The 65,101-nt window shown below is 43.0% G+C and overlaps 2 protein-coding genes across 2 annotated transcripts; both read left to right on the top strand.

The window, feature by feature from the left end:
- Positions 1–4,569: 4,569 nt before the first annotated feature.
- LOC139396705 (collagen alpha-2(VIII) chain-like) lies at positions 4,570–9,438 on the top strand. Its single transcript, XM_071143658.1, has one exon. It carries the CDS (start codon positions 4,570–4,572, stop codon positions 6,472–6,474), a length of 1,905 nt encoding a protein of 634 aa, XP_070999759.1. The 3' UTR covers positions 6,475–9,438.
- Positions 9,439–12,798: 3,360 nt separating this feature from the next.
- On the top strand, positions 12,799–52,573 carry LOC139396706 (protein tyrosine phosphatase type IVA 2). The gene is made up of 7 exons (XM_071143660.1): positions 12,799–12,984; positions 41,728–42,042; positions 42,340–42,448; positions 43,170–43,262; positions 44,782–44,912; positions 50,777–50,851; positions 51,074–52,573. The coding sequence occupies exons 2-7, from the start codon at positions 42,038–42,040 to the stop codon at positions 51,183–51,185; spliced, it is 525 nt and encodes a 174-aa protein (XP_070999761.1). The 5' UTR covers positions 12,799–12,984; positions 41,728–42,037; the 3' UTR covers positions 51,186–52,573.
- Positions 52,574–65,101: the final 12,528 nt, after the last annotated feature.

Genomic DNA, 65,101 nt, shown 5'->3' with positions numbered 1-65,101 from the left:
TGAGACTACACACTACTCTGACCCACTACACTGAGGCTACACACTACTCTGACCCACTCCACACTGAGGTTACACACTACTCTGACCCACTCTACACTGAGGCTACACACTACTCTGACCCACTTTACACACTGAGGCTACACACTACTCTGACCCACTCCACAGACTGAGGATACACACTACTCTGACCCACTCTACACTGAGGCTACACACTACTCTGACCCACTACACTGAGGCTACACACTACTCTGACCCACTCCACACTGAGGATACACACTTCTCTGACCCACTCTACACACTGAGGCTACACACTACTGTGACCCACTCCACAAGCTGAGGCTACACACTACTCTGACCCACTACACTGAGACTACACACTACTGTAACCCACTCCACACGCTGAGGCTGCACACTACTCTTACCCACTCGACACTGAGGATACACACTACTCTGACCCACTACTACACACACTACTCTGACCCACTCTACACTGATGCTACACACTACTCTGACCCACTTGACACTGAGGCAACACGCTATTCTGACCCACTCTACACACTGAGGCTACACACTACTCTGACCCACTACACTGAGGCTACACACTACTCTGACCCCCTCTACACACTGAGGCTACACACTACTCTGACCCACTCTACACTGAGGCTACACACTACTCTGACCCACTTTACAAACTGAGGCTACACACTACTCTGACCCACTACACTGAGGCTACACACTACTCTGACCCACTCCACACTGAGGTTACACACTACTCTGACCCACTCTACACTGAGGCTACACACTACACTGACCCACTTTACACACTGAGGCTACACACTACTCTGACCCACTCGACACTGAGTCTACACACTACTCTGACCCACTCGACACTGAGGCTACACACTACTCTGACCCATTCTACACTGAGGCTACACACTACTCTGACCCACTTTACACACTACTCTGACCCACTATACACACTACTCTGACCCACTCTACACACTGAGGTTACACACTACTCTGACTTACTCTACACTCAGGCAACACACTACTCTGACCCACTCTACACTGAGGCTACACACTATTCTGACAAACTCTACACTGAGACTACACACTACTCTGACCCACTACAATGAGGCTACACACTACTCTGACCCACTCCACACACTGAGGATACACACTACACTGACCCACTCTACACTGAGGCTACACACTACTCTGACCCACTACACTGAGGCTACACACTACTCTGACCCACTCCACACTGAGGATACACACTTCTCTGACCCACTCTACATACTGAGGCTACACACTACTGTGACCCACTCCACAAGCTGAGGCTACACACTACTCTGACCCACTACACTGCGACTACACACTACTGTAACCCACTCCACACGCTGAGGCTGCACACTACTCACACTGACCCACTCACTGAGGCTACACACTGAGAGGTTATACACACTACTCTGACCCACTCTACACACTGAGGCTACACACTACTCTGACCCACTCTACAAACTACTCTGACCCACTCTACACTGAGGCTACACACTACTCTGACCCACTTGACACTGAGGCTACACACTACTCTGATCCACTCTACACTGAGGCTACACACTTCTCTGACCCACTTTACACACTGAGGCTACACACTACTCTGATCCACTCTACACTGAGGCTACACACTACTCTGACCCACTTTACACACGGAGGCTACACACTACTCTGACCCACTCTACACTGAGACTACAAACTACGCTGAGCCACTACACTGAGGCTACACACTACTCTGACCCCCTCTACACACTGAGGCTACACACTGAGGCTACACACTACTCTGACCCACTACACTGACACAATAAGCCTAACCCACTACACTACTACACACTAATCTGACCCACTCTGACACTCTGAGGCTACACACTACTCTGACTCACTGAGGATACACACACTCTACACTGAGGCTACACACTACTCTGGCCCACTACACTGAGGCTACACACTACTCTGACCCACTCCACACTGAGGATACACACTTCTCTTACCCACTCTACACACTGAGGCTACACACTACTGTGACCCACTCCACAAGCTGAGGCTACACACTACTCTGACCCACTACACTGAGACTACACACTACTGTAACCCACTCCACACACAGAGCTAAACACACTATTCTGACCCACTCTACACTGAGAATACACACTACTCTGACCCACTACACTGAGGCTACACACTACTCTGACCCACTCCACACACTGAGGTTACACACTACTCTGACCCACTCTACACGGAGGCTACACACTACTCTGACCCACTTTACAAACTGAGGCTACACACTACTCTGACCCACTACACTGAGGCTACACACTACTCTGACCCACTCCACACTGAGGTTACACACTACTCTGACCCACTCTACACTGAGGCTACACACTACACTGACCCACTTTACACACTGAGGCTACACACTACTCTGACCCACTCGACACTGAGTCTACACACTACTCTGACCCACTCGACACTGAGGCTACACACTACTCTGACCCATTCTACACTGAGGCTACACACTACTCTGACCCACTTTACACACTACTCTGACCCACTATACACACTACTCTGACCCACTCTACACACTGAGGTTACACACTACTCTGACTTACTCTACACTCAGGCAACACACTACTCTGACCCACTTTACAAACTGAGGCTACACACTACTCTGACCCACTACACTGAGGCTACACACTACTCTGACCCACTCTACACTGAGGCTGACCCACTCCACACTGAGGTTACACACTACTCTGACCCACTCTACACTGAGGCTACACACTACACTGACCCACTTTACACACTGAGGCTACACACTACTCTGACCCACTCGACACTGAGTCTACACACTACTCTGACCCACTCGACACTGAGGCTACACACTACTCTGACCCACTCCACACACTGAGGTTACACACTACTCTGACCCACTCTACACTCAGGCAACACACTACTCTGACCCACTCTACACTGAGGCTACACACTATTCTGACCCACTCTACACTGAGACTACACACTACTCTGACCCACTACACTGAGGCTACACACTACTCTGACCCACTCCACACACTGAGGTTACACACTACTCTGACCAACTCTACACTGAGGCTACACACTACTCTGACCCACTTTACACACTGAGGCTACACACTACTCTGACCCACTCCACAGACTGAGGATACACACTACTCTGACCCACTCTACACTGAGGCTACACACTACTCTGACCCACTACACTGAGGCTACACACTACTCTGACCCACTCCACACTGAGGATACACACTTCTCTGACCCACTCTACACACTGAGGCTACACACTACTGTGACCCACTCCACAAGCTGAGGCTACACACTACTCTGACCCACTACACTGAGACTACACACTACTGTAACCCACTCCACACGCTGAGGCTGCACACTACTCTTACCCACTCGACACTGAGGATACACACTACTCTGACCCACTCTACAAACTACTCTGACCCACTCTACACTGATGCTACACACTACTCTGACCCACTTGACACTGAGGCAACACGCTATTCTGACCCACTCTACACACTGAGGATACACACTACTCTGATCCACTACACTGAGGCTACACACTACTCTGACCCCCTCTACACACTGAGGCTACACACTACTCTGACCCACTACACTGAGGCTACACACTACTCTGACCCACTAGACTGAGGCTACACACTACTCTGACCCACTCTACAGTGAGGCTGCACACTACTTTTACCCACTCTACACTGAGGCTACACACTAACAACCCAGTCATGGTTAACCCAGTCATAGTTAACACAGTCATAGTTGACCCAGTTGTAGTTAACTCAGTCATAGCAGTCATAGTTAACCAAGTCATAGTTGACCCAGTTATTGTTAACCCAGTCATAGCAGTCATAGTTAACCCAGTCATAGTTGACCGGATCATTGTTAACCCAGTCATAGCAGTCATAGTTAAAAATTGTCAAAGACCCCAGCCACAGACTGTTCTCTTTACTACCGCATGGCAGGCGGTACCGGAGTCCCAAGTAGGACAAAAAGGCTTCTCATCAGTTTTACAAGTTCAAACAGGTGCCATTAATACAGGTAACAAGTGGAGGACAGAGGAGCCTCTTAAAGAAGAAGTTACAGGTCTGTGAGAGCCAGAAATCTTGCTTGTTTGTAGGTGACCAAATACTTATTTTCCACCATAATTTGCAAATAAATCCATTAAAAATCCTACAATGTGATTTTCTGGATTTTTTTTCTCATTTTGTCTGTCATATTTGAAGTGTACCTATGATGAAATTACAGGCCTCTCTCATCTTTTTAAGTGGGAGAACTTGCACAATTGGTGGCTGACTAAATACTTTTTTGCCCCACTGTATGTGATCAGTTAAAAAAAATAGTGGGAATATAGGGAATAGGATATCATTTGGGATGCAACAACATATTTTTTGTTTGTGAATGATTTGAAAGGGGATGAGCAGGTAATCACAATGTCTTCCATTTTCTCATACAGACATGCCACCCATGGTGGACGTAAAGGGCGAGCCAGGGCCACAAGGAAAACCTGGACCCAGAGGCCCATCTGGTCCATCAGGACTTCCGGGAAAACCAGGACTGGGAAAACCAGGTTTCAATGGCCAGCCTGGCCCTCAAGGGCCTCCAGGCTTTCCCGGCATTGGGAAGCCCGGACTTCCAGGTCTCCCAGGAAAGGGGGGCATGAAGGGGATGCCCGGGAATAATGGTGAGGTTGGGCTCAGGGGTGAACCAGGTCCCAGAGGACTTCCAGGTCAACCAGGTCTCCCCGGGCCAGCTGGCCTGTCTCTGAATGGCAAACCGGGGCTTCCCGGCGGCAGGGGCCAACCTGGGTCTCGTGGAGAACCAGGACAGAAAGGTGGACCTGGAAATCCCGGGGAGCGTGGAATCAATGGGGAGAATGGCAATGGGAAGCCAGGGATACCAGGACCCAGGGGCCCCATCGGGCTTAGGGGCCTACCAGGGCCCGCTGGTAACCCGGGTGTGGGCAAACCAGGACTGAATGGGCTTCTTGGTGCATCTGGGCCTAAAGGGGATCAGGGGCTCCCAGGAGGAATAGGAGAGCCAGGTGAGGCCGGCAATCCAGGGCTGCAAGGCCAGCCAGGACCCATTGGATTGGGCAAGCCTGGTAATGATGGATTGCCTGGAGGACCAGGTCCACTTGGGCCTAAAGGTGAGCCAGGGCTGAGGGGTTCTCCAGGGTTTCCTGGAACTCCTGGCTATGGCAAGCCTGGTCTTTCTGGGCTGAAAGGAGACACAGGCCTTTCCGGGGGACCAGGGGTACCTGGGGATAAGGGTGAGCATGGGATTGAGGGGCAGCCAGGAGACATGGGTCCAGACGGACACCCAGGACCGCCAGGATTACAGGGCCCCATGGGGCTCCCAGGAAAACACGGCATGCCCGGCCTGAAGGGAGAGTTGGGTCCCCAGGGTCATCCAGGTCTGCCAGGGTTCAGAGGGGATCAGGGTCCCGGTGGTCTGTCTGGAAAACCTGGCATTCCTGGAGACAAAGGCCCGCCGGGTCCTAATGGGGCTATCGGAAAACCAGGGCCCAAAGGTGAGGCAGGGCATATAGGCCTGCCAGGAAACCCAGGTCTTTTAGGCAATCCTGGACCAAAAGGGGAGTTTGGGTTTGTTGGGTCTCCAGGACCAAGAGGCCAGTCTGGTATCCCTGGTCTTCAGGGGCCTTCAGGGCCAATGGGGCCACAGGGTATCCCAGGTCTGAAGGGCGAATCTGGGCTGCCTGGTCTTCCAGGGCTGGGCATGCTTGGAGAAAAGGGAGTTCCTGGTCCTCAAGGTCCCCAAGGAAAACCAGGCAACTCTGGGCTTAACGGCAACCCAGGCCCACCTGGGCCACCCGGGCCCCCTGGCCCTGCAGGAAATGGCCAAACCATTGTGTCTGGGCCAACGGATTCAGAGTTGGGCGGAGGCGAGGTACCAAACGGGAGGAACCCAAAACCACAGTTTGGCCGTGCAGAGCTCTCTGCCTCCCTGGCACCAGCATTTACTGCCATCCTCACCACACCCTTCCCTCCCTCCGGGATGCCCATCAAGTTCGACAGGACCCTGTACAACGGGCAGAATGCCTACAACCCTGCCACCGGTATCTTCACCAGCCCCATGTCTGGCGTCTACTACTTTGCCTACCACATGCACGTAAAGGGACTCAATCTGTGGGTGGCGCTGTACAAAAACAATGTTCCCGCCACATACACCTACGACGAGTACAAGAAGGGCTACATGGACCAGGCGTCTGGTAGCGCCGTCCTTGAGCTGAAGGAGAACGACCAGGTGTGGATGCAGATGCCCTCGGACCAGGCTAATGGGCTCTACTCCACCGAATACATCCACTCGTCCTTCTCAGGGTTCCTGCTCTGTCCCACATAACGCCTTGCTAGTCAACTATCTCCTAGGGTAACCCCTAGTGTCCCTATATAATAACACCTGCAGCCATAACAGAATAACACCACCTGTAGAATGTTATCATCAACAACGACAGAAAAGACTCTGTGAGAAAGAGTTAAATAACAGGAGAAGGATACTTCATGCTGTGCTCTGTGTTTTTATCTCTTTCTTTCAAATGTCAGTTTTTTTGTTATTTTTTTGGTTGTTGCTTATATTATTATAATTATTGTTATTGTCATAATTGTATTATTTTTATTTTGCCGTTGGCGTCAATATTGCTGTTGTTTATTGGATTCAGACTTTAAGTGCCTTACATTGTAATGCGTAAGTAACAGTTATTAGACCTACCCATGTGACTGCATATCCTACTCAAATGCTCTGATCAGTAGGATGACATCGTCGGACCCTGGGGCTCCGATTGGTTCCCCTGGCTGCAGTCACTTCCTGCACAAAAACCTCCCATTTCCTCCCGTGTGCGTGCGTGTCCTCCATTTTATGTCAAGAGCTTGCTTATTTAAATAAATATTTCACATAAAGATGTACCATTACACATACAGTATGAACAGTGTATTCAATGAACAAAATGTTCACATTTTAAAAAATATAAAGACCTGCTATAGGGATCGATGGATCGTTGTTTATCAGTAAGCTCTGATGTTTTGACGGTCAACTTCCAGTTGTCTGTTGGGTGATAATTTCCTGGCTCTATAAGAGGCTTGTGCTGAACGGATTGGTGCTGATAATAGAAGCTGATGGTTTTGGATTGTGGCTATTACTTGATCAAAAATAAGTAATTGGAGTATCCAACTGATTCACACAAATCTCTCTTTGACAAAGCATCAATATACAAACCAGTAACCTAAAGAAGTATACATATATAGGACACATTAAATAGACAACTGAATAAATCTATAAATAAATGTGTATGTTAATCATTATATTAATAAATAAATATGTGTCAGCTAATGGACAGAAAGAATAGGCCAAATGCATTAGGATCAATGCCATGTTTCCCTGCATCGATCCATCCTGTGGCTATTCCCATTAATCACGTGCACTGCATTTCCCTTTATTACATTCTCTATGCCACACATACAGTATACCATTGACATCACTGCTTTTTGTGTCCAATAACGCCAAGGCTGTGACCGAGCAATCAATGCCCTGGGGCCTTTCACATTAACATTTAGAGTGAATATTCTGAGCGAAAGCTCATGTGAAACGCCTCATTCCGTCTACAAACTACAAATCTTTCAGCATTTCACAGATCGACAACTGGCTAGAGGCCATCCAACCTGTTTCTACAGAATAACCCTTTGAAGGTTCAGATCCAACCAAATGGGTGCATAGGGTGCAGTTCAAATTATCTCCTACATCATACACAGCCCTCCCAGTATATGGTGCTATGGTGTTGAACTCATTGTGTTTATACGCGTACAGTAACAATTTCCAATCCACCGTAAACCTCACCATAACAAAGGTTAACCATTCATATCCATCTTTAGTTACTGTACATCGCCAACCAAAATGGTTTACCCATTGCTCAGTTTGATGGAACATCTGATATTGCCACAGGATATTCTTAGCCGATGTCTTCTGACAGAATATGAAAGACGGTGCACTTTCGGAAATCAGAATGCATGGATCTCCAAATGAATAAGCAAAGGGAGAGAGAGAGAGAGCGAGAGAGAGAGAGAGAGGCCTGGTGGTTGTGAAATCCTGATTGCATAACAGTTAACATGGCTCTGCTATTCTGGGAGAAACGGTGGGACAAAGGTGAGAATTGTGTTTGCCATGTGAGTTTTACTGGTGCTGTGTGGAATGAGGCTGTATCTCCGGCTGTATCTCTTCTCACTGTGTGTATGTGTCTGTCTGTTTTACACACACACTCAACTCCCATCCGTTAAAACTTCACCTGGGTGAATTATGAACTTCAGAGACCATGGACCATGGACAGTGTCATTTGGGAGCATACACTTCTAGTCAATATTCCACCAGTTTGAATTTAAGATTTGATCCGGTTCAAATAGGATGTGTGTGTTTTCATGGCGATTAAGTAAATGGCCCTCATAGCTTGGGAAATGTTACAACAGAAGAGAGGAATTCTGTTTGGTACAATTAGTGGGCTACATACCCACTGGCCACAGATGTCAGTTCAACATCTAGTTTTGATTTACATTTGGTTGAGTTGTCAACTAATGTTAATTCAAAGTGAAACAATGTTGATTCAACCAGTTTTTGCACAGTCATGCAAAGATGAGAAACGTACAATAGAGATGGGGAAATGTATGCAAAGTAAAAAAAATATATTGTTGGAAAAAACATGCTAGACTTTTAAAACAAGGGGTTATTGACTAACACTGGGCAGGTTACAAATCATGAAGGTATTTTTGTGCATTAATTCTGTGAATTTGGTCGGCAAACTGATAGTAGACATGGGAGAATCTGGGACGGAATGAACGGGACAATATCTATCTTAAAGTCCTTCATCTTCCAGAAACCTTGGGCTCAAGGTTAAATCATACAGTATATCACACTTCCTTATTGTAAATTCAATGTAGGGATATCATATTGTATGTTTCAAGATTTAGAGATATTAAACATTTTTATAAATGGTGGGAATACAAAGTTTAGACTACCCTGATGATATTCATTGTGAAATTAGCTGAATGTTTAGTAGCACCCATCTCTTTTCCTTTGTCTAGATTTTGAGATCTGCAACAGTACAACTTTTTATCTAGTATTAATTTGAACTTATCAACACGAATTGGAGTATTTAGAGTACTAAATAGGTAGAAAACACTTAACAGAAAAAGGCTATGTCAATAACTAAATTTGGACAAAAATGCAGATAGAAGCTCTCAAATACCCAAGAGGTCACCCTTTATTCAGACTAGAACCTGAGGCCAATATTAAATCAAAATGGGTATGCAGCCCCCCCCCCCCCCTCAAAAAAATAAAACAAATAACATCATGCATGTTGGATTATCGCTACAATTTTCTGCATATTAGACTAATCAAAACATACTGTATTGCTGTGACTGAATAATTGTCCTAGACATCCTGGAGAAATGGTCATCGGTTTTGACTGAGTAGAACCTTGAGTCTCACAATCAGTATTTTAAATGTATGTAGGTCTAATGGAGGCACTTTCACTGGTCTGTTTGTGGCCCCTTTTCTCTCATCATTATCTGAACATACCTAAAGCAAAGTCTATGTGTCATTATTGTTGTGTGAGTCTACCAGACAATTGAAGGCTTGTTTTGGTTATGTACTGTATGTTGCCTTTTTATTGCCTCATTCTTTCAGACATTTGGAATGCTGTTTTGGAGTGGAGTGGCTAGACTATAACTCTCCTTTTTTCTATTCTTTGTCATAGACAATGTCACTTGGTTGCAGAGTTTGCAGTGCGTGTGCAAAAACATTTTTCTCCCAATGTACTGCCTTGATTACAAACTGACTTGTTTTCTATTCAATGAAAAAAAAAAAAATGTAAAAAAATTGTTTCTACTTTAATAAGCCTTGCTTCGGTTTTAAGGGATATTTGTTTGTTATAGTTTGGAGATAGATACAAACGGTCATTCCCATTTGCACATGACATTAATGAATATGTATTTATACATTTGTTATAATTTAACAGGAATGCCAAAACCGACCACCGAAGCATGGTAGAAATGGTATGTAACAGCATTGAATGAGTTAAGAGCATTTAGAACATGAAGTCAGCATTCTAGCATTGTTCATGAAGGATTTTTTGTGTGATTTTTTGTTCATTTGTTGTGTAATGTACAATGTATCAACCTATAGGATTATTTGTCTTGTACATGGATGGCTATTGTGTGCACTCTATGCAATAGAACTTGGGTATAAAATGCACTCTTTTAGCTAGATTTCTTTTGGTCTGCTTATACAAAATGTACAGTACTTGATTGTATTGATACCACATCAATAAATACTTTCTTGTATATTCGTGTTGCTTTTTTTCTAGATTCCATATCCATTTGAAACGCATCACATTTGGTGACAGAGAGTATTAGAAGTGTAGGCTTACTGTCTGGGCCTTAGTATAAAACCAAGGTATGAATCAACACAGACTGCTCACAGAACATTATGCACTATACAAATAACTATAGAAGTCACTCTGGATAATAAAGACTGTCTGCTAAATGAATATGCTGGGGCTCCACCTACCCATAGCCGTTTATTAGATAGGCCTTGTTTTCTACAAAAACACATCCATCACGCATGGGAAGCAAGAGCTACTACTGTTCACAGACACATCAGTTTGGCCAAAGTTGGGTGGGCTATCAGTTGATTATAGCGAATGTAGATTATGTAAATCAGCTCGATCGCTGGTTAGCTAGTTAATTATGCTGTCCAAACAATCTATCTAGTCTTTACTTTTTGGGTGTGTTATGTTGCTGACATAGAGAGCTTGAGACTATAAGATTTTTTCTGCATTTTTGTCAAAATGTAGTTATTGACATAGCCTTGTCCTGTTAATGTTCTCTACCTATACTACCATTCAAAGGTTTAGGGTCATTTAGAAATGTCCTTGTTTTTGAGAGAAAAGCACATTTTTTGTCCATTAAAATAACATCAAATTGATCAGAAATACAGTGTAGACATTGTTAATGTTGTAAATGACTATTGCAGCTGGAAACAGTAGTTTTTTATGGAATATCTACATAGGCCCATTATCAGCAACCATCACTCCTGTGTTCTAATGGCACATTGTGTTAGCTAATCCAAGTTTATCATTTGAAAAGGCTAATTGATCATCAGAAAACCATTTTGCAATTACGTTAGCACAGCTGAAAACTGTTGGACTGACTGAAGAAGCAATAAAACGGGCCTTCTTTAGACTAGTTGAGTGTCTGGAGCATCAGCATTTGTGGGTTCGATTACAAGCTCCAGAAACAAATAACTTTCTTCTGAAACTCATCAGGCTATTCTTGTTCTGAGACATGAAGGCTATGTGAGAAATTGCCAAGAAACTGAAGATATTGTATAAAGCTGTGTACTACTCCTTTCACAGAACAGTGCAAACTGGCTCTAACCGGAATAGAAAGAGGAGTGGGAGACCCAGTGCACAACTGAGCAAGAGGACAAGTACATTAGTGTGTCTAGTTTGAGAAACAGACGCCTCACAAGTCCTCAACTGGCAGCTTCATTAAATAGTACCTGCAAAACACCAGTCTCAACATCAACAGTGAAGAGGGGACTCCAGGATGCTGGCCTTCTAGGCAGAGTTGCAAATAAAAGGCCGTATCTCAGACTGGCCAATAAAAATAAAAGATTAAGGTGGGCAAAAGAACAGAGGCACTGGACAGAGGAACTCTGCCTAGAAGGCCAGCACCCCGCAGTCGCCTCTTCATTGTTGCAATTGAGACTGGTGCGAATGTGCATGTGCTAATTGAATCTCCGTTTACGGTGGCATCCAAATACTAATACTAATACTAAGGTCTCCAAATACTAATTAAAAAGTATGGATTTCCCCCAAAAAAGAAAGTCATGCAACAACAGTCTATGGTAAATTTAGGTAGGCCTACACGGTAGTTGTTTAAGAATGTACATTTTTTAAGTATAGACAGCATAGCCACTAGAAAGAGTTGGAGGTTCATTTCAAAAACTCTAGATGGCGCTCAACTCCGTGGAGTTACAAGCAGGCCGACATCTTTTAATGACATGAACAATGTCCTCCTGTTCAATGTGATGTTAGTTTCTCATAAGAATCCACATAATAAAGGGACAGTTCAATCAACCACTAGGGGGTGTGTATGTCACACTATGAGAAAGTAAAATGGACCAAAAGAGAGGATATTTAAATTATTACACATAGAGTTACTATTACATGTTCTCTATTCATAACATGACGGTATATTTTTAATGGATGAGGTCAGTAAGCTATATGGGCACACATGTCTGTGTCAGATCCTTTTATATAGCCAATCACACAAAACAAGCGATTTATCTCATCCCTTTAATGTTTGTTAGATTATAACATGGGTGGACGTAGAATACAGACTTGTATCACTGGTGACCTGGCTGGGGTTCGGTCATCCAACTAGGGAGACCAAAATGACTCACCACCTCGTGAGTCGTATTGCTCATCACTTCGTGGTTGGTGATGATGAAAGGATAAACAATCCATCCACTTACAAATTTAAGCCGACTGTCTACTGCCCAACCTGAAATAAACATTATAACCTCTCGAGTACTCCAATGTAATACATGCAAAAATAGCAAATTTTATACGTTATTGTTGTTCTAAGTTATTTCAAAATCACCCCTCGGTAGCGCTCAGCTGTCATCACTGGTCTTCTTGCGTGGCAGTGACGCTAACGAGACTACCACCTTGAAAGTCCTCCCAACAGTTCTGAGAGAACGCCACTTTTGAAGAGGAACAAGAAAGAGATCTGACAGCAGTTACTGCCCTACATCCACATTCTCCGGTGTAGTCACGGGATTTCAATGTTCAACCTGCTCTTTGTAAGTAAAAACATATTTTATAACGACTTGTTCGTATCGTTATACATTATGTCAAAATCATTTCTGGACAGTTCGCGGGTCAATCTTCTTGGGAAGACAGTAGCTAGCATTAGCCTGCTAACACGGGGATATGGCAGCCATTGGCTCAGCTCCTAACTAGCTAAATAACATTCGGCGAAACTGCCGAGTTGGAGAACGACATCTACGAATAATGTTGGCAAAATACCAAGGTCTGTCAAGTTAAACAAATAATGTATAGAGAACTAGTAATTTCATAGTGAACATGTTACTAACCTCGTTAGCCAGCCAGCTGTCCGTTTCCTGTGTACAACTAGGTAAAGTAAGGGAGCAAGCAAGCTAACCACGCCAACGAACGAGCAATACAGTATATTTTATGTTACTAAAACGCAGTACTGTAATGTTATTTCATCTAGCTAAGCTAAGTTAGTCATTGATAAAAAGGTGTTGTTTATACTCTTGATAGCTTTATGTTCGCGTTTGTTTACGTTAAACGTTAGTTACACTAACAATAGCTAACACATTTTTCTCCAATCTAGCCAGCTAATATTTACTCGTTTGACCCACAATACAGCCCAGTGTGAACCATTTTATTTTCTGAACTGCCTTGCTTGCAGCCGGCTAGTTAAAGTTAGCATAACGTTAGCAGGGTCGATGCATATAACGTTAGCATGATGGAGAACGGGGCTAGTTAACGTTGGCTAAGGTTACACACAGCGGCCTATTTTACAAGACATGCGGATCCGTTTCTTGTGTCAATGTGTCTTTTGTCTTCGATATGAATTAGCCGACCAAGAAAGCTTGTTAGCCAACACAATTTACATGCTTGCTAATTGCTAGCCCGCTGTATTGTAATTTGAACCTGGCTTCTTCCTGCACTTGTTCCTTTTCTCATGAATCTAACTAAGGTTAGCCTGGCTACGCAGTGTTGTACTGTAAACGTTGGTGTCTGGATTGGATGTCCAGCGTTTGGTCCGGTCCAACCGTTAGCTACAGACGTTGATGTAACAAGATAACGTTACCCAAATGGACATGTCTCCTGTTGCCAAGGCCTCACACACCCAGCCGAGCGAACGGCATCAATGTCATGTGGAATCGAGATTGGATGCGAACGTAAACTGTAAAAGCTGTCGAATTTGATAACCAGGGTGGCTAAATCGAGTAACTGATGCCTTTTGAGGCATGGTTGTATTGGTCCAGGGGGCACGCATCACATTGGTCTTGAGTGCACGGTTCTTCTCGGAAGAGGGGGTAATGTCTTGCTAGTTAGTTTCCACTCACCCAAAGCAATTTATGTGATACTCTTTGGTTTCTGAAACACTCAATCAACAAGTCAGAGACTAGTGAATTTGAGGAAATGCATTTAGGGAGGAAGTTGACTTGAACATATATGACTATCTAGCATCACATCAGCCATTCATGCCCCAGTCTCTTCTTTGTCAAGGTGTTTTGGTCGGTCTATTTGACGAGTGACTGACTACTACTAGCTACCATTTATTGTGGGGTGGAAATGGGTTTTGTCTAGAAGGGATACATACATACTTTATAAAAGTTTACTTTTGGTAGCAGGTTTATGAAAACTTAAGCAGGAGATAATGATAATTAGGGTAATCTTAGGAAAAGGGTTAGGGTTAGCAAAAAAAACATGACATTAATTTGACAAAAGCTGTATCCAAGCTATACATGACCTTGGAAAGGTGAATGGCCCATGGCAGCTAACTCACACTCACTCAATGTGGGCGGATCAGTCAAAGAGTAACTAGCATAACAGGTAAGCTTACTCATTCCTGCTTATGAGTCATAACAAGGTGACCTATTTAGCCATGAACTTGTCAAGTGTAAAGTAACCATATGTATAGATCTCTCTGAGATATCACTGGGTACAAGACCTGCTTCGTTTTTTTACTGAACATTGCTTTGACTAATTTTCAAAATAGGCCTTAGAATCAAATATATCAGAAACAATATAAATTCACTGACTGTTTCCTGTAGGTCATTGTTAGCTTCTTTATTCCTTCAAGCATGTTTCGTGTTGAAAGTAGATCACTGTTAACACTGATCTGCTTTATAATAAAGTTAATTGAGGTTTGAGCTTGGAGCCAGGTGCCTGCTCTGGAAATAACCCTGCTCAGCCAGCCCACATGTTTACAGCCTGAAGCCAAGGATGACTCCTAGCCTTTGACAGCCAGGCAGGGAGGCCCTCATTCACCAGATTCCATGCTGGTATCACAGCCAACTCCCTGTGTCTGTAATATGTCCCCTTCTGTATATGCTTTGGATAGAGGTAGGAGCTGTCTGTGTAGCTGGCATCAGGCCCGGTTTGACCACTGGGTGCCTGTGTCTGTTGAAAGGTGTGGTTGATGAGCTTGTAATGTGTTCTAGTCTAACTGGTGTAAAATATTATTTAAATGTCTTCATACCCCTGGGGCTCTGACTGGAGTGATGGAGAGAGATCACTAACCTCTGGTTTGGTGTGTGTTGGGGGGTGGAGAGGATGCTGTGCACTCACTGCCCCTTGAAAGCCATTGCTCTCTCCCCTATGACATCCTAATAATAACTATTAATTAGATATATTAGCAATATCTACATATCTGACCCTGTATCAGTAGTTACTGTTTCCCTACACCCCTTTGACACTGGGTATTATTCCTCTGTTATTGGCACTGTTTGTTGTTTATGGCCCCGGTTATAAAGGGCATGGAGGGCTAGCCAGCACTGACACCTCTTCTGGATGCTGCCCCTACCTGCTTGTATAGGAATACAGGATCTTCTATTGTGATAGTGTTTACAGCAACCATCTCCCCATTTAGACAGAATCTGGTTAAAAAAAACATCATACCACTCAATAGGTAGTGTATTGTGTGCTGTCTGGCAATGGTGTTGACACATTTTGTGGACACGTCTAGAACCTGTGGTGATAAAATGCAGTGACTGTTTTAGAACAAGCCGGGTTGCTTAGACGTGGCTTTCGCTTCTATTCTCTTGTATTCAACCAGCTTATTAAAAAGCATGAGTTGTGTGGTTCCTCACAGCCTCTGGCCACAGACCATGTGCACTGACTCACTGAGGAGCAGACCTGGAGCCCGTCGGAGTAGTAGGATGATGAAAGTAATCTCCAGAAAACTGATCTAAGGTCCGTTTCTTCCTTTTTACCACCTTAAAAAAACATGTTGGTCTGTGGAAGCTATGCTGATCCTAGATCTTTTAAGTAAACCTTGTCTACCCACAATGAGCTTCTTTCTCTTCTCTATCCTTGCACCTTCTGGCGCTACGCCTCCTGCTTGTCACGTGTAAATATTTCAAAGGATCACTGCTGCTCCTCTGTGATCTCTTCTTGAGGGACAGGAGCTGGCCCTGTTGGAACTCCTTTCTGTCACCTCCCTGGAGATACCCGCCCGTCGTTATGGCAACAGGTATTCCTTATTCTGTCTGTCTGGAGTCTTCGGTCCTCAGGTTGGGATTGCATGGGCTAGGCCAACCGCTAATGCTTTTGCCTGGCCATGGATGAATGACTTGATTAGCTCAAGGCTGCTTTCTCAAGGTGATTGGTCTTATAGGATTTTCATGCGTAATATACAGTACCAGTCAAAAGTTTGGGGACACCTACTCTTTCAAGTTTTTTTTTTTTTTTTTTTTTTGTAGAATAATAGTGAAGACATCAAAACTATGAAATAACACATGCAATCATGTATTATACAAAAGTGTTAACTTCTCTGGGATATGTGGGGCGGTAGCGTCCCACCTTGCCAACAGCCAGTGTAATTGCAGGGCGCCATATTCAAAGCAACAGAAATCTTATAATTAAAATCCCTCTAACATACAAGTATTATACACTATTTTAAAGAAACTTCACAGTGTCTGATTTAAAAAAGCTTTACAGCAAAAGCACAGCTTGCGATTGTTTTTTTTTAACCTTTATTTTACTAGGCAAGTTAAGAACAAATTCTTATTTTCGATGACGGCCTAAGAACAGTGGGTTAACTGCCTGGTCACAGGCAGGACGAGAGATTTTTACCTCGTCCAGCTTGGGGATTTGAACTTGCAACCTTTCGGTTACTAGTCCAACGCTCTAACCACTAGGCTACCCTGCCGCCTCTATGTTAGGTCAGCGCCAGCCACAGAAAAACATACAGCCATTTTCCGAAGGAGCGGTATCACAAAAGACAGAAATAGTGTCTCAAACAAACATCCGGTGAAAGTGCAGAGAGCCACATCAAATTACAGAAATACTCATCATAAACATTGATGAAAGATACAAGTGTTAAACACACAATTAACAATAAACTTCTCCTTAATGCAGCCGCTGTGTCAGATTTCAAAAAAAGATTTACGGTAAAAGCACACCATGCAATTATGTTAGGTCAGCGCCTAGCCACAGAAAAACATACAGCCATTTTCCAACCAAAAGAGGTGTCACAAAACTCAGAAATAGCGTTATAAATATTAACTTACCTTTGATCTTCATTGCAATGCACTCCCAAGAATCCCAGTTCCACAATAAATGTTGTTTTGTTCAATAAAGTCCATAATTTATGTCCAAATACCTCCTTTTTTGTTCGCTTTTAGTTCACAAATCCAAATTCACAAGGCGCAGGCACTTAGTTCAGACAAGTCAAAACAGTTCCATTACAGTTTGTAGAAACATGTCAAACGATGTATATAATCAATCTTTAGGATGTTTTTATTATAAATCTTCAATAAAATTCCAACCGGACAATTCCTTTGTCTTTAAAAATGAAAAGGAACGGAGCTCGCTCTCACGGCCGCGACTTAGCTCATGGCATTCTGCCAGACCCCTGGTTCAAACAACTCTTATTTGCTCCCCCTTCATAGTAGAAGCCTGAAACAAGGTTCTAAAGACTGTTGACATCTAGTGGAAGCCGTAGGAAGTACAATATGACCCCATAGACACTGTATATTGTATATTGCAATCAATTAAACTACAAACCTCAGATTTCCCACTTCCTGGTTGGATTTTTTTCTCAGGTTTTTGCCTGCCATATGAGTTCTGTTATACTCACAGACATCATTCAAACAGTTTTAGAAACGTCAGTGTTTTCTATCCAAATATACTAATTATATGCATATTCTAGCTTTTGGGCTTGATTAGTAGGCAGTTTACTCTGGGCACCTTATTCATCCAAACTACTCTACTGCCCCCCAGTCCCAAAGAAGTTAAACTAAGCTAAATATATTTTAAAGTAGGCACCCTTTGCCTTGATGACAGCTTTGCACTCTCTTGGCATTCTCTCAACCAGCTTCACCTGGAATGCTTTTTCAAAAGTATTGAAGGAGTTCCGACATATGCTGAGCACATGTTGGCTGATTTTCCTTGACTCTGCAGTCCAACACAAACAATCACAATTGGGTTGAGGTGGGGTGATTGTGGAGGCCAGGTCATCTGATGCAGCTCTCCATCACTCTCCTTGGTCAAATAACCCTTACACAGCCTAGAAGTGTGTTGTGTCATTGTCCTGTTGATAAACAAATGATAGTCCCACTAAGCACAACCCAGATGGGATGGCGTATCACTGTAGAATGCTGTGGTAGCCATGCTGGTTAAGTGTGCCTTGAATTCTGAATAAATCGCAGTGTCACCAGCAAAGCACCCCCACACCACCACCTCTATGCTTCACCTTTGGAACCACACATGCGAAGATCATCCGTGCACCTACTCTGTGTCTCACAAAGACATAGAGGTTGGAACCAAAAATCTCAAATTTGGGCTCATCAGACCGAAGGGCAGATTTCCACCAGTCTAATCATGTCCATTGCTCGTGTTTCTTGGCCCAAGCAAGTCTCTTCTTATTGGCGTTCTTTAGTGGTGGTTTCTTTGCAGCAATTCAACCATGAAGGCCTGATTTCACGCAGTCTCCTCTGAACCGTTGATGTTGAGATGTGTCTGTTACTTGAACTCTGTGAAGCATTTATTTGGGCTGCAATTTCTGAGGCTGGTCACTCTTTTGAATTTTACCTATGCAGCAGAGTTAACTCTGGGTCTTCCATTCCTGTGGCGGTCCTCATGAGAGCTAGTTTAATCATATCACTTGATTGGTTTTTGCACCTGCACTTGAAGCAACTGTCAAAGTTCTTGAAATGTTCTGGATTGACTGACCTTCATGTCTTAAAATAATGGACTCTCATTTCTTTATTTGAGCTGTTCTTGCCATAAATCAAATGATAATGACTGTCTTTTACCTAATAGGGCTATCTTCTGTATACCAACCCTACCTTGTCACAACACAACTGATTGGCTCAAACGCATTAAATTCCACAAATTAACTTTAAACAAGGCACACCTGTTAATTGAAATGCATTCCAGGTGACTACCTCATGAAGCTGGTTGAGAGAATGCCAAGAGTGTGCAAAGCTGTCATCAAGCAAATTGTTGCTTCTTTGAAGAATCTCAAATATAAACTATTTTGATTTAACACTTTGGGTTACTCTATGATTCTATGTGTTATTTCATACTTTTGATGTCTTCACTATTAAACTACAATGTAGAACTTAGTACAAATAAAGAAACCCTGAAATGAGTAGGTGTGTCAACCTTTGACTGGTACTGTAGTTATGGTGAATCTTGGTGGTGGGAACCTAATTTAGGGTTGTCACAATACCAGTATTGTGATACTCTGTGGTGTCGTGGCAAGGAAACAAAACATGTAGCACATTCATTTCTTGAGAAAAACAGTCCTAATGTTAGAAACAAACAGCATTATGTTGTCACGTTTTGTTTAATTTTCAAGCTGGGCTCCTGACCCTAGTTCGATTCCAGGCTGCATCATAACCGGCCATGATCGGGAGTCCCATAGGGCGGAGCACAATTGGCCCAGCGTCATCCGAGTTTGACCGGGGTAGGCCGTCATTGTAAATAAGAATTTGTTCTTAACTGACTTGCCTAGTTAAATAAAGGTTAAAAAAACAAAACTCCACAGGTTTGTCTTGGCAACGATTTTGCACATGTGCCCATGAATGTGTTCCTAGAGGAATAGCTTTGTTTATTTTATGTCTCCCTCCATGTTAATATTAAATCCTTTGGTCTAATGTGGTTATGACAATTTGTTCCAATGTTGATTTTCCACTGAGACTTACCCCCACCAGTAGGCTTCTAATGTTATTGTGCTTCCATCAGGAGTGTGACACTGAAGACTTGTGGTGAGCAGAATCAACAGTATGTTCATCAATCAGATTTTTCAATGCCGATACCGATTTTATTGGAGGACCGAAAAAGCCGATACTGATTAATCGGCCGATTTTAAGACAAAAAAAAATAGAATAAAAATAATAATAATAATAATAATAATAATAATAATAATAATAATAATAATAATTTTAAAAAAAAATAATAATAATGCCAATTACAACTACTGAATGAACACTTTTAACTTATTATAATACATCAATAAAATCAATTTACCCTCAAATAATGAAACATGTTCAATTCGGTTTAAATAATGCAAAAACAAAGTGTTGGAGAAGAAAGTAAAAGTGCATTATGTGCCATGTAAGAAAGCTAATGTTTCAGTTCCTTGCTCAGAACATGAGAACATATGAAATCTGGTGGTTCCTTTTAACATGAGTCTTCAATATTCCCAGGTAAGAAGTTTTAGGTTGAAGTTATTATAGGACTATTTCCCTCTATACCATTTGTATTTCATATACCTTTGACTATTGGATGTTCTAATAGGTACTTTAGTATTGCCAGCCTAATCTCGGGAGTTGATAGGCTTGAAGTCATAAACAGCGCAATGCTTGAAGCTGCTGGCAAACGCAATAAAGTGCTGTTTGAATGAATCATTACGAGCCTGCTGCTGCCTACCACCGCTCAGTCAGACTGCTCTATCAAATCATAGACTTAATTATAGTATAATAACACACAGAAATATGAGCCTTAGGTCATTAATATGGTCGAATCCGGAAACTATCATCTCGAAAACAAAACGTTTATTCTTTCAGTGAAATATGGAACCGTTCCGAATTTTATCTAACGGGTGGCATCCATAAGTCTAAATATTCATGTTACATTGCACAACCTTCAATGTTATGTCATAGTTACATAAAATTCTGGCAAATTAGTTCGCAACAAGCCAGGCGGCCCAAACTGTTGGATATACCCTGACTCTGCGTGCAACGAATGAATGCAAGAGAAGTGACACAATTTTCCTAGTTTAATATTGCCTGCTAACCTGGATTTATTTTAACTAAATATATAGGTTTAGAAATATATACTTCTGTGTATTGATTTCAAGAAAAGGCATCTAACCCGGAGCCAAGGCAAGGCCCTAGGAACTTTTCAGCTGGGAACTTTGGAGACTCATGTTAAAAGGAACCACCAGCTTTCATATTTTCTCATGTTCTGAGCAAGAAACTGAAACGTTAGCTTTTTTTTACATGGCACATATTTATATTTGTGGTACAGGATGATTTATATATATATATATATATATATAAAAATCGGCCGATTAATCGGCAACGGCTTTTTTTGGTCCTCCAATATTCGGTATCGGCTTTGAAAAATCATAGTCGGTCGACCTTTAATCTTGCTTTTGTAAACGCAGATCCAAAATGCTTCTGCTCTGCATCAGACAAATTGTGTTCTTCAGTTGAGCTTTTCCACTCGGATGTGAAGTCATACCAATCCTATTAAAGGCCCAACACCCTCTTTCAGCCTGTGTAGGACAGGACAGTGGACCTGGGCTGTAATTTCTGAGGCTGGTCACTCTAATGAACTTTTCCTTTGCAGCAGAGGTAACTCTGGGTCCCTCCATTCCCGTGGCAGTCCAAATGTTATTTGAAATTGTTACAAATACTTTTTTAGCTGGGCTTGATTGAGTTTGCCTTACACAATGGAACCAATGGAGAAGTCCCAAAAGAGCAAACACAATCCACCTAAGCACTCCCAGACAGTAAAGCAAACACTCAAAGCATTGGAAAGATTTGAAACAGTATTTGAATCCAGTTCTGTAGGACAGGTGTTGGGTGATCTACCTTCCCCTCCACCTTTGTCTGGCCAAGGCTTGTTAGGTGGCTTGGCCTAGGATGCTGGCCACTTTGACAACTGTGTTACCTTTTCACTCCCCCTTTCAGTCACTGGGGGCGTGGGGTGGTTTTTACTCCCCCCTTCAGTCACTGGGGGGCTGGGGTGGTTTTCATCGTGGGTTACTGAAGAACCCGGACTGAAACTCTGGTGTTTCTGCTCAGGATGGAACACGTCAACAGTAACTTGGTGTTCCATTTAAAAATGTTAGAGAATGTTCAAATTACTCCGACCTGGGCTAGGTGAATGTTCAAATTGTGACTGCTTCCCAAATGACACTATTCCCAATGAAGCACACGAGTGTTGTACCATAGAGCCCTGGTCAAAAGTAGTGCCCTATAGGAAAAGTGTGCCATTTGGGACACTTGCTGTGTTTCACCAGAATGGTTTACAACACCTTATTAAAATGGTACAGGACATTCTGACTTATTTAGTCTAATCCTCCTCCACCCTTCTCTGTGGCTAGTAACTTTGTTTTGTTCTTTGTTAGCGTTTTGAATTGCCTTTGACTTGCAAATGAGAGGCTTGATTTGAATCTAGGTAAATTCAATTCCCCCAGATTAATTGGATGTGGTGTAAGGCCCCAGATCAGATAACTGTTACATGAGAAAGGCAAGCCGCTGTCTACTGAAGGGGAATGTTTGTGTCCTTGTTCTAGCTGCTACCTGAGGCTACCTTGGCAGCTGTGAAATTATGGCCTTGTACAGTACCTTGTGTTCAATTTATTACTCCGATAAACAATTCAATTACTGTAATTGGACTACATGTGATGTCAGACTAGCATTGTTGTAGTTTGATTTGTTTATGTACAATATTGCTACAGTTGAGAGGCTTCATGTTCGGTGTAATGTTTAGAAAAATGAGTGTATCAGAATTTGTTTATCAGTCTGGGAAATTAAAGTGCTGGAAACATGTTGGCTCACTATTTGAAAAGATGGAGAACAACTTATAGAATGAAAAATGTTGAGTCTTTTGAGTTCCTGTCCATGCTCTGTCCATGCTGTATGTTACGTCTCTCTCTAGGGCCTGTGCTGTGGGCCAGGTGTTTACTTGTTCTAAGAGGTGTTAATAGGCCTGGCGATGGGAGGCAGGACTTGTGGTGAACCAACCACAAACCTGTGAGCTCTTCAAAGAATGCTATAGCTGGAAGCACTCACGGAATGCATACGTGTTTATGTGGAATATTTAGCGGCATAGGCTGTCCCCCCCCCCCCCCCCCCCCCCCCACAAATCTTATTTTGTCTGTGTTCAAATACAGTACTACGCCCACGTGCAGGCTTAAGTGGTACGGGTGTTTTTAAATGCCATTGTCAAGTGTATCATGTTCTTAAGTGTGATCAGTGGTCCTGCTAATAGCTTGTTTTCTTTGCATCATTAATTGTTACCATGCCTTAATGTAACAATGCAATCTTCTTAAATTCTTGTTGCCCGTAGCAGTGTATTTCTGATTAACATTTGGTGGCCAAGGCTCTTTTAAGGACTTGGGCAAATATTAGCTCGTTCTGACAGTAGTATCTGGCATGCTAATTAAGCTAACAGGAAGTGGTGCTAACTGGACCTTGCCCAGGGGGATGTTAAATATTTGTTAGACTATTACCTGTCCTGGTTGAGACTCAGGGAGGGCAAAGTAACCCACCCTCTCATCCTGCCCGAAAAGGCCTCTGGCTCATGGCTATCTTTGGTTTTAATTGTGGGTATTTATACCTCTAGACTGACTGGGATAGTGCCTGTCCCTTGTGGTAGTCTGAACCAAAATAGTCCCTAGTCTACACAAAACAGTGCTACTGATTCAGACCGACTGAATCCGATCACCACCACAACATGCAGCACTGGCCCTGTGTTCCTGTGGGAGGGAGATCTCAGTAGCCTGTTTGTAGCACCTTGCATGCAGGTACACACTGGATTAGACTCTCGCTCTACCTTAGACATGCTGTTTTTTGCGGTTTCTTACTCGCTCTCACATACACACGCACCCTGTTTCTAACTCATACTCAAGTCATAACGACTTCTGTTTCATTGTGTGTGATTAACCATTTGAAAGAAATTCCCAAGAAACTCAAACAAAGTGAGTTAATCACTGAACCCGATAGTGGGTTTTGACTAAGCTATAGATTTACCTTGCATGCACACTGACGTACCCACCTCAAGTACCATCTTACACCTGTTCTATAGTCCCTACCAGCCTGACTGGGACTACTTTTGGCGCAATTCCACTAGAGCAACCAAGCTGTGCCGGAACCAGAACGAACTAGCCTTGTTGGTTCTTGCCTGTTTTCCCATTTGCCATGGAACTGGAAACAGGACCAGGTTTAATTTGCTTAGTGACTATTTTAAGACGGCGGCCGATGGCGCAGTTCATCAGCGGACGTTGTGATCCGTCTGTGACTATAATTGTTTTTAAGTATGGAGGAGGGAGATGCGCTAGAGGCATTAACCAGGAGTTTTGTGCCACCCTTTTAATCTTTGCTCGTGGGCAGCAATGGAACCTGAATGAAAGGAGACAGCTGAAAAGAGACAGAACTACACAGCGTAACTTATCATGCGAGGAGAGGTTCACTTCAGCCGGTTGAAAGACAATTTTACGTGTCGCAAGAAACACTTGAGGTATATGTAGCTGTTGTGTATCTGTCTTTTGAGTTGTTCAAAACTTATTTGGAATGACAGCTATTACAGTTGCCTGCAATACAGTATTACTCTTGCAGTATGCTATGCTGTGTGTGCTAGGCCTCTAGGAGGTATGTGCTGTGTATCTATTTAGCTAGCTAGCTACATAATGTGTATCAGTCTTTGTGATGGATATACATTGTTCATACCTGTACCTAAGCCTACATCATGCACGGCATACTGCAAGAGTAATATTGCAGGACTGCACCTTATTGCGAGTGTAATAGCTAGCTGTCCTCATTTCAATACTGCAAGATTAATTTAGGAGAACCTTCTTATGAGAAACACTTCCTGACCTAATCAGACGATAATTAATCAACTATATTACCTCCACCTATGCTATGGTGAGTTGTGTCCCATTGACAAATAAACACAATGCTTATTTTTAATTTTTAATTTTCTCCGTACTCTCACAGACACCCAACTCCACCAACACCCTTTGGACAACAAAGCACCTAGACAAACAACTACTACTAGCATAACAAACCAAGCCTGGTTCCATTAGCTCAGTGGTTTTTCACTTTGGTTACAAAACCCCCTATCACATGATTTTACCCTTAGGGATTACTAAAGCACCAATATATTCCCTTTATTTATTTTACAAGTTTAGTTTTTTACCCCTTGTGAATACCCTACTACATAATTGTATCTTTTTTGTCTGACCAATGTTTTATTGTTGTTTAATAAGTGTCAATCATAGTATGCCTAATCTTTATTTCCTAAATGTAAAATGTTATTGCTCCAAAATCTGTACATTATTTTCTTTGTTTAACAATAGGATAAATTCAGTGAATAGTAATTAGAAGCCACATTCACAATGCTTTTGGTGTAGTAAAATGTACATTAGAACTTCAGCCAGTTTAGTGACATGTCTGCCGCTGGTGTCTGACATCCTTTTATGGCCAAATACAGCTATGAAGCTGTTTAAATGAGGCAATCTGGGCCATCTCAGCCGCCCTGGCTGACCTGTGCTGCACTGGCTGGCTGCTGCCTCATCTTAACGCAGCTGATTTGAAGTGCTGATCCTGCTGTGTCTCCAGGTATGAGGCCTCTGCCTCCTCATGAAATTCAGGTATTCACTGGTTGTGCTCTTCCCTGAGAAAATATGTAGGAAGACGTAATGACATGTACAGTTCAGGAATGAATCCATAGCAGTCCTGCTGATCATGTCCTGACATGCCTCAGTCTTTATGAGCGGCCCAAGGAGGGAGTGCGATGAAGAAACTGGAGGTTGTGTAGAGTTCTTGGTTGTGAACTACTGTGTTAGCCTAAATGACTCCAGTAAGGCAGGGGGAGGGGCAGTCGGTAGTACAACTTCCTGTAACTGTTTGCGTATCCACGTCGTGACATGATTCTCTCTGGACTCTCACCCTAGCCCAGCCAGAACAGAAACTCCAGCCAGTGAGCACTGCTAACTTCGAGTACGCTTCGGTTTTGTTATGTTGTTGAGAACAGATGGCAAATGGGCGTAAACATCTACCACTGGTGCCGAAGGTTTCATGTTGGAATCCAGCGATAGAAAGTAGTTATTTTGATTTTTGTTTTGTATCCCAAACCTTACATTAACCATTTAAGTTAATGCCTTAACTTAATAACCCTAACCTTAAATTGACTTAATACATAAACTTAACCTTAAACGCATATCTTGAAATTTGACGTAATTTGCAAATATAGGCCACTACCAAATTATGTTTGCTATGTTCTTTTGCTCCCTCATGGGTTTTGATCTCTTCCCCCTCTTTCACGTCCACACTCTACTCTCATGTTCCCCCTCTTCTTTATTCCCTCTCTTGCTCTTTCTCGCATGTGCTCTCTGCACCACCTCTCCCTTTCTTGGTCTTGTGCACGTGCTCTTTTGCACAATCTTGCTCCTTCACGTTGTCTCGCCTGCTCTCTCCCGCCCTCTTTGGCAGTTTTATTTTTTTATCTTACTCACACCCTCCTATCTCTCAGATCCCTTTTTGTTTTCTCATCTTATTTTTCACTGCTCTCTGTCTACTGTCCTCCATCTTGCGTAAAATGGAAATCTAAAGATCCTGTTGAGTGCATACTCCACAAAGAGAGATGAGTGGAATGTCAGTGGTGTTTGTTCTTATATGCCACTGGATTGAAGTGTACCCTCGTTGTCAGTTTCCTCCAGCCTTGGGTTGTATTCATTATGCAAAACATTTTGCAAATGAAAAATGACCATTTCTTATTGGACTAGTCGATGCAAACCCTCCCTGTTTCAGTCCCTGTTTTCGTGCGTTTTTTGCCTAATGAATACGACCCTGTATTGCTCTGGAGGAATAACCTGGTGAGTGAAAAGAAAGAAAAAAAACATTGGTACTAGTCTGAAAAGCCCTACTCTAGTCAATTCCTTGGCCTACCATTGTCTGTCCACAGATGAAACTGAGATCGTATTCTTGCTACAGGGTGTCTCCATATCGTTTGTGTGTGCCAATGCTAGTCTTATCAGAGCGCTCAAGGGAATGCTCCATGTCACCTTGGCTCCATATAGTGGTTAAATGCACTGCCTGAGGGGGAAGTGTATATGGGGTCATGTGCTTGTCGTGAGTTAAGGTGGTGTATATGTTAGCAGGGGGGTTGAGGAGATCAGGGAATCTGCATTTACAAACTGGTCTAAGGATGTAGCACTGTCAAGCTGTTAGCAAAGGTGTCAGCTTTTGAGAGCTGCTTATCTGTGTTAGATATTACTGTGGTTTTTCTTTCGATCGTTGTAAGTGCCACTAGGACATGCACCTGTGTGACCTTTGAAACATTTAGGCCTAGTTCCTCATTTCGCCACTGTGAATCTAAATAAAGTAGGGTAATCAGTCTGTCTGTGTCGGTGTGGGCAGAGTGTGAGTTGGCAGGACACTTATCTCCCTCTTGGCGTGTTGATCTTCTCCTTGTCCCCCAGCCCAAGGACTAACCATGCCAGGGCTCCTTTCTCCAGACAGCCAGGCACTCCCCTAGTCCCCTGGCCCAGCTCCCACACTGCCCTCCAGCTGGTCTGAGCCAGCCCAAGAGAATGATACAGAGCCACAGACACACTGCTACAGACACTCCCTCAGTCCCCAGGACTGAGCCTTATGCAGTTCTGATACCTGGCCCAATGTGGGAGGAAGAGTCACCGAGGTGGTGTAGTAGTGTTGTTTGGTATTCAGTAGAATGTCAACAAATGGCTTGTGCTATTTCACTATCTAAACGCTTGGCCTTTTCTGTTGTTTCTGGAAGATGTCCTCTATTTGCAGACCCACCTAGTTAACCGTGCAAGATCTTCAATGTTTACTTGTCATCGTGACCTAAGCCCATGTTCCCGCAGATTCCTCTAGGCTAAATCCTTAGCACAGCCAGCCTGCAAAACATACATACTTATATAGGCCTATCTGTGACAAAAAAAACCTGATGCCAAAACGCATGTGAACTGGTGGTCCCTGCATGGTTGTGTCCCAAAGTGCACCTTATTCCCTTCATGGTACGCTACTTTGACCATGGCCCATATGGCTTGGTAAAAATTAGTGCACTATGTAGGGAATAGGGTGCCATATGGGACACAGTCTGATTCCATGCCAGTGGCTCAGCTGGATTTGTAGCAGAGATCTGGGGGATCTGAGGAAGGGGATTAGGGCAGTGTGGTGGATATATATATCCACCACACTGCCATAATCCCCTAATATATATATATATGTATTTATTTATTTATTTATTTATTTATTTAAGTTATTCAAAACCCCTGCTAATCCCACATGTTTCACCCTGTTCAGCGATGTCGGAGAGATGAGGGAGGGGTTGACTATATTTCAGGTGGTTTAGCTTTTACTTCTCATGGATGTTAAGGCTATAGCCTAGTGTCTATTAGCTTGAAATCCTAGAGAATTTATCAATTGTACATAGAGTATACATAAGAGACCTTGTCAGTTGATTAGTGTCCCATTGTAGCAGGTCTTTCCTATCTATCTTTAAGCTGTGCAGGCAGTCTCTCTCATTGGCACACATCCAGTCCCACAGCTGATCGTTTCTTGTTAATGGGACCGGTCTGTCAAGCACGTAATTCACCCACTGCTTTGTCCCTGACTAACATGCAAATAAAGATCAGTCCCAATATTTCACCAGTCAGTCACTTTTTGTAATTAGGCTCTTTTTCTTCTACACTGTCTGACACACACACACACACACACACACACACACACACACACACACACACTGCTTCTTTGCTGTCAAATCCAACCTAGTTGTTTTCCTGAGCCAAGCTTTACAACAGAGTACAGGCAAATCTGTTAATGGTTTGAGAATGGCACTGTCATGTAATGTAGTTAGTCAGCAGCCGGGTCTCCCTGGCTGCACTCCTGTCCTAGCTATCATCTGTTTGGCTTCTTTTGTTCTTTGAATCTGGGTCTCATTATCATGCTCTTTACACCACTACCCTCCCACTCTTTTCTCTCCCTCTCCTCCCTCCCTTTCTCTGTTCCCCTTGCCACCTCCCCCTTTCCTCTCTGTCACGGTGTGGGACATCGGTGCCAGTGGGTCTACTCTCCCGATCATGGGCCAGGCTGGCGAGCAGGGCACCAAGAGGGGACTCTCACTCGCAATTTGGGAATATAGCCAGGACCTTTGAGTCTCAGCCAGTAGGCCCAAGTACTGCAAGGCTACTCACTCAATGACATTTCTCCCAGTTTAGCTCCTGTAAACAAGGGGGCTAATGTGAAGCCTAGCTGTCATTTCTCAGAATACTAATGATGGGCAAAAAATTGATTAACATATCGCAATATTATTTTTGGGTGTTATTGTATTGATATTTGACTCCAAGTATCGATTTCTGAAAGAGCCTTTTTGAAATTTATTTTTTATTTTCTATCTTCCATGTACACTATATACTATCTATACAAAAGTATGTGGACAACTATAAGTTGGTGGATTCTGCTATTTTAGCCACACCCAATGCGGACAGGTGTATAAAATCAAGCATGCATGCAATCTCCATAGACAAACATTGGCAGTAGAATGGCCTTAATGAAGGGCTCAGTAACTTTCAGCGTGGCACCGTCATAGGATGCCACCTTTCCAGCAAGTCAGTTAATCAAATGTCTGCCACGGGCGACTGTAAATGCTGTTATTGTGAAGTGGAAGCGTCCTGGACCTACAATGCTCAGCCGCAAAGTGGTAGGCCACACAAGCTCACAGAACGGTACCGCTGAAGCGTGTAAAAATCCTTGGTTGCAACACTCACTACCGAGTTCCTAACTGCCTCTGGAAGCAATGTCAGTACAATAACTGTTCATCGGGAGCTTCATGAAATGGGTTACCTTGGCTGGAGTGGCATAAAGCTTGTTTCTATTGTACTCTGGAGCAGTGGAAACGCGTTCTCTGGAGTGATGAATCACGCTTCACCATCTGGCAGTCCAACGGACAAATCTGGGTTTGGCGGATGCCAGGAGAATGCTACCTGCCCCAATGCATAGTGCCAACTAAAGTTTGGTGGAGGAGGAATAATGCTCTAGGGCTGTGGTGGTCACAATTTCGTCAGCCGGTGATTGTCACGCAAATAACTGTCGGTCTCTCTGTAATTTACCGTTAATTAACATAAACACATTTAGCAACTGCTGGCTTCCACACAGAGGCTACAAGCCACTGATGCAGACCTTTTGGAACATCTACGTTTTAAAAAGTCTAATAAATCCATGTAATGTAGCCTACACCTTCACAATAAAGCCATTACTTTAGACGGGTCTAAAGAAGCATGATATGAAGAAAAAAATGTGGTCTATTTCAGAAGAACAAAAAAGTTTACTCTGAGTTGTCATATCAGGATCTAGCATAAGGATAATGCCAAATGGCTGTGGGCTACACTAGTTAATTTAACAGACAAGATTTGGCATTATTTTATAGTAATGAAGAATATTCAAATTGAACAAAGCTGAATAAAATGGATATTTCCTCAACAATTTGAAGGAGTACGTGGCTATTCTCTGAACGGTTAACAAAGAAATAGGTACTCATATGCTTAATTTAGTTCATGTAACTTTAGTTGTTCTATAAACGTTGGGCTATATGTTTTGATTTTTAATACATTGTAAGGCTGCATGATGAGACTAAATGATTTGGAAAAAAGTCACTTGAAAGGCATGAGCTCTGCTTAGTTTTTTTTGCGCAGGCTGTAAACACTTCATTGGTCTCATTCATAATTTTACAAGAACTTGATAATGCCTCAAATTTCAAAGGGATGGCTGTAATGCACCCAAATAAATAATAATAATCCAAAATCTATTTATTCACATTATAAATGCAGGAATGCGCACATAGGCTAAAATCACTAATGTTCCATTAGTGGGAAAACACCATTATCAAAAGTGACCGCAAATGTGATCATGCATGTAATGCTTTTATTATAAAGGTGCATGTTTATGGTAGAAATGTTCTTCCCCAAATGTCAACTCACGCGCTGCTTATGTATGCCAGTTAGGCTCTACGCCCCTTGTAAAGCGGATCAAAACATAGGCCTATAGCAGGGGTGTCAAAGTCAAATGGACGGAGGGCCAAATAAAAAAATCAGCTACAAGACGAGGGCCGGACTGTTCGAATGTTCATTGAAAAATTTTTAAATGACGCATATAGTCTAGTGAACCTAATTGAACCTACTGAAAACCTAACAAATATATTACAATATGATCAGATAAATAAAGCAATATTTTCTTATGGCTCTGTCAGTAATCTTTAATTTTCAACAGACACAAAAGACAAATTTCCTTTATATAAATATCCCCATAACATGAACATTAAATGAAAGAAACCGGTATTCAAGGCACCATCAGTAGACTATATTTTCTATTTTAGCAAAAGTGGGCTAAATTTACTTCAAAGAAAAAACAATAATAGCAATTTTCTATCATCCACTCAACTGAAATATTTTTAAAATATAATTGGATTGAAATACAAAAAAATAAAGTGCAAAAATCTATTAATCAAAAACAACACTTTGTTTAAGGAGAAGTAACATGCAGTGAAAACAAATATTAAATTTTAACTTTTAAACTTGAACTGAGTAAAAACTCTAAATATGTGATTGCACAGTAATGTTCACTTGTTTGAGGTTGAGGGTGATACTTGGTGGTGTCCCATCTTTTCCACAAGTTCATCAATGTTCGGGGTAAGGCTCTGAGCTGAAGAAATCCTCAGAATTGAGTGGAGGTGTTCAGCAGTAAGTCGACTTCTGTGTGATGTTTTGTTCAGGTTCATCAAAGAAAACAGTTGTTCACACAGGTATGTGCTGCCAAACATAGACAACGTTTGAGCAGCCTGGATGCGCAGCTGGGGCATTGTGCCGGGGAGGAAACGGGCGAACTCCGCAGCACCCACTGCCGCATATTTTGCCCTCAGTGCATCATTGCATTGGAGGTCAATCAACTCCATTTGGAGGTTTGGTGGTGAGCTTTCCACGTCAACAGCAAATGGGTTACCGAGCAGTTCCAACCTGCTTTTTTGTGCTTCAAAGTCAGCAAATCGGCGTCGAAAGTCAGCGGCAAGCATACCTATTTTATCAGCCAACTGTGTGCTCGGGAACGCACTGGTAGAGAGCTTCTCTTTCATGGTCTGGCAGCTGGGAAAGTGGCTCAAATTTTCTTTCCGCATCTGCGTCTCCCACAGAGTCAGTTTGGTTTTAAATGCCTTCACTGTACTGTACATATCAGAGATGACACGATCCCGACCCTGCAGCTGCAAGTTTATTGCATTCAGATGACTCGTAATGTCACACAGAAAAGCCATTTCACACAGAAACATTTCGTCTCGGAGTTGTGTTGTGTCTTTCCCTTTGCTGTCCAAGAACAGACAAATCTCCTCACGAAGCTCGAAACATCTTTGAAGCACCTTTCCCTGGCTTAGCCATCGCACCTCTATGTGATAAGGCAAATCACCATGCTCCGTTTCTAACTCCGTCAGAAATGCCTTGAACTGGCGGTGATTCAAACCTTTGGCTCTGATAAAGTTAACTGTGCGCGTGATGATGCTCATTACATGCTCCATTTTCAAGGCTTTACCGCACAACGCTTCCTGGTGTATGATACAATGATAAGCTGTCAGCTCACCTGTCGCGTTTTCCTCTTGCATCTTTTCCCGTATCTTCGCCACCAGTCCGCTCCTGTGTCCACACATCGCAGGTGCTCCGTCGGTTGTCAAACCCACGAGTTTTTCCCAAGGCAGCTCCATCTCATTTACACATCTTGACACCTCTTCATACAAATCATGCCCCGTAGTTGTGCCATGCATAGGACGTAAAGCCAAAAACTCCTCTGTCACGCTTAGGTTGGAGTCCACTCCGCGGATGAAAATTGACAACTGGGCAATGTCAGAAATGTCGGTGCTCTCATCCACAGCCAAGGAATATGCAATAAAATCTTTTCCCTTTTTCACAAGCTGCTCTTTTAGATTGATGGACAACTGGTCTACTCTCTCGGCAATGGTGTTTCTGCTCAGACTCACATTTAAAAAGAGTTGCCTTTTTTCTGGGCAAACTTCGTCACAAACTTTAATCATGCAGTTTTTGATGAAATCCCCCTCCGTAAATGGCCGGGCTGATTTAGCGATCTCTTCTGCCAAAATAAAACTGGCCTTGACAGTTGCGTCCGCGTGTGTGTCCGCGTGTTTCGTTTCATAATGTCGTCTCAGATTATACTCTTTCAGTACCGCCACACTTTCTCCACACAGAAGACACACAGGTTTTCCAGCTACCTTCGTGAACATGTACTCCGACTCCCACCTTGTTTGAAACCCCCGGTTCTCAGTATCCACCTTCCGTTTTGCCATTTTTGATGGGTATCTGAAAGTTAATTTTACTGTGATGCTGACGACTGCTGTGCCAATAAATATTGAAATGAAGCAGCCTACTGCTCGGTGCGTCACCTTTGCATTGTGGGAAATGTAGTATTGGTGCGTGTAAAAGATCTGCGGGCTGCCGGCTTGCTGCGGGCCGGTTCTAATAATAAATCAAGATCATCCCAGGGGCCGTAAAAAACCTTCTTGCGGGCCGGATGTGGCCCGCGGGCCTTGACTCTGACATATGTGGCCTATAGGGTGGGCTGCATGAGGTGTGCGACTATTTGACAAAGTCATATAAAAAAGTGTTTCTTATGCTGGGCATCATTCAAAAGTGATAATGTATAATTCACAAGTGATAGGCTAATATTGTTACCCATTAGACTATTCTTGATTTAATCTTCTCTTTACATATATTAAATGATGTGTGAAATTTGTTTGGATTTAGAAAGGTGCATGATAATGGTCCAGTCTTCTATCCACTTAAATAGCGAATGGAGGATGCTTTTCCTCTGGTTCATTTTCATTTTCATTCCAGCCAGGTAGCTATACTCCTGTTGTAAAGATAAATAATGTGCTGAATATTAGGAAAGTTGAGAAATAAATATAGTAGGCCTAGCCTTTAGAGAGCTGATGGGATCCTCTGTTTAGTAGAAGCCATCACTATAGAAATGTTCCGCAACATGAGCTCATGGGCTCTCATGAAGTGTTTGATTTAGATTTTCGAAAAACATTTGCATTGATGTCAGATTGATTAGAGGGACAATGGAGTGCTGAGTACCAGGAAGTTAGCCAGTTTGGTAGGCTACTAATGACCATCAGCAGCATCAACGCTTGGAGAAGCCTAATTACCTTGACTAAACAGTCATGTTGAATTTGACCGCCGGTAACACGGTCACCGCAACAGCCCTATGTTTTTCATAGTTCTTGCTAGGCCCCTTAATTCCAGTAAAGGGAAATCTTAACGCTACAGCATACAATGACATTCCAGATGATGCTGTGCTTCCGAATTTGTGGCAACAGTTTTGGGAAGTCCCTTCCTGTTTCAGTATGACAATGCCCCCATGCACAAAGCATGGTCCATACAGAAATATTTTCTCGAGATCGCTGTGGAAGAACTTTACTGGCCTGCACAGAGCCCTGACCTTAACTCCATCAAACACCTTTGGGATGAATTGGTACCCTTGACTGCAAGCCAGGCCTAATCGCCCAAGATCAGTGCCCGACCTCACGAATGCTCTTGTGGCTGAATGGAAGTAAGTCCCTGCAGCAATGTTCCAACATCTAGTGGAAAGCCTTCCCAGGAGAGTGTAGCCTGTTATAGCAGCAAAGGCGGGACCAACTCCTTTGCTACCAACTGTAGGTAGCGTTAGCTACTGCTTGTCGGCTGAACCGGCACCAAAACTCCAATATATTTAATCCTACAGCTTATTCTCAATCTTTATAAATAGTTAGCCAACATGTTTTCAGCACGTATTTCCATGATTGCTCAAAACTTTTCTTGTCCCTCTGTAGCAGACAAGACACAAAGTGAGCAAGATGTTTGGAACATCAAATTGCAATTACATCAACCATGTACAAAACATGAGGAACACTTTCCTAATATTGCATTGCACCCCCTTTTGCCCTCAGACAGCCTCAATTGGTTGGGGCATGGACTCTACATGGTGTCAAGCATTCCACAGGGATGCTGGCCAATGTTGACTCCAATGCTTCCCACAGTTGTGTCAAGTTGGCTGGATGTCCTTTGGGCGGTGGACCATTCACACGGAGAACTGTTGAGCATGAAAAACCCAGCAGTGTTGCAGTTCTTCACACACAAAACCCTTGTACCATGCCCCGTTCAAAAGCACTTAAATCTTTTGCCTTGCCCAGTCACCCTCAATAAGGGATCATGGCTTTCAGCTGGATTCACCTTGTCAGTCTGTCATGTAAAGAGCAGGTGCTCCTGAATTGTGAGAATTGCAATACATATGGTATTGTCACCTAAGTATCTTGATTAGATCGTATCATATTGTCTCTGGCAATTCCCAGCCTAACAGAATACGTGTGGGTAGTTTCGTGTGTGTGACTTTTGTAGATGTTTCTCCCAGGTTCATATACAGTAGTAGGCTAATCTGATCTCGGTATCAGGTGAAGGAAAATACTTGATGTAGCTAGTTGAACAATTTCTTAGTTCTGAGTGGACACTGTGTGTACCCAACAACATTCAGTCCAGCTGGAAAAGAAAGGGACATGTTGGTACTCACAACGGGGCTTTAGTGTATGTGTGGCAGCAGGAGAACTTCAGGATAATATTTAGCTTGTGCTGTTTTATGTTCTTCGTTAGCACTTGTTCAACAGCAGAGTTGTGTGGAGCAGCTGTGAGGCGATGCCGAATAATGATGACTGAAGTGGCCTAATTATGAAAATTGTAGGCTAGACAAAAATAATAAAGCTTTCCTAACCCAGTTGACCTGAATCTCGGCCTAAATAGGCCCCTTGTTGGCATTTGTTTTGTATGTAGGCCTAGCTGTGCGTTTCTTTTGTGTTTTTAGGTTGGCTAGTTCAGTTTTCTGGTTGAAATGAGTAGGAGTTTGACCAATTTCGAGTTGTAGGCCTAGACAATTATAATACATCTTTGTCAGCTACACAATTAGGCCTGGCAGCTGTCACTTTCCCTGTCTCACAGACGCAGTGTTCATAAAGATACTTCCTGTGTGGTAACAAACACATCGTCTTTCCAGACTGATTTGGTGTGTTGGCTCTCTTCTCTCCATCTGTGCTGACAGCTGGGCACAATTGCAGAAGTTGTTGTTTGCAAATATGGCTGAGTGATTTGCATGAGTTCCCGGCAGCGTTGTGAAAGCAGGGCTGGTCTGGCTTTACCACAAGGTGCCTGTTCCTCTAGCTAGTGCCACTCACTCAGAGACCGGCTTTAACTGGGGTGCGTCTCAATAGTCTGACGATTGGCTTCCTCTCCTTGTCTTCTTTCCTCCATATTCACTGACATTAACTTGGGAATATTGAGACATGGCTAGGTGACTGTTATTAGGGAGAGAGGACCTTGACATATGTAAGTCTATGCTGACTGAATGGAAATTGATGCTAATACCACTTAGCTATGAAGGATTCTACTTAGCTGCTGAGTGCAGTCCAACTGCTATATACTCCTGTTTGGAGGCACTGCAAGCTGTGGGACTCGGTTTAAAAACTGTGTTATGAGACTGTATGTAGTACAATTTGATAAGCTCAAGATTGTGGTTCATCACATAACCTTATATTAAGTGTGATATTGTGTGAGCATTGCAATCCTGACATTATAGTAGTCTGGTCTTTCTACTTCTCATTGGGATGGTCTCTGACATCACTGGTCTGTCACACTCCACACACGTCGTATTTGGTCGCTAGAGTTCGACCGATTATGATTTTTCAACGCCGATACCGATTAACCGGATGATTTTTTTTTAAATAAAAGATATTTTATTTATTTGTAATAATGACAATTACAACAATACTGAATGAACACTTCTTTTAACTTAATATAATACATCAATAAAATCAATTTAGCCTCAAATAAATAAATAATGAAACATGTTCTATTTGGTTTAAATAATGCAAAAACAAAGTGTTGGAGAAGAAAGTAAAAGTGCAATATGTGCCATGTAAGAAAGCTAATGTTTAAGTTCCTTGCTCAGAACATGAGAACATATAAAAGCTGGTGGTTCCTTTTAACATGAGTCTTCAATATTCCCAGGTAAGACGTTTTTAGGTTGTAGCTATTATAGGAATTATAGGACTATTTCTCTCTCTACGATTTGTATTTCATATACCTTTGACTATTGGATGTTCTTATAGGCACTTTAGTATTGCCAGTGTAACAGTATCGCTTCCATCCCTCTCCTCGCCGCTACCTGGGCTCGAACCAGGAACACATCGACAACAGCCTCCCTCAAAGCAGCGTTACCCATGCAGAGCAAGGGGAACAACTACTCCAAGTCTCAGAGCGAGTGACGTTTGAAACGCTATTAGCGCGCACCCCGCTAACTAGCTAGCCATTTCACATCGGTTACACCAGCCTAATCTCGGGAGTTGATAGGCTTGAAGTCATAAACAGCGCAATGCTTGAAGCACAGGGAAGAGCTGCTGGCAAAAAGCACGAAAGTGCTGTTTGAATGAATGCTTACGAGCCTGCTGGTGCCTACCATCGCTCAGTCAGACTGCTCTATCAAATCAGACTTAATTATAACGTAATAACACACAGAAATACGAGCCTTTAGATCATTAATATGGTCGAATCCAGAAACTATAATTTCGAAAACAAAAGGTTTATTCTTTCAGTGAAATATGGAATCGTTCTGTATTTTATCTAACGGATGGCATCCCTAAGTCTAAATATTGCTGTTACATTGCACAACCTTCAATGTTATGTCATAATTACGTAAAATTCTGGCAAATTAGTTCACAACGAGCCAGGCGACCCAAACTGTTGCATATACCCTGACTCTGCGTGCAATGAACGCAAGAGAAATGACACAATTTCTCCTGGTTAATATTGCCAGCTTACCTTTAGCTAAATATGCAGGTTTAAAAATATATACTTCTGTGTATTGATTTTAAGAAAGGCATTGGTGTTTATGGTTAGGTACACGTTGGAGCAACGACAGTCCTTTTTCATGAATGCGCACCGCAGCGATTATATACAACGCAGGACACGCTAGATAAACTAGTAATATCATCAACCATGTGTAGTTATAACTAGTGATTATGATTGTTTTTTACAAGATAGGTTTAATGCTAGCTAGCAACTTACCTTGGCTTCTTACTGCATTCGTGTAACAGGCAGGCTCTTCGTGAGGCAGGTGGTTAGAGCCTTGGATTAGTTAACTGTAAGGTTGCAAGATTGAATCCCTGAGCTGACAAGGTAAAAATCTGCCGTTCTGCTCTTGAACAAGGCAGTTAACCCTCCGTTCCTAAACTGTCATTGAAAATAAGAATGTGTTCTTAACCGACTTGCCTCGTTAAATAATGTTGTAAAGATAAAAAAAATGGCAGAATCGGAGTCCAAAAATACCGATTTCCGATTGTTATGAAAAGTTGAAATCGGGCCTAAATAATCGGCCATTCCGATTAATCATTCGACCTCTTGTTTCGAGAGACGTTCGCTTTGGCTGTGTCCCAAATGGCTCCCTATATACTGCACTACTTGGTCCTAGTCAAAAGTGGTGCCCTTAATGGTATAAGGGGGCTATTTGGGATGCAGGTGTCATCTATCTCCTCTGATCCTTCCTCTGTTGTTGACAGATCACGGAGTGGCTCCTGTTAAAAACCTCCCGTATGATATCCATCCTTTACTGAATAATTAGGAGCCGATGACCAACTGCTCTGAAGTATCTCTTTTCATTCCCTCTTCTTCCTCGACCTGACACTGTTTGTCTGGTGCTGATCCATTTCCCTTTTAGATCATCATGAATATGCTTTTTGGGACTGGTAGCACTTGATCCGTAGATCAAGTTTGTTTGTCTGTGGCCGTGCCATACTGCAGTGGTGTTTTGTGTGTGTGTATGTATGTTATTTATTTATATATATATATATGCATGTATGCATGCATGCATATATATATATATATATATATATGCATGCATACAGTGCATTGCGAAAGTATTCGGCCCCCTTGAGTTAATACTTTGTAGCGCCACCTTTTGCTGCGATTACAGCTGTAAGTCGCTTGGGGTATGTCTCTATCAGTTTTGCTGATAGATGTGGGGATGGTGTGTTCAGGGTGATGAGCTGTGTTGCTTTTACGCCAAACATAACGTCTTGCATTGTTGCCAAAAAGTTCAATTTTGGTTTCATCTGACCAGAGCACCTTCTTCCACATGTTTGGTGTGTCTCCCAGGTGGCTTGTGGCAAACTTTAAATGACACTTTTTATGGATATCTTTAAGAAATGGCTTTCTTCTTGCCACTCTTCCATAAAGGCCAGATTTGTGCAATATACGACTGATTGTTGTCCTATGGACAGAGTCTCCCACCTCAGCTGTAGATCTCTGCAGTTCATCCAGAGTGATCATGGGCCTCTTGGCTGCATGTCTGATCAGTCTTCTCCTTGTATGAGCTGAAAGTTTAGAGGGACGGCCAGGTCTTGGTAGATTTGCAGTGGTCTGATACTCCTTCCATTTCAATATTATCGCTTGCACAGTGCTCCTTGGGATGTTTAAAGCTTGGGAAATCTTTTTGTATCCAAATCCGGCTTTAAACTTTAAACTTAAACTTTAAACAGTATCTCGGACCTGCCTGGTGTGTTCCTTGTTCTTCATGATGCTCTCTGCGCTTTTAACGGACCTCTGAGACTATCACAGTGCAGGTGCATTTATACGGAGACTTGATTACACACAGGTGGATTGTATTTATCATCATTAGTCATTTATGTCAACATTGGATCATTCAGAGATCCTCACTGAACTTCTGGAGAGAGTTTGCTGCACTGAAAGTAAAGGGGCTGAATAATTTTGCACACCCAATTTTTCAGTTTTTGATTTGTTAAAAAAGTTTGAAATATCCAATAAATGTCGTTCCACTTCATGATTGTGTCCCACTTGTTGTTGATTCTTCACAAAAAAATACAGTTTTATATCTTTATGTTTGAAGCCTGAAATGTGGCAAAAGGTCGCAAAGTTCAAGGGGGCCGAATACTTTCGCAATGCACTGTGTATATATAAGAACTGGAAATTGCCATGGACCTCACGATACGATATCACGATACTTGGTACAGCCAACTAGCACAAATTGTCAGCTGATACGATATATCGTCAAAAATAATATCCTGACATGTAACTAAATAGATTTTATTTTTACATCACTAGTGTTTTTAGTGCTGTTGTGAGCTGGTAATTAAAGGCGTCAGGGAGAGATCTTTACCCACTGGAGAACTGGTGGCTCTTTGAAGACTGGCCCTGTTGCTGTCACCGGCTAAGGCAGGGAGATGGAAGGAAAGAGTGGGAGAGAGGAGTGGTTGGTGATTATTTGAAAACTGGCCCTCTTGCACTGGGTGAGAGGAAACCAGAGGGAAGGGGAGATGGGGAGAGAAAGTTAGTTCTAGTCTCCATAGAGTAACCCTGGCTGTCATTGGCACAGAATGAGAGATTGAGTGGGTGAGGCAGGCGTCTATCTGCAGAGAGGGTGAGGCAGGGCAAAGTGAGTTCAGTGACTAGAGCGTCGGTGTGTCTTTTTAAAGTTGTTACCCTGTTCCTGGCACAGAGTGAATGAGTGGGCGAGACGACCGCTCTGTACCGGCACCACGACAGAGTCCTATGGGTAAAGGAGGCAAGACACTAGGACAATTGGGGCACCATTCTCCCAAAGAGAAGACAGATTTGGAGAGAATGACTGAAGTAAAGAGGAGACCTGAAGAGACTGAGCGTGGGATGAATGGAGAATGACTGTGTGACAGAGGGAGAGTCTCAGGTGAAAGGGGGAGCGTGGGACTGTGAAAGAGTTGGCTCGTGTGAAGCCCTGCCAACCCATAATCCTCACCTTGTGACTGCTGTGTTGTACACTGATGCTGAGGTCCAACTTTTTTTTTTACTTCCCTTTTGCGCTTTACACTCCACCCCATTTGTCCCCTCACCCTCCACCCCTCCTGCCCTCTCATCTAAACCTCCACCCCCTCACTTTCCCCCCTGCCCTCTCTTGGCCCTCCACCACTCTCTCTCACGCTCTGCTCTGTCGCTGTCTCTCTCTGTTTCACCTCTCCCTTGGACTCTGTCACGTTGTGTGTGTGTGTGAGTAGACAGTGGTAGTTACCAGCCATTTTGTGGTGGCTATGTTCAGGCCCTTCAGGTGTTGGCTCAGAATCAGCTGGTTAGAGGCAAGACATTACATGATTTGTGAGATGCTCTCTTTTGAAGCCAAGAGATCATGGGTGTCTTGTGTCTGTCTTTCATTACCTGTGTGTGTATATATCTTTATGTACAATTTTGTTTTTGTATGTTTTTATTTTCCCATGTGAGTGTGGCTGATAATAAATGTGGGGGTTTATAACACCTTTAGTACAAGGGTGATAATGGCTAGTTTTAGGTCAAGTATTTCATGGGTCATATTTCTTCTGTGATGAGTTTACTAGTTTCCCCAACAGGTGCTTTTAGATGTATTTTTGCCCTGTCTTGCTAAATGGTGACTGTTTCCTTGTCTGTTTGAGTTTACCTAATCACATTTTTCTCCCTTTCCCCCTCCCCCCTCTTTTCTTGGCAGTGTTTCTGTGTTGATTTGGGCCATACATATATGGCGTATGTGAGTGTCAGTGGAGACTTTTGCCAGGCACAGCACCTCGCCTTCGTGGACAAGTGAATCGTCCGCCCCCCTCGGGACTACGCTACCCAGAAGCCCCCCTGAAGCCAGCACACTGGGAATCCCGGTCTCCTCCAACGATCCCCTGGGATACCGCGTAGTCCTTGGCCAGATCGCCCAGCTCTGTCCCCTGAGCCGCCAATAAGAAAACTGCTCAGTTCTCTTCTACTTCCTGCTTTCTCTCCCAGAAGCCAATCACATACCGCTCTCCTGAATGGGGTAAAATCTGAATGTCCGATTGGATGACTCGTGGATAGTCTCCCCAATTTTTTTATAATTTTTATTTTTACCCCGCCCCTGTGGAGTCTTGTGGATTACATCATCCATATTTTTTGTTACCCCTCTTTTTTTTAAGACATCCACAGGTGTTACCATCCACATCCCCCTCCTCCCTTCGTCGTGTTTTTATTTATTTTTTGAACCTACTGAATCCTACTAGAAGTCCTTGCTGACATCTGAGCCAAAAGTAGTCATCCTTGTAAGAGATTAAGTATTTTATTGTAATTGTTTTCAAAGCCGTCTCGCCAACATGAACCGCCCTGCAGCAGTGGAGATTGCCTACGAGGGCATGAGGTTCCTCATCACACACAACCCCACCAACGCCACGCTCAACAAGTTTACCGAGGTGAGGCCGCCACCTTGTGTGTGTGGGCGTGTTTGTTGCTTTTACGTTGTCATGTAGTGTCTGCATGTATAACCTTGTCAATTCCACACTCAAGTTCACTGTGGACTGTCATACACTTCTGACTGTATGTACGTGCATCAATAACCTCACCAAAGTAGCCTATAACAATCTCCCCTCAGCTCAACCTACAATTAAACATAAATATTTTTAGTGCAAGATATCTGTGCTGATAGTCTCTCTCTGCCTCTGTCTGTCTGTGTCTCTCCCCTCTTGTCTCTGTGTCTGTCTCTGTGTCTGTCTGTGTCGGTCTCTCTCTCTCTGCCTGTCTCTCTGCCTGTCTCTCTGCCTGTCTCTCTGCCTGTCTCTCTGCCTGTCTCTCTGCCTGTCTCTGCCTGTCTCTACCTGTCTCTCTGCCTGTCTCTCTTTCTGACTCTGCCTGTCTCTCTCTCTGACTCTGCCTGTCTCTCTCTCTGACTCTGCCTGTCTCTCTCTCTGACTCTGCCTGTCGCTCTCTCTGACTCTGCCTGTCGCTCTCTCTGACTCTGCCTGTCGCTCTCTCTGACTCTGCCTGTCTCTCTCTCTGACTCTGCCTGTCTCTCTCTCTGACTCTGCCTGTCTCTCTCTCTGACTCTGCCTGTCTCTGACTCTGTCTGTGTGTCTCTCTGTGTCTATTTATGTCTGTGTCTCTCTGTGTCTATTTATGTCTGTCTGTCTGTCTCAGGAGCTGAAGAAGTTTGAGGTGAGCACGCTGGTGAGAGTGTGTGACGCCACCTACGACAAGGCCCCAGTTGAGAAGGGGGGGATCGAGGTCGTGGTAAGGATTATACACACACACACATTAACCTCGTCCCCAGACTTGACTTGCTAGCGCATAGAGCCTGGTAAGTGTGGGACTGTTTGGAACTTTAGGGGTGTGGATTTACATGCCAATCGATTCAAATTCTAAGCGAATCACACGACTGAGGCGTGGATCTAAATCGAGGTGACAGTTGATTTAGATGGGACTTAATACAATTCTTCCCCCATCTATATAAGGTCCCAAAGTTGACAGTGCGAAAACCAAGCTGTCAGGTTGACGGAATTGTCCGTATGAGCTCCGAGACAGGATTTTGTCGAGGCATAGCTCTCGGGAAGAGTACAAAATCTGCAGCATTGAAGGTCCCCAAGAACACAGTGGCCTCCATCATTCTTACATTGAAGAAGTTTGGAACCACCAAGACTCTTCCTAGAGCTGGCCGCCCTGTCAAACTGAGCAATCGGTGTAGAAGGGCCTTGGTCACATACTTGTTGACTTAAATCATTGTGCAACATCATTGGTAAGCTCTGGGCATCGTCTTTCTGCTTGAAAAAGTGGATTTCTACTGGTGTGGGCGTTTTAAACGTATCGTTTTTGGGAAGCCCAATGGATTTTCTATTCAAGTTCCATTCTAAGGTGATGTGAAGCCAGATAGTCGACAGCAAGAGCCGGCTGGTGGAGGAGATTACAACCACACACACCTAGAGAGCAGAAAGAATTTCTACTGAACCGAATGCCTCCTAGGAATTTTAGGGGAGTTGAATTTGCTGTTTTTTTTCTTCCATGGAATGTCAAGTTAAACAGGTGGTTTTCCCTCTCTGGAGACCTTCCCTGTTATCTGTCTGTTTTCATTTGTCCTCAACTGTCTGCCTGCCACTGTGTGCTGAGCTAAGAGGTGGAGAAGAGAAGGAATCTCTGGCTCAGATCCACATGAATGAGGCTCCACCCAGGCCTTCTTGCTCTGTCTGTTTCTGTCTTCTGTGCCCTCTACTGTCTCTTCTCAAAGCTTAGGCTAGTATTCAGCGGTCTCACAGGTGATTTATGGAAGGCCAGAGAAACCTTGTTTGGGCGAGGAAATATCCTATCCCGTCGTTGATATAGTTTTAATACAGTGATCACCACCCCTCATCCTGGAGCATTCCTCTCCCTGTCTTCTATTGGAGTGTGGCAGTAACTATGATCACAATCCAGTTTTTATATTGTTTGAGCACCAAGACAGGAATAGCCTTGTGTAGGGTTGCGCACGGCTGTGATCTGTGCTGAGCCGTGGCAGAGACACTGGGTCAGCACGAGTATAGAGACTCAGACGGATATACAGGGGTCAGGCTGTCTGCCAGGACACACCACACATACTACTCAGCATATCAAGCTTTCCAACTTAGACACACATGATATCGCGTAATGGACAAAGCTGCTCTAATTCTTCAATCAGGCTTTGAATTATCCTGTACTGACCTTCAGCATTGACCACTGGTTAAAATAACCCCTAGCCCCTGGTTTGATCCATGTTTCAATTTTTGTTCCTCTGCCTCTGTAGGACTGGCCCTTTGATGATGGTGCCCCGCCCCCCACCCAGATAGTGGATGACTGGCTGAACCTGCTGAAGACCAAGTTCCGAGACGAGCCTGGCTGCTGCATCGCTGTGCATTGTGTGGCGGGGCTGGGCCGGTGAGTGTGTGTGTGTGTGTGTGTGTAAGTGGGCCAGGTGAATGTAAGTGGCGAGATGGATGTGTGTAAGTGGGCTTAATTGTGGCTAGTGAGACCCATCTAATGACTAGCGATGACGTCCGTTGGAGTATTCAAAGAGATTTGGTATTATGTGCTTTTTGGCCACTAAAATGTTATCTGGAAGACGTACAAATGGAACACTAGTCAAAGCAAATTAAGATCATGTGCAATTGCGGCGCACAAAAAAAAAAAAAAAAAGCTGCACCAATGTGTCAGAGGAAACACCGTTCAACTGACTACCGAAATCAGCATGCAGGCGTCCGGCCCGCCACAAGGAGTCGCTAGAGCGCGTTGAGCCACGTAAAGCTCCCCCGGCCAAACCCTCCCCTAACCCGGACGACACTGTAACAATTGTGCGCCGCCCTATGGGACTCCCGATCACTTCCATTTGTGATTGAGCCTGGGATTGAACCCGGGTCTGTAGTGACGCCTGGTCTGTAGACCGCTGCGCCACTCGGGAGGCCCAACAGAGTGAATTTTCATCAGAATCATTAAGCCTAGACCTACTCAGCAAACAGATGTTGTGGTCAGAATTCATCACTATGTTGTGTTCAATGTGGAATTGTTAATCCATTTTGAAAATCCAAATAAAAGGCAGAATAAATCAAACGTCTGCAATATTGAAAATGAGACAGATTTAGTTTTCTAACCCTGAAAAAACTATTTCAACCCGTTTCAAGTGATCACTGTGAGAATAACTGTTTGAGATGCACATTACTTTGCAGTGGCAACTTTTTACATTTGGAAAAATATTCTGTTCCATTTTATTCTGTTAGTACATTTTTTTGTTTTCTTTTACTATAAAATGGGTGTCTTGGCTGATGGGCTCTGGAAATAAAAGTGTCTTGTCTGCTGAATTAACAAAGCAAGGCTATGCCATTGCACAGCCATGGGCTTCCACAAGCAAGCGTCACTGCTGAGGTTACTCTGCGTTAGGTTGCATCTTATTTTTACAATCACTATAGAATAAACTAGACAAGCTCCATTTGGGACTATCCTATCAACGGGACCTGAAACTAATATCTTATGTTTTCTCAAAGTCGTGGCTGAACACGGACACATCTAGCTTAGTTTTTTTTAATGCATTGTCAAGACTGAATGGTTAACAGCTGGTGCGTGATATCTAATGCTAAGGAAGTTTAAAGGTTTTGCTTGCCTGATCTGGAATACCTCATGATAAACTGCAGACCATACTATTTCCCAGTTTTCATCCTATATTTTTCGTAGCTTCATATTTACCGACACTAACCAATGCTGGCACGGAGACCGCACTCAACGAGCTGTATTGGGCCGGAAGCAAACAAGAAAATGCACGTCCAGTGGCGGCACTCTTATTGGCCGGTGATTTTGTCTCATTTTTACCAGCTTGTCACCTGTTCATCTAGAGGCGACAACTCTAGACCACCACACAAACGCATACAAAGCTCTCCCTCGACCTCCATTTGCTAAATCCCACCATAACTCTATCCTCGTGAGTCCTGCTTACAAGCAAAAACTGAAACAAGAAGTTCCAGTGATGTGCTCAATACGGAAGGTCCTATGAAGCAGATGTTGAGCTTCAGCAGCCCCCCCCTAGTTTTTTCCCTAGCACTACACAGTTGATTAAAATAACCAGCTCATCATTAAGCTTTTGTTATTTGAATCAGCTTTGTAGTGATAGGACAAAAAACAAAACAGAGTTTGGGGAAACCCTTAGATACAGGACTGTTTCACTAGAACAGACTGGAATATGTTCAGGGATTTGTCCGATAACATAGGAGTTTAACACGTCACCGGATATGTTAATATGTGTATTGACGACGATGTCGTCGTTCCCACAGTGGGGACTGTAATAATCACAGTAATAATCATGATCACAGTAGTTGTCGAGGGTGCAACAAGTCAGCACCTCAGGAGTAAAGGTCAGTTGGCTTTTCATAGCCGATCATTAAGAGCATCTCTACCGCTCCTGCTGTCTCTAGAGAGTTGAAAACAACAGGTCTGGGACAGGTAGCACGTCCAGTGAACAGGTCAGGGTTCCATAGCTGCAGGCAGAACAGTTGAAACTGGAGCAGCACGGCCAGGTGGACTGGGGACAGCAAGGATTCATCATGCGAGGTAGTCCTGAGGCTTGGTCCTAGGGCTCAGATCCTCCGAGAGAAAGAAAGAGAATTAGAGAGAGCATACTTAAATTCACACAGGACACAGGATAAGACAGGAGAAATACTCCAGATATAACAAACTGACCCTAGCCCCCCGACACACAAACAACTGCAGCATAAATACTGGAGGCTGAGACAGGAGGGGTCAGGAGACACTGTGGCCTCATCCACAAATCCGGACGCTTATAAGAAATCCTGCTACGAACTCCGAGTTGTTGTCAATACAGGACTAAGGTGAAATCTTACTGCGCCAGCTCTGACCCTCGTCGGATGTGGCAGGGCTCGCAAACTATCACCGATTTACAAAGGAAACCCCAGCAACGCAAGCCTTTCAGACAAGCTATATTCCTTCTATGCTCTCTTCGAGGCAAACAACCCTGGACAATGTATGAATGCACCAGCTCTTCTGGATGACTGTGTAGTCTCGCTCTCCGTAGCCGACGGAGACAGGTTAAACAGGTTAACATTCACAAGGCCGCGTGCCAGACGGATTACCAGGACGCGTACCAGCTGACAAGTGTTTTCACTGACATTTTCAAACCCTCCCTGACCAAGTCTGCAATACCTACATGTTTCAAGCAGACCACCACATACAACGCCAAGGTAATCTGTCTAAATGACTATCGCCCAGTAGCACTCACATCTGTAGCCATGAAATGCTTTGAAAGGCTCACACCATCATACCAGACACCCCCAACCCAACAGATCCACAGATGACTTCATCTCTATGGCACTCCACACTGCCCTGTGAGAATGCTTTGTTCAACACCAGTGTCTGCTCCAAGCTCAGGACCCTGGGACTGCACACTCTGAAACTGGATCCTGGACTTCCTGATGGGCTGCCCTCAGGTGTAGGCAACAACACATTTGCCAAGGGTAGGAAACACATCCACCAAGCTGACCCTCAACACACCCTCAGGGGTGCGTACTTAGTCCTCTCCTGTACTCCCTGTTCACCCACGACTGCGTGATCGCTCACGACTCCAACACTAAGATTGCTGATGACATGCCGATTGTGGGCCTGATCACCGATGACTATGAGACAGTTTTTATAGGGAGGGAGTCGGTGACCTGGCAGTGGTACCAGGAAGGCAATCTCTCCCTCAACATCAGAAAGACAAAGGAGCTGATTGTGGACTACAAGAAACGGCGGACCGTGCCCGCCCCATCCACATCGACAAGGCTGTAGAGGAGCAGGTCGTGAGCTTTAAGTACCTTGGTGTCCACATCACCATGGAAACACACAGCAACACAGTCCTGAGGAAGGCACAACGCCTCTTCCCCTTCAGGAGGCTAAAAGGATTTGGCACTGGCCCTCAAATCCTAAAAACGTTATAAAGCTGCACCATTGAGAGCATCCTTACTGTCTCTGTCTGCTGGGTATGGCAACTGCTTGGCATCTGACCACAAAGCGATACAGTGGGTAGTGCTTACAGCCCAGTACATCACCGAGCTCCCTGCCATCCAGGACCAGGCGGTGTCAGAGGAAAGCGCTAAAGGTTGTCTGACTCCAGCCACCCAAGTCATAGACTGTTGTCTTTGCTACCTCATGCCAAGTGGTACCAATGCACCATGTCTGCAACCAACAGGACCATGAACAGCGTCAACTCCCAAACCATAATATTGCTAATTAGTTAATCCAGGACGATATTGGTTAACTATTTAACTATCTGCAATGACCCTTTTTGTACTAACTCCGATTGCGTAGTCACTTTATCCCTACCTACAGTTGAAGTCGGAAGTTTACATACACTTAGGTTGGAGTCATTAAAACTCATTTTTCAACCACCCCACAAATTTCTTGTTAACAAACTATAGTTTTTGCAAGTCGGTTAGGACATCTACTTTATGCATGATACAAGTCATTTTTCCAACAATTGTTTACAGATTATTTCACTTATTCACTGTGTAACAATTCCAGTGGTTCAGAAGTTTACATACACTAATTTGACTGTGCCTTTTAAACAGCTTGGAAAATTCCAGAAAATGATATCATGGCTTTAGAAGCTTGTGAAAGGCTAATTGACATCATTTGAGTCATTTGAAGGTGTACCTGTGGATGTATTTCAAGTCCTACCTTCAAACTCCGTGCCTCTTTGCTTGACATCATGGGAAAATCAAAAGAAATCAGCAAGACCTCAAAAAATTGTAGACCTTCACAAGTCAGGTTCATCCTTGGGAGCAATTTCCAAACGCCTGAAGGTACCACGTTCATCTGTACAAACAATAGCACGCAAGTATAAACACTATGGGACCACGCAGCTGTCATACCGCTCAGGAAGGAGACGCGTTCTGTCTCCTAGAAATGAATGTACTTTGGTGCAAAAAGTGCAAATCAATCCCAGAACAACAGCAAAAGACTTTGTGAAGATGCTGGAGGAAACAGGTACAAAGTATCTATATCCTCAGTAAAATTAGTCCTATATTGACATAACCTGCAAGGCCGCTCGGCAAGGAAGAAGTCACTGCTCCAAACCGCACATGGGGACAAAGATCATACTTTTTGGAGAAATGTCCTCTGGCCTGATGAAACAAAAATAGAACTGTTTGGTCATGATGACCAATTGTTATGTTTGGAGGAAAAAGGGGGAGGCTTGCAAGCCGAAGAACAGCATCCCAACCGTTAAGCACGGGGGTGATGGCATCATGTTGTGGGGGTGCTTTGCTGCAGGAAGGTCTGGTGCACTTCACAAAATAGATGGCTTCACGCGGAAGGAAAATATGTGGATATATTGAAGCAACATCTCAAGACATCAGTCAGGAAGTTAAAGCTTGTTCGCAAATGGACAATGGCCTCAAGCATACTTCCAAAGTTGTGGCAAAATGGCTTAAGGACAACAAAGTCAAGGTTTTGGAGTGGCCATCATAAAGCCCTGACCTCAATCCTATAGAACATTTGTGGGCAGAACTGAAAAAGCGTGCGCAAGCAAAAGGAGGCCTACAAACCTGACTCAGTTACACCAGCTCTGTCAGGAGGAATGGGCCAATATTCACCCAACGTATTGTGGGAAGCTTGTCGAAGGCTACCCAAAACGTTTGATCCGAGTTAAACAATTTAAAGGCAATGCTACCAAATACTGATATAGTGTATGTAAACTTCTTACCCACTGGGAATGTGATGAAAGAAATAAAAGCTGAAATCATTTTCCCTACCATTGTTCTGACATTTCACATTCTTAAAATAAAGTGGTGATCCTAACTGACCTAAGACAGTGAATTTTTACTAGGATTAAATGTCAGGAATTGTGAAACTGAGTTTAAATGTATTTGGCTAAAGTGTATGTAAACTTCCGACTTCAACTGTATTTTGTATCCGTCTCTCAAAACCCACACAAGAATGCCTTGTCAGCTGAGTTTTGACACTCCGGGCCGTCTGTCTGGGAATTGAAAGTTTTCATTTTTTATTCCTTGTGAGTGAAGGTTCGCTTACAGTAACACACTTATTGCAATTTCACTGTGTGTGTGTGTGTGTGTGTGTGTGCGGGCCTGGGGTGTGATCTTGATGCCCCAGCGGGGTTGCAGTGAACCCAGTAACCCCCGTGTGTTTCCCAGGCCAATTTCCCAGCTTTAGAGTATACCCTCACCCCACCCTCCCTACTGCCCACATAACCATGACACTGCATGCATACTGGTGTTTATCTCTCTCTCCTCTGTCTCCTGTAGAGCTCCAGTCCTGGTGGCCTTAGCTCTGATTGAGACCGGGATGAAGTATGAGGATGCGGTGCAGTTCATACGACAGTAAGCACTATTTTAGCTTTCACACGACAGTAAACACTACTTTAACTTTCACACTGGCGGGGGGGAACCGATGTTTCTGTGCTGTGGAACCTGTATTGTCATGTATTCTCTTTATTCGTTTGTTGAGGAACATTGATTCATGTGGATGTTGTTACTGTGCTGCTATGTTCGACCATACAAGACCACATTATTGTTATTTATCTCACCTCCTCTCTTCCTCAGGAAGAGACGTGGAGCTTTCAACTCCAAACAGCTACTTTACCTGGAGAAGTACAGACCCAAGATGCGTCTGCGGTTCAAGGATGCCAACGGCCACAACTGCTGCGTCCAATAGTGTGTGTGTGTGTGTGCAGCCTCTCCATCAAACAACATTATTCCAACCAATGGGAGATAAAACAACGAGAGAAAGCGATCAGTAATTAATGTGATTTGTTAACACTGAGACATGGCTAATTGATCACAGAATTGATGACCTAATGAGCAAATTATTCCATTTTAATGAATGCAAATCTAAAGGTCTGAACCAATGAAGGAAAAGGTCAAAGCACACAGACGTCTCCAAGTTATCGTTGCCCAATCATGGGCCTAGAATTTCTTTGAGTCCTTAATTTTTATTTTCAGTCTTGAATCATGGGATAGCTTTTCCTTCTTTTTTTTTACACACATGTACATGAAAGTTTAACGATGGTGATAAAAAAACATCCGAAAATGTTAAGGTATCGATTGATCATTTGTTTATTTTTCTGATGATATTAATTATGCCACGGGTTATTTTTTATTTAACCTTTATTTAACTAGGCAAGTCAGTTAAGAACAAATTCTTATTTACAATGACGGCCAATCCTGGATGACGCTTGGCCATTGTGCACCGCCCTGTGGGACTCCAAAACACAACCGGTTGTGATACAGCCTGGAATAAAACCAGGGTGTCTATAGTGACGCCTCTAGCACTGAGATGCAGTGCCTTAGACCACTGCACCAACTTTTTAATAAAAATAAATTGTTTTTACCCTTTTAGCACATTACAATATTATTCTCTTTAGGACTAAAAATAACAGTCCATTTGGCTTATTGAGGTATTTTTGTACAACACAAAATCTCCCAAAAGTTCTCCCAAAAAAATGCAGTAATGTTTCCCGCCCCCTCTCGCTTCTAGTCACTTTTTAATTACGGGGTTGGCTGGGTTTGAAATATTATGTCCGCTGTATTTATTTACTGGCTATAACTCGCAGGCCAATCTGGATTTTGGTTGGTGCAAGGACTATTTTCAGGTTCTTATTGTCTTTTTTTTTTTTTTTTGCCATCTTAACTTTATTTTTATTTTTTATTTGTTTTACCTCACAGGAGTGCAATATTCAGTCCACCTCGGAAAAGCCCCCAAACCCCCAATGACCGTCCTGCTCACACACACACACACACACACACACCCATAGAGACAGTTTCACAGGAAGACACTTGTCTAGTCTTACTGTAGGTACTTTTTTCCATTCATCAATGCTGCTTACTGGGTTTACAATAAGACTTCCTTACAATGACTGCACACGCACACAGTTTCAAGCACACACACAGATGCACAAACACACAATCAATGATACAACTGTTAATCCCTACTCTGAAGGAAAGTAGGTGGAAAAGAAAGCAAATGGTCAGTTATTTTATCATTGTACCCATTTTGAAGACATTCCTATTGGTTTTAAGATAAATAAAGACATTTAAATAAGATTTAAACTTGTATGATATTTCATGGTTTCTCACCTTTTCCATTGTTATTTTAGATTATTTGAAATGACAGCCTATTTTTTGGGGTGCTGCATGTCTTGTGCCTCGCCCACAAACAATTATGTGACGAGGAATTGCTGAGTCTCAAGATACACTGAACAAAAATATAAACGCAACAATAAGATATATTTTAAAATAGAAATAAAAAGGTATGGGCGTGGATCAGAAAACCAGTCGGTGCCTGGTGTGACCACCCATTTGCTTCATGCAGCGTGACACATCTCCTTGCATATAGTTCATCAGGCTGTTGATTATAGCCTATGCAATGTCCCACTTCTCTTCAATGGCTTTGCAAAGTTGCTGAATATTGTCCGGAACTGGAACACACTGTTGTACACTACATGTTGATCCAGAGCATCATAAACATGCTCAATGGGTGACATGTCTAGTGAGTATGCAGGCCATGGGGAAAACTGGGACGTTTTCAGTTTCCAGGAATAGTGTACAGATCCTTGCGACATGGGGCCATGCATTATCCTGTGTTGCGGTGATGGCAGAGGATGAATGGCACAACAGTGGCCCCTCAGGATCTTGTCACTATATCTGTGCATTCAAATTGCTATCGATTAAAATGTGTTTGTTGTGTTCGTTGTCTGTAGCTTATGCTTGTCCATACCATAACCCCACCGCCATCATGGGGTACTCTGTTCACAACGTTGACATCATGCGATCTCCCAGGTACAGTTAAAGCCAGGATTCATCTGTGAAGAGAACACTTCTCCAGTGTCCATAGAAGGTGAGCATTTGCCCACAAAAGTTGTTTATGAAGCCAAACTACAGTCAGGTCAAGACCCTTGTGAGGACGATGAGCTCTGACAGTTTGTGCAGAAGTTATTCAGTTGCGCAAACCTACAGTTTTATCAGCTGTCCAGGTGGCTGGTCTCAGACCATCCTGCAGGTGAAAAAGCTGGATATGGAGGTCCTGGGCTGGCGTGGTCTGTGGTTGAGTCCGGTTGGATGTACTACCAAATTCTCTACAAACGACAGAGCTGGTTTATGGTAGAAAAATTAACATTAAATTTATCTGGAAACAGCTCTGGTGGACATTCCTGCAGTCCGCATTCTAAAGGACAAGGTGTATCTGTGTAATGATCATCCTGTTCAAGACGCTTCTTGATATGCCACACCTGTCAAGTGGATGGAGTATCTTGGAAAAGGAGAAACACTTTTTGTCCATGGTATATCCAGTATGTGTACGGTGCATTCAGAAAGTATTCAGACCCCTTCACTTTTTCCACATTTTATGTTACAAACATCAATCTACACACAATGTACCCAATAATGACAGAAACAAATGGTTATTGAGATATTTGTATAACTTAAACTATCACATTTACCTAAGTATTCAGACCCTTTACTCAGTACTTTGTTGAAGCAACTTTGGCAGCGATTATAGCCCAGAGTCTTCTTGGGTATGACTCTACAAGCTTGGCACACCTGTATTTGGGGTGTTTCTCCCATTCTTTGCAGATCCTCTCAAGTTCTGTCAGGTTGGATGGGGAGCGTCAATGCACAGCTATTTTCAGGTCTCTCCGATCGGGTTCAATTCCAGGCTGTGGCATGGACATTGAGACTTGTCCCAAAGCCACACCTGTGTTGTCTTGGTTGTGTGCTTAGGGTCGTTGTCCTGTTGGAAGATGAACCTTCGCCCTAGTATGAGGTCCTGAGCGCTGTGGAGCAGGTTTTCATCAAGGATGTCTCTACTTTGCTTCGTTCATCTTTCCCTTGATCCTTTAGGCAAACTCCAAGCGGTCTGTCATGTCTTTTACTGAGGAGTGGCTTCCGTTTGGCCACTCCAGCATAAAGGCCTGATTGGTGGAGTGCTGCAGAGATGGTTGTCCTTCTGGAAGGTTCTCACATCTCCACATCTCCAGTACTCTGGAGCTCTGTCAGTGACCATTGTGTTGTTGGTCATCACCCTGACCAAGGCCCTTCTCCCCCAATTGCTCAGTTTGGCCAGGCGGCCAGCTCTAAGGAGAGTCTTGGTGGTTCCAAACTTCTTGCAATTAAGATTTTTTGGGGGACCTTTTAATGCTACGGAAATGTTTTGGTACCCGTTACAAGATCTGTCTCTCGACACAATCCTGTCTGGGAGCTCCATGGACAATTTCTTCGACCTCATGGCTTGGTTTTTGCTCTGACATGCGCTGTCAACTGTAGGACCTTTATAGACAGGTCTGCCTTTCCAAATCATGTCCAATCTATTGAATTTACCACAGGTGGACTCCCAAGTTGTCAAAACATCTCAAGAATGATCAATGGAAACAGGATGTACTTGAGCTCAATCTTGAGTCATAGCATAGGGTCTGAATACTTAAGTAATGCATTTCTGTTTTTTATTACATTTGCAAAATGTCTAAACCTGTTTTTGCATTGTCATTATGGAGTATTGTGTGTGTGTGTGTGTGTGTGTGTGTGTGTGTGTGTGGATGAGGAAAACATGTATTTAATCCATTTTAGAATAAGGCATAACATAAAATGTGAAGATGTCTCAGTTTCTGAATGCACTGTATGTTAAAGGTTAGGGTTCAGAATCTATTTATTAAATTTAACATTTTATTTAACTAGGCAAGTCGGTTAAGAAAAAAATCTTATTTACAATGACGGCCTACCGGGGAACTGCCTTGTTCAGGGGCAGAACGACAGAGCTTTCTTTACCTTGTCAGCTCTGGGATTCGAGCCAGAAACCTTTTGGTTACTGGCCCAACTCTCTAACCACTAGGCTACCTGCCACCCCATTAAAGAAGTATATTTGGGAGTGTTTGCATCTCATGTAGAAGTTACCTGAAGTTGGGAAAGGGAATGTAACAAGTGATATTTAGACTTTTCTGCCACTGATATCAATGGGCCATACGCCCTCTGGTGTTTGTACGATGAATTGCCAACAGTGCATTGTTGATGAACAGGCTACGAGTTAGGATCTACCAGCTCAATAACCATGAACAAATGACTATTTAATAATTAATTAATCCTACTGATGGATATTTCTTTGATATGCCTGACGATAGTTACATCTTAAAACATTTTATAGATAGCTTTATTCATGACCTGCATTGTTCTTAATGACCTGCAACAACTGAGGGTAGATTATTCATTAATGTCATGTCCACCACCACCTTTGTCTAGGCTTTATCACGTCCTTTTGAACTATAATGGCTTAATGGTCCACGTGTCACTCTGACCTCGTTTGCCCTCATCTTCTGTTTGTGATAGCTTAATCATTAAATGCACCATTAACCATTTTTCTCCTGATATTTCCCAGGCTCTCCATGTGCACGTGTTATGATTGGCACGTGTGTCCTTGTCCCCGGAAATGCCGGTGAGTCACCACGGGGAGTGCACGGGTCACCTGCTGAAGGTAACGGTAGAGTGAGTCATCACTTCAGCACTCACTGCAAGCAGAGACCGACAGAGATATAATCGGAACGCGGGAGCACCCCCTGCTGCTCAGAGGCTGAACAATTTACACAAGATTCATGAATAATAGTTTAGGACTGTTTTTGTTAATCATTTATGGAAAGGCTTAAAATAAAGGTTAAAATCTGGGCATCTGACACGATTAAATTAAACACAGCGCCCTAATAACAGTATAGTAGTAGTGAGGCACTGGACCTCTACAGGCTTTGAAATGCGTGAAGCATTAATAAAGTCATAAAGTTAGTGGTTTATTTAAACTACAAGGACCAGTTCCATAAAACTATAATGTATCCCAACTAGGGTTGCACATTTTGGGGAGTATTCAGAGGTGGAAACTTTCTGTGTGAATTAACGGGAATATATGCAAATTAATACCATTTAAAAGTAAAAGTTTTTTGCATTGGATATATTTACCATATCATATGGTATGGATATCATATGGAGACATTTTACCTTATAAGTAGACATAATTGCAAATGATTAAATCCTTAAAATATAAATTTAAACGATTTAGTTACGAATTGAACTTTGAGTTGACTCTTCACATGGGATGATTTCACTGAACAACAAAATAAATGGAATATTGAATGATCCCCAATGATCCATCGCATCTTCCAAAAACATTTTCAACATACATTACATCGGTAAAAATATAGTCTAGAAACTAAAGCTTTGGTTGTCTTCCTCTCAGGCTTTCATGTCTTCTCACTGACCTCAATGTCCACCACTTGAACATCAGACTCCGAGGCCTTATCTTCACTGTCACTTTCCAACCTTGTTGAGAATGGCTCGTTTTCAGGCTAAAAAAAGCCTACATTTTCCCGGATGGCCACCAATTTTTCAACCCTTGTATTGGTCAGCCTGTTGCGTGCTTTGTGTGTGTGTGTGTGTGTGTGTGTGTGTTCCAAAACAAGGACCAGTTGCGCTCTGAGGCAGCTGATGTTGGTGGGATTTGAAGGATGATGGAGGCAACAGGGGAAAAGAGCATCAGATCCACCAGGTGGCTGATGAGATATGCCGTACTGCATCTCCATCCCAAAGCCTTTGCTTGGAAGTGAAACCAAATAAAGGACTGAAATGACCAAGTCTCTCTATATGGCATCGACCCTTTAATTCCCATTGACATAACAGTGTATGAATATAGACCACCACTTTAATCCCCATTGACATACCAGTGTGTGAATATAGATCACCTACCCTTTAATATAGCAGTGTGTGCATATAGACCACCTCCCCTTTAATTCCCATTGACATAGCAGTGTATTAATATAGACCACTTTAATCCCCATTGACATAGCAGTGTGTGCATATAGATCACCTCCCCTTTAGTCCCTTTATAGATTCCATATACATTTAGTTGCATTTTGTATTATACCACATAAAATGCCAACAGCAGAACCCAAGCTGAACTCAACCTAATGGGAACAGGTCTGCTGCACAGCAAATTACCATATGCCTCAACAGGACTAGGAGTTTTTCCTGATGTAAATTACCATGAGTACAAATAGGACTTGGAGTTTGTCCTGAGGTAAATGTGGAGACCACAATGTAGAGACCGGTGTGTGTTGTCCCTTTTGTCTGTGCTCTTGTAGACAACTGGTTGAGGAGTAGAGATGATATAGTTCATTATTTCTTGCCCACCAACAGTCGGCCACCCATCAGAGATGATTGCTATACAGTCTGCTTTCTCTATGATTTGCTTGACCTTCACTGTTGAACTCTGCATCTATCAAATGAGCAGATAAAGCATGTCTGGTTGGAGGGGTGTATCCTGGGCGAAGAACATTCAGAACTTCCAATACACAGCTCGAGCAAGACATTCATTGGCTGACTACGTTCCGCCATTGAGTCAAAAACACTTCTGATTCCAGGAGGACCATGAGCTGTTGCTATCGATAAGGTGATCGATACATCATTTTCACCTCGAATATAAGTAGAGGGATTTTTGTCAGAGGTTGCTTGTTGTGAGTGCTGAGGAAACTTTATGCACTTGGCCAGATGATTCTGCATCTTTGTTGCATTATTCACATATTATTTGGCACAGTATTTGCAAATGTACACAGATTTTCCTTCTACATTAGCTGTAGTGAAATGTCTCCACACATCAGATAGTGCCCGTGGCATTTTCCTGTAAAGATTTTAAAAAAAAAAAAATGTAAAAAAAAATATATACAATTTCAAAGAACAGATAAATAGTTAAGCAGTTGTATCTTACAAATGAGTTGTTTAATCTCTTTTAAAATTAAACATGTATGGAAACAGGTGAATTAACACTCAGTTAGCAGGCTCAAGCAATCTAAAACCCACATGGAAGCAAAAACTTACTAGCAGAAATTGTTAACAAGTTAGAAATTATTTAAACACTTTGCTGTAGGCTACTATTTACTAGTTAACAAAAAATCATGAATGTCATATAAAATATAGTCACCCCACCCAGTATTGTAATCAAAACTTACCAGAAAGCAGAAAGCATGTAGTCCTTGGCTTAGACAGTGTAGTGGTGTGGGCTCAAAAGCATCTCATTAGTGTGTAAGATCTTGAGAATCAGCTGTACATGTGATGGAAGAATGCACTGTGCATGCAGAGGGTTGCAATTCCATTGAATTGGGGATATTTTAACCAAAATATGCCACAAGACCTAGAATTGCCTTATCTATCCCACAAAAAAAGGTTCACTGTTAAACACATTTTTTTTCATGAATTTAAGCCAAATTCCCCAAATTCATGGGCTTAACTTCCCATGGAAAATTTCCGGAAAGTTTCCAACCCTTTGCAACCCTAATCCCAACATATCCTATGGCTTTCATTTTTCTGAAATGGACAATCTGCAGTTGCTACATACCTTTTTTTATGCTTAAATTAATGACATGTACCCGTTGATTCTTGAAGAATATAACAAATGCCTCATGTGCTTAGTTTAACTGTAGCACCCCATCAGAATCCAAAATATAATATTGTTTAACTCCATTGTTTGTTCACAAAGTAAATGTAAACCAACACAAAAATTAACAGGTATATTATTTTCTCTCATGAATGGTCAGTCCTTGCGTCCATAGCTCTGCCTATGTATTTGAGAGTGGTTACATTTCGCCAACCCAATCACTCAGTGCCACGATCGTCTGAATGAATGGACCAAGGCGCAGCATACTTAGAGTTCCACATGTTTAATAGATATGCAACTCACCAAAAACAATACAGACGCAAACAAAATGTGACATTCTGGGCTGCTCACAGGCAGCTTCACAAAAACAATATCCCACCAAAAACAGGTGGGAAAGGCTGGCTAAATATGACCCCCAATCAGAGACAACAATAGACAGCTGCCTCTGATTGGGAACCATACCAGGCCAACAAAGAAATAGAAAAAATAGATTGCCCACCCTAGTCACACCCTGACCTAACCAAATAGAAAATTAAAAGGATCTCTAAGGTCAGGGCGTGACACTCAGATTTTATCGAAATGGGGCAGGGGTAAGCTATGGTATTGTTTCAACTGCTGATTGCTGCTTTAACAAAAAGGTCCTGATCAAGTATAGTGTTACATACACACAGTGTTTATAATTAGCCTAATTGTAATTTGTAACATATCATACAGATCATACAGAATGGGATATGGACATCCACAAATTAATACATACCATATGAAGCGTAACATATCATACTAAATGGAGTCTCTCGGATTTACTGAATAATATGAAATGCTCTGAGAACAGTTTGCAGCCCAGTGCCATTGTGAATCCGTCCTGCCTCTTTAAAAATGCATGCTCGCTGTAGGCTTCTTTCCCTTAATGAGGTGTGTGTCTGAAATATTTGATAGCCTCTTCATCATTTGAAAAACAAATACGTTTATTGTCATCAATATTTTATGCAGGAAATGAATATATGTAAAACACATAGATGAATTAGTCTGTTTTGATCAATTGTTTCTGTCTAATGCACTCTGAGTACTTCCGCAGTATAACTAACTCCCTGCAGGCTAAACTCGCACATTTCATTCACTGGTGCTGCAGAGCAAAACCATTTAATTTTTAAAGCATGTTTAAGCATCTTTAAAGCCAGACTCCATACAGTCCAAATTTAAATGATCAGTTTACTCATACTGGGGGAAAATATGAATATATCGTAAAATTGTTGCTCTAAAAGGGGAAATAATATATACACAAAGAGACTATAGTGAGATGATTATACACACTTACATTATTAGGATAAATGATGTAGAGATGTCAATGCTTTTCAATGTTGGCTTATTATGTCTATTGTCTGGCTTCCCTAGACATGCAATACATCCTTTCTAATGAAACCAAATAAAGGACCGAAATGACCAAGTCTCTTGACATGGCATCTCCCCTTTAATCTCCATTGACATAGCAGTGTATGAAAATAGATCACTTCCCCTTTAATCTCCATTGACATAGCAGTGTATGAATATAGATCACCTACCCTTAAATCTCCATTGACATAGCAGTGTATGAATATAGATCACCTCCCCTTTAATCCCCATTGACATAGCAGTGTGTGAATATAGATCACCTCCCCTTTAATCCCCATTGACATAGCAATGTGTGAATATAGATCACCTCCCCTTGAATCCCCATTGACATAGCAGTGTGTGAATATAGATCTCCTCCCCTTTAATATCCATTGAAATAGCAGTGTATGAATATAGATCACCTCCCCTTTAATATCCATTGACATAGAAGTGTATGAATATAGATCACCTCCCCTTTAATATCCATTGAAATAGCAGTGTATGAATATAGATCACCTCCCCTTTAATCCCCATTAACATAGCAGTGTGTGAATATAGATCACCTCCCCTTTAATCCCCATTGACATAGCAGTGTGTGAATATAGATCTCCTCCCCTTTAATCCCCATTGACATAGCAGTGTGTGAATATAGATCTCCTCCCCTTTAATCCCCATTGACATAGCAGTGTGTGAATATAGATCAGCTCCGCTTTAATCCCCATTGACATAGCAGTGTGTGAATATAGATCAGCTCCCCTTTAATCTCCATTGACATAGCAGTGTATGAATATAGATCTCCTCCCCTTTAATTCCCATTGACATAGCAGTGTATGAATATAGATCACCTCCTCTTTAATCACCATTGACATAGCAGTGTGTGAATATAGATCACCTCCCCTTTAATCCCATTATATCCTTTTTGATTCCATTTACATTTAGTTGCATATTACTTTAAACCACATAAAATGTCAACAGCAGAACCCAAGCTGACATCAACCTAATGGGAACAGGTCTGTTGCACAGCAAATTACCATATGCCTCAATAGGACTAGGAGTTTTTCCTGAGGTAAATTACCATATGTATAAATAGGACTTGGAGTTTGTCCTGAGGTAAATTCCACATGTATCAAAGGACTATGAGTTTGTCCTGAGGTGAATTGCCATATGTGTCGATAGGACTATGAGTTTGTCCTGAGGTGAATTGCCGTATGTATCAATAGGACTAGTAGTTTGGTCATGGAACCCTGCTGGCCTTATGAATTTGGGCTGGTGAAAACATACTTTTTTAAAAATATATGGACTTCCTGACCGGCCGCCCCCATATGGTAAGGGTAGGCAACATCACATCTGACACGCTGATCCTCAACACTGGGGCCCCTCAGGGGTGCGTGCTTAGTCCCCTCCTATACTCCCTGTTCACCCATGACTGCGTGTCCAAACACGACTCCAACATCATTAAGTTTGCTGACGACACAACAATGATAGGCCTGATCACCGACAACAATGAGACAACCTATAGGGAGGTCAGAGACCTGGCAGTGTTGTGCCAGGACAACAACCTTTCCCCTCAATGTGAATAAGACAAAGGAGCTGATCATGGAATACAGGAAAAGGCGGGCCGAACAGGCCCCCGTTAAGATCGACGTGGCTGTAGTGGAGCAGGTTGAGAGTTTCAAGTTCCTTGGTGTCCACATCACCAACCAACTATCATGGTCCAGCAAGACAGTTGTGAAAAGGGCACAACAACAACTTTTCCCCCTCAGGAGCCTGAAAAGATTTGGCATGGGTCCCCATATCCTCAAAAAGTTCTACAGCTGCACCATCGAGAGCATCCTGACTGGTTGCTTCACCGCCTGGTATGGCAACTGCTCGGCATCTGACTGTAAGGTGTTACGGAGGGGAGTGCGTACGACCCAGTACATCACTGGGGCCAAGCTTCCTACCTTCCAGGACCTATATACTAGGCGGTTTCAAAGGAAGGCCCCAAAAATGGTCAAAGATGACGTTCACCCATGTCATAGACTGTTATCTCTGCTAGCGCACAGCAAGCGGTACCAGAGCGCTAAGTCTAGGACCAAAAGGCTCCTTAATAGCTTCTACCCCCAAGCTGTAAGACTGCTGAACAATTAATCAAATGGCCATCCAGACTATTTACATTGACACCCCCCTGTCCCTTTGTTTTTACACTGCTGCTGCTCGCTGTTTATTTTCTATGTATAGTCACTTTACCCCTACCTACTGTACATGTAGAAAATAACTCGACTAACCTGTACCCTCGCACATTGACTTGGTACCGGTACCCCCTATATATAGCCCCGTTATTTTTATTGTGTTACTTTTAATTTTAATTCTACTATTTTTATTTTAGTTTTTTTTTTTTTTTTTTTTTTTGTAACTCTTTCTTGAACTGCATTGTTGGTTAAGGGCTTGAAAGTAAGCACTTCACGGTAAGGTTTAAACCTGTTGTATTCAGAGCGTGTGACAAATACTACTTTATTTTATTTGAGATATATAATAGTTTTTGAATATGAAAAAAATATTATTTTAAAAAAAGCATCACAAGATTAATGCAAACAACTATTTTTATCTCAGGAAAGAGAAAAACCCCCGAAATAAACTCATGTTTTTCAAAATGTCCCATTTTCAGGACCCTGTCTTTCAAAGATAATTGATAAAAATCCAAATAACTTCACAGATCTTCATTGTAAAGGGTTTAAGCACTGTTTCCCATGCTTGTTCAATGAACCATAAACAATTAATGAACATGCTCATCTACGTGCCTTAGACATGCTGCAAGGAGGCATGAGGACTGCAGATGTGGCCAGGGCAATAAATTGCAATGTCCGTAGACGCCTAAGACAGCGCTACAGGGAGACAGGACAGACAGCTGATCGTGCATCTGCACAGAATTGGTACATCCGAACATCACACCTGCAGGACAGGTACAGGATGGCAACAACAACTGCCCAAGTTACACCAGGAATGCAAAATCCCTCCATCAGTGCTCAGACTGTTCGCAATAGGCTGAGAGAGGCTGGACTGAGGGCTTGTAAGGCCTGTTGTAAGGCAGGTCCTCACCAGACATCACCGGCAACAACGTCGCCTATGGGCACAAACCCACTGTCACTGGACAGGACTGGCAAAAAGTGCTCTTCACTGGCAAGTTGCAGTTATGTCTCACCAGGGGTGATGGTCGGATTCGCGTTTATCGTCAAAGGAATGAGTGTTACACTGAGGCCTGTACTCTGAAGTGGGATCGATTTGGAGGTGGAGGGTCGGTCATGGTCTGGGGCGGTGTGTCACAGCATCATCGGACTGAGCTTGTTGTCATTGCAGGCAATCTCAACGCTGTGCTTTACAGGGAAGACATCCTCCTCCCTCAAGTGGTACTCTTCCTGTAGGCTCATCCTGACATGACCCTCCAGCATGACAATGCCACCAGCCATACTGCTCGCTCTGTGCGTGATTTCCTGCAATGTCAGTGTCATGCTGGAGTGTCAGTGTTCTGTCATGGCCAGCAAAGAGCTCTGATCTCAATCCCATTGAGCACGCATGGGACCTGTTGGATCGAAGGGTGAGGTTTAGGGCCATTCCCCCAGGAACTTGCAGGTGCCTTGGTAGAAGAGTGGGGTGACATCTCACAGCAAGAACTGGCAAATCTGGTGCAGTCTGTGAGGAGGAGATGCACTGCAATATTTAATGCAGCTGGTGGACACACCAGATACTGACTGTTACTTTTGATTTTGACCCACCCTTTGTTCAGGGACACATTCTTCCATTTCTGTTTGTCACATGTCTGTGGAACTTGTTGAATTTTATGTTCATACAAATATTTACACATGTTAAGTCTGCTGAAAATAAACACAGTTGACAGTGAGAGGACGTTTCTTTTTTTGCTGAGTTTATATGTTTTTAAAGCTTATCTTGTCTTTTTACGTCCTAAAAAAGCTAAATCATAAGTGACAGAATAATTTACGATATGCAACTTGTCTTGTGTCCTTTAGATGGCGGTAGCAGCACATGAGAATGAATGAGTGTTCCAGTGAAACACAGGAGCAAGGATGAGGGATTCCATTACCACTGGCAGCACTGTGGACAGTGCCAATCTGGTGAGTCATACTCACCATTGTATTCACAGCGATGTTAGCATTCAGCAGTCAAGCCTGCCTGGAAGTAAATGATCACCCATTTAGATTAGGCTGTAACATAAGGCCTGTTGATGGTTCAGTGAAGTGTCCACAGTTTATACCTTGTGGAATATCGTTTGAATAATATTGAGCTACAGTTGAAAAAAAAATATTCTGTAGGAGTAGATTACTGTTGTCGCCTATGCACCTGTTATCCAGACTAGTAAACAAGGATATTCATTTGTTGTTGTTTGTAGAATTATTAACCATAACCAAAAACATTTCTTGAAAATGAACAGAAAAGAAAGCAAAAAATGATTTGTTTTAAATCATTACCCTATAAATAATTTAACAGGAACAATTTTCAGCTGCATTTTCCCCATGTGTCCATGCTTGGAGAAGTAGACAATCCTGACGGTAAATTATTGTCTCAGGCACACTGCCTGTCTGTCTGTCTCTCTCGCTGTCTCTCTCGCTGTCTCTCTCTCTCTCTCTCGCTGTCTCTCTCGCTGTCTCTCTCTCTCTCTCTCTCTCGCTCGCTGTCTCTCTCTCTCTTCTCTCTGTCTCTCTCTCTCTCGCTGTCTCTCTCTCTCTTCTCTCTGTCTCTCTCTCTCTCTCTCTCTCTCTCTCTCTCGCTGTCTCTCTCTCTCTCGCTGTCTCTCTCGCTGTCTGTCTGTC

The sequence above is a fragment of the Oncorhynchus clarkii genome, unplaced genomic scaffold (genome assembly GCF_045791955.1).
Source record: "Oncorhynchus clarkii lewisi isolate Uvic-CL-2024 unplaced genomic scaffold, UVic_Ocla_1.0 unplaced_contig_13976_pilon_pilon, whole genome shotgun sequence".
NCBI lineage: Eukaryota > Metazoa > Chordata > Actinopteri > Salmoniformes > Salmonidae > Oncorhynchus > Oncorhynchus clarkii.
Note: the sequence above shows the minus strand (reverse complement) of the source record. Positions and strands in the feature narration are given on the sequence as shown.

Coding starts and splice junctions, on each gene's coding strand:
- LOC139396705 (XM_071143658.1), top strand. CDS start 4,570: ATGCCACCCATGGTGGACGTAAAGGGCGAGCCAGGGCCACAAGGAAAA.
- LOC139396706 (XM_071143660.1), top strand. Junction 42,449..43,169: donor CGCTCAACAAGTTTACCGAG/GTGAGGCCGCCA, acceptor TGTCTGTCTCAG/GAGCTGAAGAAGTTTGAGGT. Junction 50,852..51,073: donor GCGGTGCAGTTCATACGACA/GTAAGCACTATT, acceptor TCTCTTCCTCAG/GAAGAGACGTGGAGCTTTCA.